This window comes from Drosophila subpulchrella, chromosome 2L (assembly GCF_014743375.2).
Source record: "Drosophila subpulchrella strain 33 F10 #4 breed RU33 chromosome 2L, RU_Dsub_v1.1 Primary Assembly, whole genome shotgun sequence".
Classification (NCBI taxonomy): domain Eukaryota; kingdom Metazoa; phylum Arthropoda; class Insecta; order Diptera; family Drosophilidae; genus Drosophila; species Drosophila subpulchrella.
The window spans coordinates 9,671,370-9,743,458 of NC_050610.1; the positions used below are offsets into that span (position 1 = coordinate 9,671,370).

Sequence of the window (72,089 nt, forward strand, 5' to 3'; positions counted from 1 at the left end):
CCTCACACAAATACGAGAGGCTGGGCGAGTGTGGGAACGCTCAAGTTTTCTTATGCTTTTGTCTTTGTGTCCTTTTATTATTTTATTCCCTGGCCTTGTTTTAATTCACAGCGTCTGCTGCCGCGTCATCCTTCTGGCCCGACTTTGTCTTCGTGGCAGCAGTGGTATCCTAGTATCCTTCTTCGTCTCCGGCAACATTGTCTCAGCCTCAGTGCTCCGCATCCTTGGCAAGGAAGCCCACTTCGTGTATGTGGTATATGGGTCCTGAGAATGGAACTGGGAGGCGGCGGCTCTTGTTGTTGGGTTGTAAGTGACATTCGCAATTTTCAAAACTATTGAATGAGTGACAAGTTCTGCAGACACGATTGAAACTGACAGTTAACTCGAGACTCGGCAAGCAGTGACTTGCATTGAATGTGGAAGTACTGTATGCAGTTATATCTTAGAAGGATGTAATGGGGACCCACGAACCATCACTGAATATTTTTCATTGTTTGAGCTTTAATGGTAAAAATGCATGTTTATTACACGGTTTAACAAATGATATTATTATTTTGAAATATTTATTTATTAAACTGCTTACAAGCGGTATATTCTTTTGGTATATATGTATACATAAGTAGGACATTTCATTTAAAGGATGGATATCGGAATTTAAAAATGGTTTATTTTGTTATATTTTTTTTTGTATTTTTATAATTCGATTTTCCTTATTTATCAATTATGAGTTTTAACTAATTTTTACCGACTTTTAGCCCATTTTATATTTTTACTTCCAATAACAGATGAATGGGTGTGCCAATAAAATGCCGAAATGAATAAGATTGTGCTGGCCATTGGACAGATGACGATGATGATGCTATCAACTGGTTGAAGAGGTGACTCACTGGCCATTAACAATTTCATTTATTTTGTCGCATCCAATAAGTGAGTTGGGCTCGGTCTGCCGGGGACATTCGACCCAGTCTGTCTGTCAATGTCAACATCAATGTCACTGCGTCCTGGACCAGACATTTTGACAAATAATTCAAACCGCATTTTATAATGAATTTCCCAGAGGCCGATGAGGGGACAGGATGGGTCTGCTGTCCAGATGTCCAGGGGTCCAGAGCTCCAAAGGTGGGTGTGACTGCAGTTAGGCTGCACCTGATAAGCCCTCACTCCCCATCATCATATTCGGCCAGACATTTGCGGGAGATTTATGCGAAATAAATTCCAGGCGAGACAAAAAAATACCAAAACTGATAATCACATTGATGAGCGCGGCTTTATTTTTGGATTCGGGCCTTAAGTGCCAGAAAGCGACGAGCTGGCGTCACTCACACTCATCCAACCACCCATAAAGAGATGGTTTTATGAGGCAGATGTGTCCGGCTTGTGGTGACTCCTGGAAAGCTTTGCGATCGTAAATTTATACACACAACCATCGTAAAGGTTTCTTAACGGCTGGCTAATGGGCCATGAAGATCTGCCTTAGCTTGAATAGACAACTAAAATACCAAATATATCAAAGGATCAACTATTACCAACTGATATAATGCACCAAAGATCAATTACGGCAAAAATAAAGTGCACTGTCCAAAATTAGTCATGCTGCGATCGACTGGTATCGCAAACCTGAATTTACATAACCCGCGTTCATTAAGGCGACCCAAAAATTCGATATGCGAAACAAAAGAAATATGGTTATTACCGCTGACAGCTGCCTTCATATTCGATTCATATCGTCACTGTCAATTATCATAAAAATACCCAAAAATAACTTACAATTTGTATTTAGCAAACATTTTTGGCAACCAAATTTGGTTGATAAGTACACATTTTGACAAGGAAACAAACAAGATATTTCAATCTTAAGCTTCCAAAAATGATATGGGCGATGGCTCCACCTTGGAATCTTCGGTTGCTGTCAAAATTAATTCGCCAATGGGAAATACAATGATTTTGAACTTATTGTAGATGCAAAGGGTTTCATAATGGAAGGCATTTTCAATTACCACGTGATTTCGCTCGGCTTCGAAATGCTTGGAGATAGGGGATAAATTCACATTGGAGCAGTTGAGGAAGAAATTGGATGCACTGAGGGCCACCACGAGATCATAAGAGCCCTCCAGAGTTTCGTTCCAAATGGAGACGGATGAGAAGTTTAGGGTTTCCCGCTGGCATATATCAATGGCCTCCCGATTGTTTCGGAACGTGTAGAATGTTATAACCCCCGTGGGGTAATTTCCGAGAGCATCATGGTGGCACTCGCACACAAAAATTGGAGAAGCCAGTGGAGGGGCCACCTCAGTATTGTTAGCTCTTATTATTTCCAGATTGGAGGATTCGCATTTCTCTAAAGCTGCCAGATAGTTAGGATGTTCTGCCACAAATTCAGAAAGAGGGTGTAGTTTAGGAAGAATTCTTGTGACAATCTCTTCTCGAATTTTCTCCTCAACCAGAACCATTGCCACAGCATTCGGGGCAAAAGGATTATGAACCGATTCAATTAGAAAGTGCAGGGCACTATTGATATCCCCGTCTTCAAATATAATCATCAATTGGGGAGTTGAAGTAGGAGCATCTTGCGTATCCCCTTTATCTTTCGATGCTTCTTCTGTGAGAAAATTTGGATACGGAGAATCTCCCTCTAGATTATGAACCATATCATATTTAACCGGATTGTCCAAAGGCGCAAGGTCTTCGGATTCTTGTTGGGATGGGTGTTCAGAGTCAACCGAACGTGGAAAGTATTTAGTTGTATCGAACATGGCTTTTTCAGGAATTTTTGATGTACGTTATATATATTTCTTAATAAATTGTTGAAGTAAAACAGTATGAAGTTCAGTTTTCCTTTTAGGTCACAAAGAAAAACCCATAATACTCCAAATACCCGACATCGGCATGTAATATTCGTTACCTAATTATTTGGATTCCACCCGAAGCAATATAATTTTAATTCCGAAACATAACTAATAATGCTCCAGGGGCTTAGAAGCTCCTTTCATTAGAGCTCAATACAATCCTCCATCGTGGGAGCGGCACACAATTTAGTTAACCGAAACCCACGGCGCGTTTTATTTGTTAATCGCCTAATTTACGATCAAGTGTGACAGTAAAATTAAAATATCACAAACAGATACAAAAAAGCCGAAAATACACAACAGTACTTAGCCGTTGGCCGAACAGAAACCCGAAAATGCATTTGGATTTGTTAAAATTAGCATTAAAATATTATAAATATTTTGCCAAAATATTACAATCTTTTTTCTTTTGCATTTAGAATGGCCTCCCCTTTTTTGGGCTAACAACAAAGAGCATACGATTATGAAACAACAAAACCGAACTAACAACGACAATTAAAAACATTTAAAACCACAGATATATATTTTTTTGGCCCGGCGCAATGGCGAACAACAAACGCACCGCAAAAAATGTAAAATAGTAAATTCCCTAACGAGTTGAGGGACATCCATGTGGACATCAAGTGCAGCAACAATACAGCAAATTTAACAAAACGATAATTCTGCTAACGAAGACCATTTACATATATCAAGAGTAATTATAATAAAATGCCGAAAATAAAATTAAAATTAATATAGAAAGCCGATTATAAAATCCTGTTTATACAAACAGATATCCCACACAAACACCCGCGCATTCCATGTGGCAAATACAACTGTCAAAACTAGCAAATCCCATAAATCAACAATAAAATTTTGCCCAGAAAAAAGGAATGGAAACGCAAATAGAAAAAAACAAGGCTGATTTCGTATACATAATTGAAGACAAATAAATTTGTATTTATTTTTTATACAAATATAGCTTTTGACCGAAACAAATCATCACCAATTTTACAATTCCGACCTGGTATTATAATAAATAAAACGCTTAACCTTTTGGAGGCTTTGCATATTCTGTCAAATTATGTAAAACTGAAAATAGTGCCTAGAATGGTCGGAAATATAATAAAGAAGGTGGTTGTAATACTATTTGGGGTAAGTGTGTTATAAACCATCCTAAAACCTTTATTAATTTCATATATATTTCTTAGCTATTATTGGCTATATTACTGCGAATAATTTTACCTTTTACATTAAAGTTTGGTAGCCTTAAAATAAGTACCGAGATAATTGCTTATTTTAGTGGCTTAACAATTACCATTTCCATTATTTTATGCTTTTTTTTGGTAAGCATATTCTTAGCTAATTTAACTGATGATTGGATTGCTTTAGGGGTAGGTAACTTAACAAAAAAAGTGTAGTAAAGATAGTTATAGTCTTTTAAATTAGTTTATACCGCTAATAATATACATCCTGCATTGGACCAATGTCACATTTTCGGAGCGATTGGAAAATGTGAATAAAAGCTATGATGCATTTATGGATGATTTAACTCAAAAATGGCTGAGCTACTTCAATTACAATGATACTTATTGGACTACTCTAGAAAAGACAGTATGACTTCCATTTGCAGTACTTATATCTCTTTTAATGATCTTATATCTTGCAGATCCTATGCTGTGGATTGGAGGGACCCAGATCTTATATGGATTATCTACAGAAGGTTCCCAAACACTGCTATAATCCCAAACTTATTACTCTTGGCTGTAGTCATTTTTATCAAAACATATTTCACCCAATCCAACATATAGGTCTCTTATTGCTTAGATTGTTACTTTTTATGGAACTTTGCATTTTATTGTTTTATGGTTTAAGATTATTTAAAAAGCTGTTTAGCTTATATGCAAGGCAAATCAAAAAAAGTTGTTAGGCAATAATTGTTGGTAATAGAATGTGAAAAATTAAAAAATATTATTACTTATTGAAAACTGAAAACGACACAATTTTTTATTAGAAATGGGCAGTTAGCTCAAAACCAATGGAAATAAATATGAATATGCATTTTACCCCTATAACCCTCCCCATAAAAACTCTCATATCTAGTTGGTATTTATTGTTTTAGAGTGCCAATTTTTATCTATGCCACTTTGGCGCATAAAACATGCAGATGACAAACCTGAATGGGACAAATGAAATAAATTGAAATTAGCTTCCTTTTGTTGCCGTTGACAATTTGAATAAAATTATAAATTTTCTCACATTTTTAATTAATAAATGTCAAATGTTCTGCGTATGGGTATTTATTTGTAAATTTATTTGTCTGATTTGTAAATTTCCTTTTTTTCTGTTTTGTCTGCTGTGGCATTTCATGGAAAATTGATTTTGTTGTAATTGCGACGATAACAAATTTCCCAGGCAATTTACGTTGGGGTTTGGGGGGCTTGGAAAAAAGTTTCGCATGGCGCCAAACATAAAAATGGACGAGAGAGGTGAAAGAGTGGCGGAAACATACTTTGGACTCGCGCAGCGGAAACGGAAGTCAATATTAGTAGGCAAAAATGAATATTCGCAGTGGCAAAACAATTCACATTAAGCAAAACGCATGAATTTTTGACAATTGCACAGCATTATTAATGGTCAGGATCTGTCGCGATTTGCTAACCCGAATTATTATTATTTTTTATTTATATAGATGATATCAGGAAATCAATTTTGGGAGATTTATGACCGAAAGTCATGCGGTCTAAGGTAGATAAATGAAAATTGCTTTCGATTAGTTTAGCAATTGGTAAGCAAGCTAGTTGAAAAGTGAATATATCGAGGGTGGTTCAAAAACTTTTTCACTATAAGAGCCCTTAAAAAAATTAAAAATTATTCAAACACTATAAAGGGGGTTAGTTATTGGGATCAAAAGGGTAAAAACCATTAAACAAATTTAAGAAAATCTAATTTTAATAATAATTTTGATGTTTTGAGAGATAAGGATCCAAGACCCTTGGCAATAATAAACTCTTCTCGCCACTCTCGTCATCGGTTTTATGGATCCGGTGTCAAAGTCAGTCATTAAACACGTGAACGATCCAGCGAAACCTTAACGACCGACTGTGGGTGAGTGTGACGTGTGTTGGCTATGAAATCGCTTTGATTGATTGCCATTCCCGAATTGACGACGATAGGAGGACCACACGCCTGTTAACTCTGTCAGTGCAAAAATTTAAAAATATATACACATCGTGTGCGATAAGTGGGAGCCGGGGTCATAAATACTCGGCACCCACGACAAGAATTTCTTATGGCTCGAGCGAAATTCCCGGCTGTGCGGATGGGTGCTTGCGAATATTTTGTGACTGGCAAGTGTCAAACATTGGCCATCGCCCAGACAGCCAGCCATCAGAGTGAGACTTATCATTTGCTCATAAAAATGTCAAAACTATCACGCTGACATTGACTGATGACGGGGCTTCGAAAGGGAGGACTCCTATGAGGGGGACACGGAATGGTTCCTCCTGCGGCAGGATGCCAAATGCTAAATGCTTCGCCTCCTCCACTTGTCACACATCCATCCATCCTTCAGCACGCATCCTCCTGTTGACTGATTCCATTTCATCTCTTTCCCATCGTCGTGTTATTTTTTACTCGGTGCCACTGCATTCAGGCATCCATCCATCCATCTATCCGTCCATCAATCGACTCTATCTCAGAGTGACTCAGAGTGGCTCGAGGAGCCATCAGCATAACCATTCCATAACTGTTTGGCCATGATTCATGGCCTCGATTGAATTTTGATTGACAATATCGCAAGCATTTAAAGTGTCTGTTTCCGCTTTCCGTGTTCTATGAATATTTTTTCTCCACTCTCCTTGACGAGTGGCTTGACTTTTGGATCGCAAGGCTTCGGGCGTAGTGATTTTAAAAATCATTTGTCCTTCGACAGATGAGCGATTGATTGACTTTGTCGGCATTGAAATGAATTCATCACAGTTAGTTATGAGTTTCCTGGGGTATTTCAGGTGTTTTAGTGGGATATACGGAGCTATTGTATGTGTACTGTAGTCAAAAGGTGATATATCAGTTTGTAAGAATTTGGAGATGCCACAAAAATTTTTAGGGCTTTAAAATAAATTCAAAATGGTTTTTTAGGAGTCTAAAAGTATGCAACAATTTATTTTAAACTCACTAATACAATAAATTCAATAAGAATGACGACCATTCATTAAAGACTGCATACTTTTAGTATGTAATTCTAGGGAATTGAGTGGCACACCTGAATATCTATTGGGATGTCCCTTCATTATTTCGTTATAGAACACTAATTGATAATTTAATAATGCTTTAATATTATAACGAAAATTTTAAAAATACAGAAATTATTTATGTTGCAATATTATTTTTATTGAATGTTAATAAAATAATCATCTTTAGTCTTGAAAATAAATATAGATTAATTATAAATTATTCTTTCTAGCATCGTATTTTCCCCCTAACTTTCACAACTCTTACCTATGAATTTATAATGGCACATTATAACTCATAGCTTATAATCTCGCTTATTTTTTCATTATGTTGCCAAAGAGAGAAAAACTAGTTCATGTAAATTTATAACCCTTGATATGTGTGTCATCCCTGCTCGATATCGATTACGAACCCCATTATGAGCACCCACTCTTTGAGCATGGACGTACACATTAATTAGCGATAAGATCGCCTTCGGCCCTCTGGATGTGAAAATATCAATTTCATTTTGACATTGATTGAATTAATTTATGAGCTGTGCCTTCCCAACCGTCCACACCCAACTAGTTTATTTACGACCGTTACCAATTCGAACCAAATCAGAGCGATTTGAGTGATTACCTGTTTGACCAATTTGAGATTTATGCTCTCGGTCGGAGAGAATGTTGTCGTCTAGTCCCAGCTAGAAATCTAATCGATACGGGGTGTTTGATAAGAATGTATTGAATTAGAGATCCAACTGTATTGAAAATAAATGCCAGTAATATATGGAAATCGGCATAATAGGGTTAAATGGAATAAATACATTTTATAGGGCGTTTTCAACCATTTATCTTTAATTCAAAGTATTACTTATCATTTATATTTTATATCTTCGTAGTAAAAGTCATTTATGAGTATTTTATGACCGTTTTTCGCAGTCCATTGAAATTAATCATGTTGAATTTTCGTTTGACAAAATAAAAGAGCCTCAAAAATGCCGTTGTCAATTGTCAGCTGCAACTGCAACGGCAACCATTTATGCCTCGACATATTTTTTTGTACCGAGACAAATATACCTATATAAAGCAGATGAAACAGTCACGCACTTTTTGAAATTGTCATGGGTGGTGGTTCTGGGCGGTGCAGGGGGGTGATCACGTCCTCTGGACGGGGACATTTCAATTTACTCATTGCGCCGCTGTCAACGGAGGAGGTTTTGGACCTGTCGCAACCTGAGGCCTGACAACAATCGCCAACAATCAGTGGGAAATGCGTTCATTTTAGGACATTTTGCAGTAATTGAAAGCGACTTGCCATCCAAATGGTTTTTAATTATTTTTTTAAATTTATAACTCCTGTATCGCGCGTATTGGTGCTCCACCACCGGCAGCAAATAAATTGCAAATTATCACGGTCGTATTTCTGTTCCATTGTGGCATTTATATATATTTTAATTTTAATTCAATTGCACGTCGCTCATCGGAACCTCGGACTCTGTGGAGCCACTGGCTCTTCAAAAAGCAGACATTTTGACGCAAATTATCCGCTGTGGGCCCAAGGGCTAGGCCGATTGTCTTTGAGCTTATTATTTGATAAATGAAAAGGATTTCCATACTCGGTTCACCCAATTATTATTAAATATCGTTTGGCATAAGCTTAAATTGCCCCTGACATCGCATAATGGGCTTTAAAAGCTGTAAGTGTTTTTGTAGAGCAAGTCCTTGAATCGTAAATATTTGAGTATATATGTTTACCCGTACAATAAATCAAGAAAAATCAATTTGCTTCAACTAAACGTACAATAAAATCCAAAAAGCTATCTAATGTTGCTTTGAGACAAGGCAGGAAGGGCCAAATAAATGTCATAAAGTTGGAGCCAAAAGCAATACAAATAAAACCACAGATCATAATGACGTATTCTAAACAAAGTATATAAGCAACGATAATGTGATGCCATAAACATGTGACATTTGTCAGTTGCCGAAATAGAAATCAATACTAAAAGTGGGACTTGAATCTTTCGATCACGAGATACTCTATTCAGTACTTTACTAACCGCACTTAAAAAATAAAAATTCACAATTTAAATTCTCCGTTTTAAGAGTTGTAAGAAATTAACCTTTTTTAAAAGATTTCCTAATTTCCTAAGAGTTAATGTGGCTTTATAGCAAATTATACAACTATCCCTACACATTTTTAAATTTGTCTTCTAAAAGTTGAAATCAAAAATCTTATTCCATCTTTACTCGAGATTCGCGAGATAAAATGTTAAATTAAATAAAATGTTGAAAAACTGAGCTTAGAGTGACACGATTTTATTTAAAAAACTTTAAATGCAGGAGCAAAATAGCTTGAGTCCCGGATCGCTGACGCAGTAGGACTGGCTCAGAAAGTGGTTGACCCGACTGATGGGGCTGGTCAACAGTAGAACGTCCGAAAGACGAACGGTGGCCTCAAATATACCATTTCCGGGGTTGGTCCTAACCCTCAGCCTCAACTCGTAGACAAAGGACTCCTCACCAAAGTCCAGGAAGTGAGCCTGTAGAACCATCTGGAGCTTCAGCTGGTGGCACTTTTCGAATGGTTTGATCAACTTGTTGATGGACTCCACCAAAAAGCGGCTGCATCGAAGGACCAGACCATCATCCGTGGGAACCTCGGTAAGATCGCGGCAGAAGCAAAAGAGCGATGGTATGTGGGCCAGGTCACAGGTCCTGTGCTCTGGAATCGGTAGAAAGAGGCTTATGCCCCTGGGCATCTTCTTGGCGGGATACGACTTCAGACTATTCATTCGGCTCTCTATACTGGCATCCTGCAGCAGATCCAGACTTATCACATCCAACAGGGTGTCGTGCAAATCGTACGGTGTGATCAGGCTATGAGCGTTCTTCTCGAAATTCTCCATGGCCAGGGGGTATTTCTCCTTCAGCCACTCGGGGTATATGGCCACCATCAGGGGCTGTGATTCCTCCTTCATGCCCTGAAAGCTCATTCTATATGTTCCAGCCCTTAAACCATGGTCGGACATTAGCAATACCAGGGTATTGTTTAAGACATTGGCATCCAGTAACTTCTTCAAGAGCAGCATATAGGTTAGATCCAAGTGCCCACCGTATTCATAGTACTCCTGAACACCCTGCGAGTGCCAGAAAAATGAGAAAAAGGGGCTTTCTTGCATATGTGGTATCAGATTTAGGATAAATTCCTTGAGAACCTGTTGATACGTTCGTCCTGCTGTACAATGGATCATCTCCTTGAGATCTATGCTATAGCGCGTATGATTATCTATCTCCATCATCACAGGGGTCAGATCGAAATCAATGGGATGTCTGGAACTTCCCCACTCCCCATTCTTATGGGTTAGGATCCCTTGGGCATTATCCTCGCCATAGGCAGTACTATATCCTCCAGTCTTGAAGTTTTGCCAGAGAAAAGCTTCCTCTTTGGCTAAAAGTTCTCGATCAACTTCATTAGCACTTAAGCCACTCAGAAAAGGCATTAAATTGGCATAGGCATCCAAACCCACTCGACTATAGCCGTAGAAATTGGTGTGCGGCAGATTTAGCAGGAAACCCTTTACGAAGGGAAAGTATCGGTAAAAGTGCATGTGGGAAATTGAGTCAATACCCAGAACCATTACAGATAATTTTCCAGGATTTATTTCTGGTTTTAGATCGGGATCAGGCGACGGCAAGAAATAATGAACATCATGATATTTGGTTTCATTCAGATTGTTTAAACACTTAATACGAACTATCTGTTGACCAGTTCCCATTTTTATCTCCTTGCTAGACTTACTTTCCAGATCGAAATGTCCTTTATCCAGGTATTTATTATTCAGAGAATCCCTGGCAGACTTTAACCAATATTTGCAGTGCAAGTCCTTGGCAACCTTTTGAGTCACCAGAAAATTGTTACCTCCTTTAGTGACCGCAATTGTTAGTTGTTTCTTACGGCATCGCATCTTGTTTATAGGCTCAATTGCACACTTAAAAGCCGCTGATCTTAGAGGTCCAGCTATATGACATTCGGAGGTATTGACAAACACAACTTCTTCTGGATAGGAAACTAAAGGCTTTTGTTCAACCATTTCCGTTAGTGGTTGAAGACCAAAGTACAGCATAAAAAATATTCCGGTGAGGAGCATCAATGCTTTCATTCGCACTAGCATTTTAGCCATTTCTTCAATTGACAAATATTTTATTCCTTTTTCAAGATCCTGAACAAAGCCTTAAATATTATGAATATTCTTCCCAGACTTTATTTTTCCGGCCTACTGTTAGAGAAGTAATCAAATAGCTTTTTAGTTTTGTAGTTTCAATTAAGTGATATATAATTAAACACATGCTGGTACTAAATTAATAATATCGGACAAAGCCGTCTAAAATTACAATTGTTTTCGAAATTTATTTCCATACCTGAACTGAATGGGAGAAATTAATTAAAACGGCCAAAAATGATTAGAAAATTGCGACATGAATAAATAAAATAAAGAATAAATAAACTCAAATTTGCTGGCAATTGTTGATCCCACATTTCGATAGCTGCAGGGTTGTAAAATAAAAAGGAGAAAATAAAATAAAGCCACTAATAAATAAGGAAATAACCAAATACCATTCCAAAATAATTTTTGCAATTGTTCTAAATAAATAATGAGCACAACTGTACTGCCAAACCATTTTTTCGGCTCGGCTTAGCCATGTAAATGTGTGCGTTTGTCCATTTAAATTATAAAATCTAATCACCTTTGTTTAAAATTTAATGAACGCAATAATTTTAGAGGATTTGCATTCACATTTCGTTTGGGAACGGCATGTAATTTCGGGGGCGAAGGTGTTTTGGGCATTTGGCGTAATTGGCGACAGCCGGAAAATGCGGCGTGGGGTGTAAAAAATGACCAGCAGAAGGCATAAAAACTAAACAACATTTTCCAAAAAAACAAATAAAACGGATTTGTATCTATCGACGGCCTAACAAAACAATAGAGATTATGGTAAAGCATAACAAAAGAGTTTTATTTCTCATTTTTATTTATCATCGTATGCAAATAAGCAGTTTACAAATACCAGCAACCAAATATTTGAATGGTTTGCATAAAAATCGAGCAATTTATTTAACAAATTATCCATTTTAGCGCTGTTCGCTTTGTTTTGTCAAATGAGGTTAATTTGTGTTTAACCTGACATGTGCTGGTCCCCACCTCGCCGCCTCTTCGCCCATTCCTGCGGTCAAGTGTGGGTAAACGCAGTTTGCTGGCTTTTCCAGCCATTGCCAGTGTGGGCAAATGCAGTTAGAAGCGTCAACATGGCGGAATTTTACAAATTGCCGGCGTTATGGAGTAGGAAGCTGAAATCTGGGCAATATGTGTTGGCTTTATTGTGAATTTAAAAGTATTAGACGTTCCTTTATGTAATAAGTCCTATAAGATAAAAAAAATACCTTATAGTTATTCAGAAACAGTTTATGTGCATAAGGACATATATATGCTCATTTAAGGAAATGTAGAAAATGTAGAATTGGCTCACTTCGCAAAAATATTAGATTAAGGATAATAAAATATTAAAATTTTATGAAAATTACCAATTACCTTCGTATAAAATATCGTGCACTTTTTGTATATCATGTCTTCATTATGTCTAAATAAATTAAAGAAATTCATACACTAACAGTATTTACGAAAAGTAATACTTTTCCGAGAATGTCGATCCTAAGTGGGTGTTTTTTTTAATTAGAAAAAAATATATATCAATAATCTATGATTACAGTCCCTAAAAAGTATCAAATATATCTATATAATTATAATATTTTATTTTCAATATTAAGATAATTATTTTAAGCACATAAAATATATAACACATTACATTTTTCCTTAAGCAACATTCATTTAAATTTTATATACTCCATACACTTATACAAATATTGCTTGTCTTGACCTTATTACATTTTTTTTTAGTTTTTAGAATACGTATAGTTATGTATTATGTGAGCTATCCCATGGTGGGCACTCCTAATTCCCATTCGATGGAAATTGTCGCTCATTTTCATGTCCCGTGCAGTGGCAGTTCAGATATTTTACATAACTATATAGGCCCATTTGTACATACAAATACACAAATAAATCCAATCCAATATAATTGCAGTGGACATGCCAAAGAGCAACACCACGGAGTGCTTTTGGCAAAAAATGGGTGGCTTTGGGGTGGCCTTAGGGTGGTGTTGGGGTGGTGTTGGGGTGGTCTGAATGGGTTGGATGGTGATGGTGCGTTGACGTTGTCATCAAAATAAAAATTAATTATGCATTCTATGCGCTGCATTTGAATTGCTTTTGTTGTTTGTTACTGTCATTCCCATTTTGAGTGCGTTTGTTGTGGCATCGTTGCAGTTGTTGTTGCCTTTGTATCTGGTTTTATTGGTGCTTTTGTTGTGCGGGATTAATGTGGCATTAAAGCACCGCGCATACTTTTTAGCATTTGGATCCGATAACTGCGGGGCAAATAAATTACAAATATAATAATTAAGCAGCATTATTTTTGACAAAACAAATGCACAAACAACGCCACAGCGCCAAATCTCACCCCGAATAAAATCGTTGAAAATCGGGGGCGGCTATCGGGCATGGTATAGTATAGAATATATTGTATGTAGTTCCGCCCCTCGGCGGTAGATGGCGATGGCGCCACTTTGGGCGTGCTGTGCGTTGTCGCACTAAAATGCATTTGTGCATAGGAATTAATTACGCATAATGACAATTTGATAAAATTGAAAAATTACATTTTATTTAAATTGATTTATTGTAATTAAAAATTCTATAATGGCACCCAGGGTCCGAGTTCGCGGTGCCATGCCAGAAATGCGTTTCGTGAACAATGCGAATTTAATTTTATCAGCGCAGAACATTGTTGTTGGATGATTGTGTGCCATTGATTAGTGCAACAAAAGTATTCAAATAATTAGCAAAGTTATCGCAAACAAAGTTAAGTTCTATATATTCACAGACCCATTATGCGGGTAGTTGGAATTAGAGGTGTTATGAAGATGTCCTTACTATTATATAAGTAGTTTAAATATATATTGTTGCTTTGACATCTTGGGCAATAAATGTACTTTTTTTTTTTGTGAATATTTATAATTGTAAGAAATGTATATAGCTTTTTATAAAATCCCCATTTGATTTTAGGAACAATACCATTTTCCTCATCTTTACTTATAAACACATAATATTTAAAGAAACCGAAAAATTTAATAAAAATAGAACACATAGGATAGTTTTTCTTTAAACCATTCGATAAAGCGAACTTTTTTGTGTGTAATTGCGGGTTGCTCATCTTCTTTTTCAGGTTTTCCCATTTCCAGTTGAATGGGAGTTACCTCATTCGCTTCCTTAACATCCTCCACATTAATAGTAACCGTCATTGTACTTGTTTTCTGACTATCAGTGGGTATACCATTATCCGCCGATGCATTTTCCAGGGCTTCAATAAGTGCAGCTTCGGTCACGGGATTTTCCACCTTGACTTTCACGCGAATATCGCCGCCATATCCAATCTTTTGGCCATTATAACTCAAAGCAATTTGGGAATCCACCAAGCTAAAGTACTTCAAGTACATGCAGTTCGTTTTGGTAAAGTTTTTGGCCACAATATTGCCGATATCGTGAAAGAAGCGATATACTATATAAGCCCTGTCCAACTCATAGTCGCTCACTGATATCCAAAAGGTGTTCCTAGGCTCTTCGGTATCCTTATTGTTGATTTGCTCATGAGTTTTTGCTATTTTGTCCTTAAAGATAGTCGAGGTACAGGGATAATCTTTCAAATTGTTGGGTCCACCACGGTATGGTGGTAAACACTCATCATCTGAGTGCTCTGAAAACCAACGCACTTCCAAATCTTTCTTATAGCCATGTGAATCGTTCATTTCGTGAGGTCTTCTGTGCTTAAATATATTTTTACTATTTATTCGGGAGAATTTGATTTGCTTATTCTGACAGTTTGTGGATGGATTACTATTATTGGTCACATTAATTTAGTACCGAAATAAAAGTTCAAACACGTGTCTATTTTACAGAAATATTTGGGGAGTAAAAACACCCTGATAAAGTGATCAATAACAGTGTAATTCACATAATAAGTTGTAAGAAGGAAAATGAATGAACATATCATGTATTTATCATAATATCTGCTTTATAAGTTAATTTCAAAAAATTTTTAAAAATTACAGAATCGAAAGGGTATGCTTTTACCAACCAACATTATAATACCCTTAGAAACGGGGAAAGAATCAAAAGAAATCTATTTCCACTGACGGACAAATCCTTCCTATGTTTTATTTATGAATACTTTATCCACCGATTCCTGAGGAAATACCAGATATGATTTAGGTTACCCTTCGACCCCACCACACACTCCCACCGAAATCGATGGGATGAACCCAGCCACAAGAACCGGACAACATCAAACGGTCCGTGGGCCCCGAACACCCGGTTTTGCTTTATTTACGCATAATTTCGTACAATTTATGAGCTAGGTATTCGGGGCTCCACATGCATAAATTTCCCAGCTCCAGAACACAGGGCGGGATACGAATTTCGAATGGTGGAGAGTTCAAAGCGTTTTCCATTCCCCGAGTCAATAAAATATTAAAAATTAGCTGATATAAATATAAGTAATACTTGGAGGCGCCAATGGGAGAGGTAGAGGTCTAGTTGCAGGGCGTGAAGTGGTTGTGATTGTAAATTCCAGTGGTTTGCCACCCACTATGAGGCTCAAAGAAACCGACACGGAAGTGTCTTTCACCTGGACCCATTGTAGAAGCCATTAGTTAGATAGGGGATTAAAGGCGGCTGCTTCCGTGGGTCAGGTCAAATCAAAGGAACTTCAAACGGACCAGTGATTGGCTCTCATTCTCATCATAATTCTGGCGATCGAATGAGCTCCTAATTTGTTTATTTGTTTGCCCACAGTGGCGGCGGCAAACCTTTGAACCGACCGACTCTATCGAACTCAGGTGCGATCTGATGGATCAGCCACATATACTATATGCCAAGTGCGTAATACTTCCCTTCCCGCTTTCATAACCCTCGGCACTTGCAACGGGATATCCAAGGTGTTAATCATCCGCAAATCGTTAAGCATAATCTCGGAAACGCCCCAGATCAAAGACGTATCTCATTCGTGACCCGATAAAATCCAATGAGCTATTCGCTAACGAACTGTGATCTATCTGTTGGCCTGAAGAACAAAACTTCGGAATGCTGGGCTGCCGTTTACACTTTCTTTATCAGGTCTTTGGCTGGTGTGATCTTATCAAAGCGAAAAATGGGCATAAATTATTATTTTTTACCATAAATGGATTTTTGTTGGGTTAAAAACTAGCAAAATAGTATATAAACATCATTCTTTGCCTGAAACTGTTAAGAATTACCAAATCTGAAAAAATCGAAGGGAAATAAGAATTTTATGATAAACCCTCCCATTTATTAGATTACTTCTTCTTTTAATTTTCAAGTAATTCAAAGTGGAACAATTTCCAACGAAAAGTGTAAAGTTCCTTTTTTAAAAAATTTCAATCACAGACATTTTGTAGGTAAACAATTTTGAAAAAAGGTATAACAAACAATATTAAAAACAGCAAATGGTTTTTACATTTCCATAAGATTGTAAGATGTGGCAACCTAAAGTTGTCAAATTTAAAATTCTTAGTTTTGAATTTTTACTAAGATCAAAAAAACTAAGAAAAATATATAAAATTCAAATTAAAACTAATTTCAAACATAAGCAAAATGTTGGATTTTATCAGAAGATGTTATTTTGGATATTATGTATATTATGATAGATTTCAACTGTAAGCTTAAAAAAACTACCCAAAAGTTCATATTAAATTAAGTTCTCTAAGCAGAATGTTAATTATTTTCTATCTAATTTTTAATTCAAATAAATTTTTAGCTTGCCCATTTTTTATTTTAAGTATAAGAATTAAATAAATTTTTTAGGGGTTGACCTTACAATTTAAAGTTTGCTTTACCATTTCACAGCCTTCCATTTGAATTCGCTGGGTTGTTTTGAAAAAGCTCACCAACACAGCCTTTTACTGTTTATATTTTTTATTGGTGGGTGGGTTGTGGAGGGCGGCAGTGGGTGGGGCAGGTGCCGTGGAGGTCGTGCGTCGACGCCTCTGCCGACGTCGCTGCCCAAAGTTGCCGGCAATTTTTGCACATGCAGCTCTGTTTACAAGTGTGTGCGTGTGTGTGTGCCTTGTGCGATTTGTTTGTGTTGGAGAGCACGCGGCTCTCTCTCTCATTCTGGTTTTCTTTCTCCCAATTCGACTCTCTCCCTTGCAGCGCTGTTTCCAATCAGAGAGAGAGAGAGAGAGCGCCCAATTGGTCTAACGCTCTCTCATTTCCCCTTTTTGCAGAGACAGCTGCGGTTCTATTTCAGACGTTCCTATTGCCCCGCTATTTCCCCTTAAACAGCGTTCGCTCTTGCTCTCTCGCTCTCTTTTGGCTTGTTTTCTACTTCCCCTGCGGGCGAGCAGCGGCGCAAAGCGCTATCTCGCTCTCGCACCCAATAGAAGTGGGCTAGTTAAAGGTTTTTGCTTCTTTTTCGCTCTTTATTTATTTCGCTTTTTGCGCTTTCTTTGTTTTTACCTTCCCTGCAAGCAAAAGGGCGATATTTCTATCGCCTGTCGTCCAGAAGTCACTTCTTAGTAACTTCTGCGCGATAGAAACGCGATAGAACACATTTTACAAAAACAAAATATACATGTATCGCGAAGAAGTAACTTCCAAGTCACTTCTGGACGATAGAAAGGCGATAGTACACATTTTACAAAAACAAAAAGGGTCGGGATCGCGAAGAAGTAACTTCTGAGACACTTCTGCGCGATAGAAAGACGATAGTAGTGAGTAAAACACGCGATAAAAAGAGGTCGCGGTAATTTTCCGTTACCCCTTTTTTTCAGAAAATTTTTTGGGTCTTCCTTTTGACCCACGCCGTTATTTTTCGCCCGAGCGTCATTTCGTTGCGTGATTTGTCTGTGAACAGTGCGGTTTTGTATCAAATTTGTGCGTTTTAAAAATATACCTTTGTATTTTTCTAAATGTTTTTAATTGTTTTTAATTGCGTGCGAAATTACGTGCTTATCGTGAGATGTACGAATATGTAAACCTTTATTCGGACAAGCTAGCTGTGGACATTACTTGGTGTGTAACTGCGGAGAAACCCAGCATCCAACGATTCTCAACATATTTCATTGTAAAAGGTAATGTCTTCTAGTTCATTTTTACTTAGAGTGAACAAAAAACAATTTTGGTTTCTGTTTCTTTTAGAAATGGTTATAAGTAAATTTCTTATGTCGACGGAGCTGGACCTAAATAACATTGTTCAGCAAAATTTCCTACATGCCATGGACCGTGTATACAAGCGGACAAAGCACGTATACAAAAAAATAAATGCAAAATATTAAAAGTAAAAAAAAATATGTTTTTATTCAAGATTTTCCAATTGGGAAAGACTCTTCTAGGTATCTTCTACAAGCATATGTAAAGTCACTTTTAAGTGACTTCCATAAGTGACTTCGGCGACACTTCCAGAAGTTACTTCGGCGATATCGCATTCGGATCGCGGGAGTGACTCCCTTCGGGAAGAAATGTGCCACTTCGGCGACACTTCTAGGAGTGACTTCGGCGACACTTCCAGAAGTGACTTCGGCGACACTTCCAGAAGTGACTTCGGCGACACTTCCAGAAGTGACTTCGGCGATATCGCATTCGGATCGCGGAAGTGACTCCCGTCGGGAAGAAATGTGCCACTTCGGCGACACTTCTCGAAGTCACTTCGGCGTCACTTCCAGAAGTGACTTCGGCGACACTTGTAGAAGTGTCGCCGAAGTGGCACATTTCTTCCCGACGGGAGTCACTTCCGCGATCCGAATGCGATATCGCGGACGATCGTTTTCATCTTCTAGAAGTCACTTAATAGTGCCTTCCGCGATAGAAAATGCTTGCAGGGTTTCTGCGTTTGTTTGCGAGCGTTTGAGTGTGTGTGTGTGTTAATTGTTGTTGGTGGCAAAGTGAAGCGCAATGAGAAAAGGGGCGGGGGTGGGGGTGTATGTATTGTCATATTCCGTCTTGTCTTTTTTTTGCTATCTTCAACTTGACGTTTATTTTTCAGTTTCACCTTTCTCCTCCTCCCATTCATCCTGCTTTCCTTTCCACCTTTCCTCCACTTCCTCTTCCATTGTGTTAGCATTTTATTCGGTGGTCAGGTGAGAATTACACCGACGATTTTGTGGACCGAAGGTCTAAATAATAATATAAAATATAAAAACATAAACTTTGATTTGCATTTGAATGTTGAAAGGTATTTTAAGATTAAAATTACAAACAATATTATTTAGATGTTCTATAAGGACACTTATTCGCAAGGCAAGAAATTATCAAGGGGTTGCAAAAATCTTTTGATTTTAGATTTGAGATTGAGTGAATTTTGGCAACAAATAAATGCCACGTTGTGATTAAAATAATAATAAAAACTTTGTATTTAATGACAAAATAGACAAAACTTAGATAAAATAGCTAATGAAAGAATTCTACATATTTAAATTTATAAAATTTTCAATTTTTTAAGCCTGAGGTCACAGTTGGTATATCTTCAAAAAGGAATGATAGGTAATTGGTAATTGCATTTTAACCTGAAAATAAATAAATAAAAAATGTATTTGTAATAAGTCATTTGTGTAAGTATAAAAATATAAAGTTATTCTGATAGGGTCTAAAAAAGTTAATATAATTATTGTGCCCCCAATCCTATATATTACAAAAATTACAACATCCATTGACATATTTGTCACAAATTTAAGTACTCTTTACTTAGACACATTTTATTACCTCCAAAGTACTAGTTTTCAAATTCCTGTAAGTGGTCACATCCCCTCTTGTCCTCGCAATGGTCTCGATGAAGAGCAGGGAGCTCGCGAAGAGTGTCTTCCAGTCGGGCAGGTGTCTCTATCGATTGCTGGCCTGTGCTTGCCGGGGTCCCCGGCGAATCCCGAATGCCGGCTACCTGAGCACCGTTAGCTATGTCGAGCAATTCTTGCAGGGCAATTCTTGGCTGAGGAGCAGTAATTTGTTCGTGGAGAAGACTCAGCCCATTTGGGAGGAGGGCGTGTCTCCGCTGGGGAGAGCGGACTGGAACGTTACTGTGGAAATGGAGAGAAACCTACTGCATATGATCGAACTGATCGGAGATTTTCTACGCCCCGTAACGCTTAAGGTCCTGCTAAGGATCCTCAACCCTATTGGGCATTCCTGGAATACAGCGCAAGAAGAGGATGAAGATTTGCCGGTAACCTGCACCGAGGTTACCGACTTGCACCCACTCAAACTGGACCCTATAGACCCATAGAAGAATTGGATTTGATAGCCAGAAGACTCTCGATAAAGAATTCCCTAATGGGGTGTGCTCTGACATGCCATTTAAAAAGATGAAGATGAAGACTTTCCAGTGACCTGAACCGAGGTTACCGAACTGCAGCCACTCAAACTGGGACCTATAGACCCCTAGAAGAATTGGATTTGATAGCCAGAAGACTCCCGATGAAGAATTCCCTAATGGGGTGTGCTCTGAGATGCCATTTAAAAATTTCACATGACAGTTGTATTTAAATTTGGAGAAACTATATTTTTATTAAAAACGGAATAGCAAGAATGATTAGCCTGAGGAGTGGAATCTTCGCGGGCAGTCTTCTCGGTAGCGGCTCTTGCCTACAGCGACTTGCGCCCTGTGCTTGTCGCTCTTCGCGAAAGCCCTCGCCGAGAAAGTCTCCGAAGAAACCATTTGAACTGCAGCGGGACAATATCTCTGGGGAGCAGAGACGCCTGTTGGCCCTAACGGAGATGGGATGTCGATGTCCTCCCAGGTCGCCCAAGGAGCGTTGGTTCTTTACCAACCAGCGAATAATTTTAGCCCTGGCCATAGCTCTGGATCGTCCACCCGACTTGGTATCCGAATTTCTGCACTCGCTAACCCTACAGAACTTTGCCCGGATTATAAAACCGCCTGATAGCATCGGGGTTTCTTGCAAAGTACCCTATGTAAATTGTTATGCCTGTGATAATTTCATGAGAATCTTTGATATTCATGGGAACTTAAGGAGTCGCTATAACAAGGACTCACTTAAGATGCTATTGCGTCTCGTACAAGCGGTTTTAAGACAAGATTCCCAAAGAGAGCCGAGAGAACCGCTTGACACAAGTTTTGGCGCCCAACGTGGGGCATTTGATGGGAATTCCAAAGCGAAGAGAGCTGGCATCGATAGGGACTCCATCGCTCGGCAAAATGGCAAAAGGCGAATGAGAAACTCGGAAGCGAGGGCCGCCATAAACAGAACCGATTTCAGTATTGGACAAGTAGAGCCCACCATCGGAGATCCTGGCTATGTTTTTGGGTCTAGCCTTGACTTCTCGGACTGGGATGACCCCATGTATACGCCTGAAGACTGGTTGTTTGATGATTCGCTAACTTCACAGCGTTTTAAGCGGTTGGAAAACTTACTAATTCAGCTCAATGAGAAGACCTACCTAACACGCGATTCAGACCATCTGATAACCGCCATTAGAGACCTTAACTTGGGTAGAACTGTCACTAATCCACCGCAGTATACGAATGATAAGGTTAACGTCAAGAAAATTTCCGATTCCTATTATGAAAGGGTTAAGGCATCTGCTTCAAGAACTCTGTTTAAGAAACGCTCAACCCATCATATCAGGAAGAGGAAGAAAAGCCCCGAAGAGGATTCGATGCACAAAGTGCACACTGACAAACTGTACTATGGGGCACCGGTTCCAGTGCTCATGCATGAACCCTTCGATCGAGAGAAGCCATGGACCTGGTTGCGCCGACATCCCCATCAAAAGCGGATGGACGACACGGGCCACGTGACCGAGGGTAGCATCCATCGGTACCGGCGCTCCACCATCGAGCAGCTGATGCAAAAGGCCAGGGAGCGCTCCTCGGTAAGCACGGTGATATCCATGGACTCGGATCGCGAAACCAAGTCGAACACCCAGACAAAGTTTGGTAAAAAACACACCAGAAGATAGACAGTAGTCTCCTTACTATCCCCAACTCGGGATTTTTGTAATTCCGTTCCTTAATGAAAATATGTAGCTAAATAATCATAGGTCCTGGTGAACATCTAATAAATATAGAACATTTAGGGGTACTTGAAATCTATAAATGACAAACCAACATTTTGGAATCGAAATCTAAAAATAAAAAATTAATAATGTTTTATTAATATATTACAATGGTATTCTGATTTTTAAAGTTTTATTTTATGTTTCCCCTTAGATTTGACTTATATGCTTACGCAAAATTAAGAATATTAAATGTTTTTTTAAAAGGTTTATTATTTTAACGACTATTCAACATTAAACTTAAATATTTGGTAAAATAAAATAAGAAAGGAATTATAAAATAAGTGTTGTTTTTAATGTTTTTAATTCATTTCTTATTTTTTTTAAACTTATAATTATTTAAATTAAAATTATTTAAATATTTAACTCAAATAATTTCTTGATGTTTTAAAAATATTTTAAAATTAAAACTGCAATTTTGTAAGTATGCCTTAGAGAAATGTTTAGTTATTCGATGGTCCTAAATCGAGTAAGGATTTGATCAATTAATTTTTAAATAATCCATTAAGTTTTTGTGCATTTTTGGTACATTTCACCTACAGATTGTATTAGTAACCTCAAAAGCGGGAACTATCTTGGTCCCGATCGTATCCCCACTCTAATAATCTTTTCCCCGAGTGGTGGCATTGGAAATCTGCCTAAGCCACCGCAACTGTGCTGTTAAATCATTTTGATAATGACACCCGATGGCCGAGGGGCCCCAACCGAGGAAGTCGGATGCCTATGCCTTTCGAGGGCGCTACGAGTAGTATTTTTAGACCGCCACGTCGCCAAGTCGCACCGTGTTTTGGTATATTTTCGTGATTTGAGTTTTATGACGTGTAGTAATTTGTTGGCTCGTTAAGTTTCTTTAATAGGCTGCTGGGCGAGGGGAGAACCGATTCGGTGCGGTGCAACCCGTTCGCTGCATATCGAAATGATCTTTTGCTTTTCGCCTGGCTCTCTCTTTGGCCAATAAAATTCCAAAATTTTTTACGACCAGCAAAAGGGAAATCCAACCGAAATGTTTTTTATTGCACCAGAAACACTCAATAAAAGCGAATTATTAGTGTTGGATTGCTGTTCTTTGTTTTTGTGTGCTGGCCCTCCTTTCCAATTCTATTCCATATTTTTGTTGCGCTTTTTTATGCAACTTTTGTTGCTTCTTCATGTATATTTTTTTTGGTTGAGGTGTAAATGCATTTTTATTACAGTTTTAAAGCCAACAGCAGTTTATAGTGGGCTTTCATTTCTGCCCCGATTTGTATAGTTCTATTTGTGTGGTTGTGCGTTGAGCCCTAAGCTTTTTTGTGGAGTTGGCTCTTTTAAATGGTGATCTGTTGTTTATGAACATACATATTTATTATGGCTTTTATATTTCGAGAATTACGCGATTTGATTAATTGCTTTAATGGAGCGGTTTGAAAAGATATGTGTTACGAATCGTAACGTACGACTTAGTATGGAGTAATATTATTGTCCTTTTTATTATAATATAACAATTTAAAGTGGAAAATAAAAAATATATTTGATTTTAGAAATTGACTTTAGAAATTTTGGATTATATAATTTTAAGAGCAATATAGTAGACCATCTGAAAGATATATTATTATACTTTGCTTTTTTAAAATTTTTTGAAATGTGAAAAACAAATAAAAACTTTATAACTAAAATTTGCTGTTATTAAAAAAAAAAAGGAATAAAAAAAGTCAATCAATTCAATTAATGACTATTTTATTTAATTTTAAACATTTACAAGTAATCAGAATGTTATGGAATATGTAGTTGAAAATGTTTCATACAATAAAATCGATTTTATAAAATATATCTCGAATTGTTTATATAAATAGTATAAAAAGTGGAATACATATGAAAGAAAGTTCGGAATATTTCCATTCTAACTGAAATTGCACGCATCTAAATTGGGGAATTGCCACTACTCGTAAACAATGTCCTCAGTTGGTCGAAAACAAGACCATAAACCACGATGAAGGACCATTTCGCACTGCGAAAGAGTGTGTCGCCTGTCAGGCAGTGACATCATAATAGTGTCATTGTCATCAGACCTATGCCATTGCATGGAGGACATGGCTCAAATTTTGAAGCGCCAGAGTCATAAATCAAAAAAAGCGTCGCATGACAAGCTAAACAAACAAAAACAATTAGAAACAAGCGCAAAAACTAAACGGAACTGAAGGATGGGGGATGTGGATGTGCGCCATGAGCTCCATATGATCCATATGCTGGGTATAAATAAACAATGCAGCCCAACAAGGACGACAAGGACAGCAACGACAACATTTCATCAACGCAAACGAGCGAAACGTTTATCAACTGCTCAAATGGCCATTAAACGTGTGTGTGTCCCGACATCAACGCCCCCAAAAGTGGGCGGGGAGGGGGGTTGACTATCCAGGATCCGGGATCCAGGACTATCTGCCAGGACATTCATCAAACGATAAATTGAGTGAATGACTTCATGATGGCGATGCAAAAGGGGCGCACTTCCTCACTTCCGGTCACCCATACACATCCACACACACACACTCACACGGACAATTGGCCATGTTGCAGTTGTTGCCCCCGGAGGCGGTGCGTTTGCCACGCCCCCTTCGCCACCATGGCGAAAAGCAGATGGAAAAGCCCCGGAGAAAAACCCATTTTGAGCGACTGTCTGCTGTCTGCCTTAAATTGCCATCACATCCTGTTTGTTGGGCGCTTGTTGGATGGAGTGCAAAGGACGAAGGACGAAGGACGAAGGATGGCTTGCCAATTGTTTCTCTGATTGGTATTCATCCATGGACTGTCCAGTTGGTGCAGCCCGTCAGGACCTGTTATCCTTTCGGCTCCCGCTTTTTGGCCGCTTTTTCGCCTGCACTCTTGTCTTCGTCCTTAGGCCACATCCATCATTCGGCGCCCGACGTGACGTTAGTGTTTTAATGGACTCCACTTGTCTGCCTTGATCACACAGGACCCAGGAGTTCAGATGGCCAGAAGTCCAGCATCCAGAGTCCTGGCCCACATCCTTTGGCTGCATTGTTTGTCTACGTGCTGGCAGCCGACGAGTCGGTCAGCCGGTATGAGGGCTTTTTTATTGCAGCCGGCCTGGACTTGGACTCATTTGCATCTTTATTTGAGTCAGAGGCGTATTTATCTTTCGTCTTTGCAGTTGATTTGGCATGCACTCAGAGAAAATAAGTGGGGTAAGGGAACAGAAGATATCTGGTTGGTATTAAATGGAAAATAAAATAAGGTGTATTTATTATTTTGATTGTGCTTGCGTTGTGTTTCACATTAATTGGTCCAGAAAATCATTTTGTATATTAGATTCGGAAAGTATGTCACAAGTAGAAGGAAGCTTTTCCGACCGTTTAAAATTATAAATTACCATAAAATGCTTAATAAATAATATAGAGGTTGTCTACTGTGTACCACCTCTCTGATCTGCCTTAAAGTAGATAATGATCTTAGAAATATTGAACTAATATAATAATTATTATGATAATAATATTCCAAATTATATTATATTTAAGGTAATATTTTTAAGGTAACATTTCCTAAATGTTAGGTAATATTGTTTTCTCATTGTAAAGAAATAAATCATTTCATTTAAAACCAGAATGAGATTAATTTGTATTTGATTATCCTACAGCAGTGTTTTCCCAAACCCGATTGAGTGTCGATCTAATTAACACACAAAAATATTCCCACCTTTGTCAGCCGAGATTACCCTTGATCGATGCAGGAACGGAAGTATTGACATCAATGTTGCGCGTTTAATGAGCTTACAATGCTCGGATCGATTGAGGGCGACATCATCATGCCACTTATATAGCCACATATACTATGTTGGCGGCTTACGTCAGTCGACTTCCTGACATTAATCGTGGCGACGGACTCCTAGCCGATTTTAATCGCTGCTAATATTTACTAATTGGCATACTTAGCCGGCGATGATTGCGATGCGAGATGAGACAGTGTGCGGTAGTACACCTCACGGACTCTCCATCAAGATGCGACACCGCCTGAAATTATCTAATGAATTTTCACTTAATCCGAATCAAAAGTGGCGATCAAGATGCCGCATCCGTTTGCATCTGTTGGCGTCGTCAGCCAAAAGAAAACTTTCTTGCCCTGCGATGTGTTGTGTCGTTGGTTGTCATAATCCGATCAGCAGGCGAATATCCGAGGCCCAAGGCCCAAGGCCCCAGAGGATCGCAATCGTATCGTATGGAGCAGGGGGTCCCGCAGGAGGGGGCTGGGAACTACCCGAGATATGATCTGTGGGGTCGTCAGCACGATCTCGAGATCTCAGTCTTCCTCAGACTTCCCTCCTTTTCCTCCATGCTCGTCTTCGTCTTCGCGTTGATTTTCATTTCATTCTCGCTAATAATTCGCCCGACAGATATTCAGGCATAATTAGAGATTAATTGTTCTATTCATAATTGGTCTTGGCTTGATATTTTTGGACATTTGGCAGGAAGGCGAAAATTACATCAACGTGGGGTTCTCTGGCTGTCACAGTTGCTAAATGGCAGGGCTGACAAAAAAGAGGTGGGGATCGGGGAATTATACTCAGAATGACAGCAACAGTTGCCCTGCGGACTCACATTTAAATATGATGAGCTGAAGAATAGTTCTTCAGCTAAAAGAACGGTATCACAAAAAATATATTAGCAGAAGTGACCATTCTTCAATCATATATTTTTATATTGACTAGTTTGTCCGTATTTGCATTCCTTCTTGAAACCAGTCAGTTGAAAAGCAAGTCAAAAAAAAAAATTAAATTAAATTAGAATCACAAATTTATCTACTTTCAGAAAAATCCTTATTTAGTTTAACGATGTTGGATTTCAATATTTTCTTAAAAAATGGGACTGTTACAAATCAAACACTTTGCCTTCAGTGCCGTTGTGTTCTAGTGACAAGGCTCTTGATACATCGCTTTCGATCGAAGTCATTCGGATGGGCTAGCCCCTTGGACAGAAGTCCACCGGCAGATGAAATAGTAGGTAGCGGATCTTCGAGCAATTCCTTTTGATTATGTCTGCGCTCTCTTCGTCTATGTAGGCCAGTATTTCGACGTTCTTCACCTCTGGGTACACCACCTTCGATTGGTACTCCGCACTGCATTCATCCAGGGGGGTTTGTTTCACCACACACCACTTGCCAGTGTCAAGTCCACAAAGCTGCTTCTCGAAAATGTTAAATATGCGACAGAGACGAGCGTCCACCACCTGTGGTATCACGAAAGACACCTTGATGAGTTCAAAGTGCCGGATGAAAGAGGTCACTTTAAAGGGGGGGCAGATCCCTCTGGTCTGGGTGATCAGCCAGTCCTTCGTATGATCATCCCGGCCGACGATTATCAAGTTGCAATCGAATTGCTCCACCGAGGTGCACTCGCTGAAGCGCAGAGTACTGACTTCATCTCCAACGGTGTGGAAGGATTTCAGCAGGAACTGAAGGACGCAAGTAAACTGGCAGCAACAGGGGTCCTCCTCATTGCTCACAACCACGCCGTACCGCCGATCCTCAGGCATGACCTTGGTATAGGGAGGACGGCTCGGGTCTCCCTCGCAGCATTCTACATTACACCCCTTCGAGGGACAAGCTTGCAGCGTGCAGCTACTTGCGGTAGGCACATCGCCCACGGTAGAGTTTGACCACGAACTTAGATCTGATCCCGAGCTGCAATCGTCAGAATCCATGACTTCGATACCGCTTAACAATAAATTTTGATAGCGAAAAAATTGTGTTGTTTGGAGTATTAGAATATATAATATAGAATAAAAATGGTACTGTGTAAAGAGCACTTAAATTTAAATAAAAATCACAACCTTACTAATCAAAGGATTTTTGATGAATGAGTGTGAAACATTCACCATCTAGGCAAATGGGCGAACGCTCAAGTCACAGCCTTCTATTTACAAAAACTTTTAAAATTGTATTTTCACTAGAAAATTGAAAGAGGTAAAAATTAATTGGTTCTAATAAACGTATAGCGCTCTTATCAGTGGCGGATCGAGAATTTGTTTGTGGGGGTAATATGTCTCAAATTTTTAGCCTCCAATTACGAATAAATTGACGGCTTTTCAACACCGTTACGGGGTTATATGGCCCAACGTCAAACACAGTTAGTGTTCTTGATCAAGAATAAATATACTTTATAGGGTCGAAAATGCAAGTCAGCAAGCAAGTCAGAAAACAAGAACATTGTTCTTTGTTTCCAATTACCAACTCATGCTCTTGTCAAAACAAAAACAGATAAAATGTCGAATTAAAACGATATCCCTTCAGCAAAAACACCAGATTTTGGACACAGTTGCCCTTTAAATATGGTGAGAAAAAATAGAAAATGTTTTTAATATTTATTATTTTTTTAATAATTTTAAAAATGTATATTGATCATTATCAACAATATTGATAATTTGATTAAATCAGGTCTAATTTTTTATTATAACAAAAATAAGTAAGTAATTCAATCGTTGTAGTATTGACGAAATCAAAAAATTGGTTAATTTTAAAGTATTTTCTGTAAAGGCTTTTTCAATCGAAAGAAAGAATAAATCTATTCTTTTAAGTCAAATTACCAGATAAAATATGAATATTTCTTATCTTGTTTTTCGGTACCTCCCACAATAAATAAATATAGATTTCACTGAAATGTTATTAGACTTGCTTTAATCTAAATCCCACACAGAAAAAAAAATTGATATGATATGATGGTCAATTTGATGAAATCCAGTATCAATTTGGCCTTGATACGGCACATATCAATTTGATATGTTCGAAATGGTAAAAACGATATTTCGGTAATATCATTTTTACATTAGGCGGTATCAATTTTTTGAAATATTTTTGTTGTAAATTTGATATTATAATTTCAAATGTACATTGTAGTAGATTGGATATTTAAAATACCAAATTTAAATAAAAAATACTATACCAATTTTTTTTATTATTTATTTTATTTTTATATACCTTTTATTACCTATTTACAGTTTGTACAAAATATTTACAGTATTTCTTATTTACATATTATTTTAGATATTTACATTGTGTCTTGTATACTTATTTACTAAAATTTCTTAATTGTGATTCACTTATAATTATAGTTTATATACAATCGTATAAGATTCCAGTTCGGCATCCACCACATAAGCTTGAAAGTGCTCGCTAAAATTTAAAACCTTAATTAATTGAGTAATAACAACGAATTTGCGAAAGACATTCAAGAATATGCAAAATTTTATGAAAAGCAATGAAAATCACGTGCATCTGTCTATACATATATATGTACGTATGTACATGAGAAGCGACTTTGCAGGGCGGCGTAGAAAAAATAATTAATAGGGATGTAAATACATCTAAATATAAATTTAAGCGTATTTTAAAATATGTTTATGTTTAAATGCAATTATGTTTATTGTTAGATGTACATACTTATTAATTTTGTTTTTACGCTGACACAGCCTCTACACATACACACGCTTACGCATACGTATGTATGTACATACATAGTTGCACGTGCTTTTGAAAATCGCACACGATTTTATTTTTTTGCACTTATTATGTTTCTATGTTATTATAACACTAGACATATACTCATTATATATGAAGTTTACTCACCTTTTCCTTGTTCTTCGCTAAGTGAAAAACTGAAAATTTACGTCTGACCGGCTTCACGATAAAACTCAAGTGTCAAAAAATCCACTAAAACGTATGTAAGTGCAAGCGAGACAACATGGTCGAAGTAGGCCAATTCGAATTTCGAATATATCTTTTTCGCTTCCACTCACGTGATTGATGTCGCCGTATTGATATATCCTCTCTTTTTCGATGTCAAAGACTTTTCGAAAAGAGAGAAATCGACAACTTGACATTTTTTGGTATCAATTTGACATTATTTAATGGTAAAAATGATATGTGTCTAAAAAACACAAATTTACCATGCGCATATCAAATTGATCCTGGCTCATTTTTTTTTCTGTGCATTTGGTTTACTATTCCCAACCTGTTCCTAAAAATGTCCACATACAAGTCTTTGTTCTTTGGCCAAGTAAAAATGTTCCAAATTATCTTGAGCAACGCATCTAGAACATTTGCTAAACCTTTCCCTAACGAAATTTGACAGGATATGCTTGTGTTTGTAGCCAATTTTCTGGTGTTTCTCTTGTTTTTGGCTTGTGTAATTTGTGTTATTTGCCCATAAAGTTGATGGTTGGCTCGTTTGTTTGACATTCCGCAGGACATGACCGAAACGGAGGACTCGCAAAGTGAAAGCAGTAGCATATTTTATTTCTCCTAATGATAGCCAGCGCGCAGAATGTCTCCAAGGACCACAGGACGAAGGACCGAAGACCAGAGTGGCCGGGCGAAAGATAGAGAGCACATAAAATGTGAAATTTACGGTCGGGCTTTCCTTTGTTTTTACTCAAATCGTACATAGATTATACAGAATTATGACGAGCGCGTGTCTATCCATCGAGCAGGACAATGGACGAGTGTCGCCTGCAGATTGGGGTGGACCCGAATCGAATCGACTGTCGTTATCGTCGTCCTGCGCAAATAGTTTTCATAAATTAATTTTATTTCGCTTGCGGAGCCTCGAACACAAAGGTCCTGCCCCCGATTTCCAGACAGTTACATATTTCTTTCCCAACTGTGCGTTTAGTTTTTCTTCGTTTCATCTTCATGCCGAAAATTGACGTAAATTAGAGCACTTTGTGTCGATTTGCAACAATTTGGCCTACGAACTTGTATCGCAAATCCATAAATATTTATATTTACGGTTTGGTGTATGTTATAAATGGCTGCAAAAGTTGCGGATAGGAAATGGTCTGCCTGGCGATCATATTATATCTATCTCTGGGCCCACAATTCTGGATACGTCAGCAAGTTGGCGAGCTTCTATTTAATTTATTAAGAAATATATTAAAGATGATTAATATAGCGCAAGCCAAACGTTAAATTGTTTATATTGAATATTTTTATGGAAAGACAAGAGCAGATATTTAACTTTCTTTTCAGAGTTTTCTGAATTTGAAACATTTAATTTAGGTGTTCCGTTTTCAAGATCTGTTAATATCTTTAGAAATAACCCGTACATCATTGACTTGGATTTTGTTGTTTTGTTATATTTACTTGGAACATACAAATTAGGGCTGTAGTTTTTAAGAGGTGTTATAAATTCTTTATAAATAATCCGTACCTTTTTGACTGGTATTTTGTTATTTTCTATTTTCGTATTTTCTAATCTAGTATCATTTTAAGTTTTATTACTTATTATTATTATAGAGGAATGGTATTTCAACAACTTTAAGCAGAGTTTTATATATATATCCAATTTGAAACATTTACTTTACTTAGTTCTTTATAACATTCTGGATTAGGTGACAACCTAAATCCGTATTTTGTTACCAATTCCGTTTGTTTCCCCTCAGTCCGAACAAAGCCAACCGAAAGTGTTTCGCTTAAATCCGAAAAACTGAAATCGTAAAAATGAATTTTTAATGCCCGACATGGGTGGGTAGACCAAGGCGATAGATAGGAATAGATGTGGAGTTTCGGTTGAAAGTATTCCTGGCAGCAGAAGGACCCGGCTATTTGGCTTGGACCGGCCAACCATCATTTCAAAATAACGTATCGTAAATTTTCAAGTTAACATCAAAATTGTGAAAATTATGTACAATTCCCAGGAAAAGCAACGAGGGCAGACCGAGAACATTCATAACCAAATTTATTGCAAATAAGAAAAATGTCCGCCAACCGATAGACGGACGGAGACAGAGATGGAGATGGAATGAAAGTGGGAAAATGGGGGGGGAAAACTGGGGGGAAAACTGGGGAAAAACCAACAGATAGACAGGAATGCGAGCGGGCTGAGTGGAAAACTTCAGGGCAAGGAGGACATGCTGGTCGAGCTGTGAACGTAGTAAAAGTGGCCACAGGACAACAACAAGGATGGCTCCTGTGCTCGTAGTTTTCCCACCCCTTCTGCGGTCAGCAGAAAATGTAGGAAAATAGATGAAAAGCAAAGCATAAAAAACATAAATTCCACACACACCAAAAAAAAACGAGACACACAGAGGAAAAACAAGAGGAGCAAAAAAATGATGAAAGACAAACATGCGCCACAAGGATAATGGACAGCGGCAGCGAGCGAGATGGAAAATCGGGGACACTTTTGTGGGTGTTGTGCGCACACAAAACTTTTCTTTATCCAGCAGGGCAGGGGGGTTGGGGGTGGGAATTTTCCCGAGAGGGGGAGGCGGGTTGTAAGGACATCGGGTGGCTTCCATCAAAACAAACAACGGGGCCAAACACTTGACGAGCGCCGAGCTTCGAGCATCCGAGGAGCCAAAGGATTTCCACACAACCGGGTTGACCCGAGCTGAAAAGTGTTGGAATGTTTCGAAGTCGGGGGTTGGCCAGCTGGAATTGGCAACTGGAAGGCAACAACTATTCAGCGGATTTCACTCCAGTTAAAATAATATATATATTGGCAAGGAAAACATAGCTAATGTTGGGATAAATTTAAGATAGCTTATGGGGGAAACTATCTTTTAGTAGCAAGAAATCTATCTTTTTCAATATTTTAATAACTACAAAACAAATTTATATTGGGTGTACATTTTATTGTCTACAACCAAAGCAAAAAGATTTTGAGTTTAAAGTCTTTTAAAAAAATTAAATATGGTTAAATTTTTAAAAACTTCCAACATTTTCTAATTTTTGAAAGTTATTTTAGAGTTACGTATTTTTACCCTCTGATAAATTAGGTGATTTTTCCCAGCTAGATTAACTCAGATCAAGAATAAAGATACTATGAGGGTCGGACACAATTACTTCTTTTACTTTTCAAAGAACTGAAATCGAGTAACAGGTATAATAATTACGAAAAACTTATATTGTCTAGCCTTTAAATATCTAACAAGGGAGAACGCTATAGTCGAGTACCTCGACTATCAGATACCCGTTACTCAGCTTAAGCGACCAAAGGGAAATGGAGATATGCAAGCAGCAAAGCGAGATTTAAATGCGCCACCTACCGGCGGAAGACAGATTTAAGCGTTGTGTGCGTTAGGGTAGGCGTGACAAATTCATTGTTCAATAGAATAAGTTAGCCGCGCACTTTGCTCTCTCTGAGCGCCGGCAGTGCTTTTCTCTTTGCCGCTAAGTTCGGCCGGCAACTATTTACATACACACACATACACGCGTAAAAACATTTCGCACTGTCTGGCTCTGACGTCATAGCTTTTTTTCTTGGGAGGTTTGTGGGCGTTAGAGTGGGCGTAGAAAAATTTTTTTTGGTTCAATCGATAGGTATGGACAAGACTAATACATTTCAGTTAAAATTTTCTATCTAACATCAAAACTGTAGGAGCCACAGTTTTGGGCGGTTTGTGGGCGTTAGAGTGGGCGTGGCACTCTACTGAAACAAACTTGCGCTGCGTAAGAAGCTCAGGAATCTGCTCGCCAAATCTCAATAGCCTAGCTCTCATAGTTTCCGAGATCTCAGCGTTCATCCGGACAGACGGACAGACGGACAGACGGACAGACGGACAGACGGACAGACGGACATGGCTAGATCGACTCGGCTAGTGATCCTGATCAAGAATATATATACTTTATGGGGTCGGAAACGCTTCCTTCTGCCTGTTACATACTTTCCGACGAATCTAGTATACCCTTTTACTCTACGAGTAACGGGTATAAAAATGGGTATATGAAGTTTCAAAATATAAAATTTAGCAGTAAGTCAGAAATGAAGAACATTGTTCTTTAACTTGCATTGTGCTTTTTCCTTCAATGTACGTACAATTACCCACTCATACTCACGTCGACATAAACCCAGATGAAATGTCGAATTAAAAACGAAATCCCTTCAGCAAAAGCACCGGTTTTCTACCCCCATAAGTGGCCTTGAACCAAAAGGGGGCCCTGGTGAAGGGGTAAACAATGAAGTGTCGTCCGTAATTACATGTGCCACGCCCACCCGTGTGACAAAACAAAAATAGAAGGCCCCAAAATGAAAAGTCCTCGATGTGACAAACAACGGAATTGCTATTTTAGAACCCAAAAAAAAAAGAGTAATCCAAATTTGTGCAGATTTTTCAGCTGTGTCAAAAAATTGTCAGCACAGAGTAAATGGCAGGGCCTAACTGCCCTTCCAAAAACCCCACATCCCAAACACATCCAACCCACTTTCCACCCTCTGGGTAAATATTCGTATATGTCATGGTAAATATGAGTTACATTCTGCTGCAAAAATTTGACACTTGATATTTTGAAAATTGTCTGCCAGCAAGCGAAACAAAAAGAAAAATCGACCGAAATGGAAATGGCTTTTGAATTTGAGGAGCATTGCCATCAAAACATTCTACGAATGGCAAACATTTTCGATTTATTTCTAATTAGAGACAACTTTTTGTTGGACGTTCTGGTTCTGGTCGTTGTTGTAGCTGGTTTCGATTTTGGTCGTTTTGCTTAATGAGTTCCAACATTTGCTCGCAGCTGAAATTATTTGACAGTTGTCATTTTGACAGTTTGTGGCAAAAATTAGAATGGGATGTGTGCAAATTAGCAGAAGTTGAAATGCTCTTTTCGCGAGTGGATCTTGAAAGGTATCAAAAGCGGGGTTTATTATTTATACCCAATAAAATAAAATGGTCACATAACACGACGCTGAAAAAAGGAATTTGTTATTTATTTTTAATAAAGAGCATCTCTTGCATGACTTCCTCTTTCTCATTTTTGTCTTCCAATCTTTCTTGTTCTTTTCAACGAGTTGAGATCTTTTTGACAAAAGCGCCGAAAATCCCATTAAACATGTTGTACCCCATTAAGAGAATTCATTTAGCCAAATTAATTAACTTGTTGTTCTTAGCGACAACAATTACGGGCGAGTGAAAAGAACGCTTCCATCATCGTAAAATATTTGCCGATGAGGCGTGAAAATTAATAAAAATTATAAAAAAAAAAATGTGGATACGTGATTTTGGAATATACGTATAAGTGGAAGGTTGCTTGCTGTGCTTTATTTTTCGGCAGTGCCGCTATTAAATCATAATAAAAAATGATAATTGCGATTTTCACCCGACAAGCCGTAAATTAATGCCACGCATGCGAGCGAGACAAGTGTAAGTCGTGATTCAAATTGACGTGTCAACAATTAACATAACTCTTGGCCCAGAAAGAAGAGGCGTTCGAAATGTCCAAGAAGTGCCCGCCGCCCACGCCTCTGAATTTCCGCATTTCGGATACTGATTCAGAATCGGGATCGGGTTGTTCGGGGTGTACGGGTTCGGGTTCGAGTTCGGGATCGGGACCAACGGCATTCGTCAATATCTCTGTCCGCACATCCATAAATTGGACCCCAGTCAGCGGCATCCAGCAGCTGCATCATCATCATCATCGCCACATTCTGGCCTGGTCAAATGGTTCGAAGACATTTTCCGTTGACACCGCAGATTTGCTGCGTGGGCTGCTTGCCCCGGCTTTCTTCTCTGTTGTGAAAGATCTTCGCTAAGGAGGGAAATATTTGAAAGATAAATAAACTAATAAATCATTATGTTAAATTGGCATGATATTTATTTTAGTGCCTTGATTTTGTTCAGCTCGACTCTCCAAAATTCAAATAGAACGGTAACACGTGTTATGTGGGAAATGCTCTTGGCATGTTCAACTGTCAGTCTGTTTAAAGTTTACACGAGCCCCGATAGACAACTGACTGTGGTGGATCTCGTGGGATTATTAAGAATAATATAGAACAGTTGACTTTGGAACGCATTAATATACTTGGAGCTTTACTGTAAAAACTATGGAATACTTTTGACTGCTATTTAAAATAGATCCAAATATTTGGAAACACTTATACTTTTAAGTTTCTTATTAAAATTAAATTGTAATTTCTTTCACTTACAATAATTATATTTTGGCTTTGGTATAATTTTAAATGGTTCTTTAAGTTACTAATCGCTAAATCCAAAGAACAATATAATACTTAGAAACATTTTATATTATTTTTTTAAAATCGAATTAAATTGTATTACCTTTCCTTATAATAAATATACTTTGGTTTCGAGATAAATTTAAATGGTTCTTTAAGTTACTAATCAGTAACTTGACTAAGCGATATTTTTTTGATAAAGATTATTGTTCGCTTACATATAACTAATATTCTAGATATCACTTTTTGAATCTATTAAAACTAAGATCTGTTTTAATATTTTACTAAAGTATATCATACCATATCATGCAACTGCTTGAACACTGCTTTAATATTTTTAAAAAAGAATGTAATTCATCGAAAGACTAAGAGACTATGAAGTCATGAGATTCCGCCTTTTCTGCCCCCACTTAATCATCTACGATTCAATGCCCACCATGATCTTTCCCTCATTCAAGAAGAGCAGTGAAATGTGAACGAAAAAAGTGCGGTTTTATGTGCTAAATTCTGCATGTGGAAATGCCAAATTTAATGTTATACTTCAATAAAAACTTCTCGAAGGCAGACGGCGGCCAGTTTGGGGCAGCGGCAACATGTTGCAGGGATCGCAGGCATGTGTACGATGTATATTTGTGCAACGTCCGCATTCCTGCATCGAACATTAATTTACAAAATATTAACAACATGAAACAGCAGCGAGATGCAACAACAGCGCCAACTTTTTATTAATTGCAACCGAGCGACAAAAAATATTCGCAGCAAATAAAGTTGCCCGTGGAACAACTTGCAACTTGCAACCGCAGTGGCAACATGGGCGTAGGGGTAGGGGGTTTGGGGGCTGAGGTCCAGGGAACACATGCTAATTTTGCCCCAGTCAGTGACAAGTGCTTGTCAACTAGAAAGGCGGGCTCCCAAAGATCTGGGGGATGAGGCCGGACTGGGAAACGAGGGAGCGCCGAGTGGGCCAATAAATAACAAGTGAAAAACAAATGGAAAATATTAAAAACTGACGGATGCTTGCGTTTATCTGTGTCTGCAGCGGGGGGTGGGGTGGGGGGTTTCCAGGGCGTTTTCAGGGGGTGTCCAGGGGCGGAGAAGGCGGTTGGGCAAGGGCGAGACGTAAAACAAAAGCGAACGACCAGGCCATTCCAAAGACAAATGAGAACAAGCTGTGCGCCGTGATGCAAGTACAGTGGAGCAAAATCCATTGAACCAGCAATAAAATAAGACAAAAACAATTTTACCTACTAGTTATACGCTCTAGTAAAAAAAGGAAGGCCAGTCTAAAAATACGCATTATGTTTTCTACGCATGACTTAAATACTTAAAAAAATAAGTAAGAACTTACCTTAATTTAATGGTTACAAGAACCATTGAATTTCTTAGAAGCTGTTTGATGTTACTTGAGCTACAACTTAATTTTTAGCAGAAATCAATCCTACCGAAGGAATAATTGCTAAGAATTTGGATGCTTTAGAAGTACTGGTTTCAGGTCTGTTTAAATATTTTTCAGCGGCTACAAGAGGCTTATATATTTAAATTTATAGCCGATATTTGCCTGTAGGTTGGATTATTTAATTTGATCTTGACTCTTTAAAAACATTTTTTTCAATTTATTAAAATTTTGATATTCACAAATTTTTAACAATTTTATTAAATCGAGGGCCGATCTTTTCCTTACTTTAATTCTGCGTGTTGTTTTTAATGTAGTATTAACATCATATCCAAAATACGCAATATTTATGAGAATGCATTGATTAAAGATGAATGGAATTTATAAATATATATATTATATATTTTTATATTATATTTTTATAAAATGAAATTCAAAGGTATATGTATGAACATTACCCGGTAAAATGTAATTTTGATTCATTTTAAAAACTTAAAACCCTTTCACATTTCATAACTCTTTGAGTCTTTAGCTCAACACTCCATCCCACTGTTAACACTAGGGCAAACGTTTTTCTTTTCGCTTTCTTCGCAATTAATTTTGCATGCAATTGAGGAAAATAGCGTGAATGGCTTTATTAGTGCAACATCGAATGGATGGGCAGGAAAGGGAGTCGGCTTGGAGAAGTGGAGCACCCCATAGAGAGATAGACAGGGACGGAGTGCTGGAGAAAGACTGGGACATGAGCGAGATGGGGGAAATCGAGCAATCCAGAGGCGCCGACTTTTCGCTCGTGTCGATTTCGATGTTTCGATGTTTGATTGCCGCATATTTGAATGCTGATGAGCCCGCGTTGATGGGCCGTGAAAGGCATTTTACATAATAAAACGAACATAAACATATCGGCCCGACCGACTACAGATTGCTCATCTGTATATACATATGGCGGGGAGAAAATTTGAATAAATATCCGAATTGCTGTAAATCACAATCAAGCCAATCGAATGGGTTGAGCGAGACACCCACTATTTATAAAATATCTTTCTCGGCGAGTTGTCGCCGCCGTTTGCCTTAGATTTCGTCATTGGGTCGTCGCTTTTTGGGGCCGAAATAAAACTAAAACGAAAACTTAACATATTTATTGCCGCGAGTCTGTCATAAATTTGTTTTATAGAAGGCAGCATTATCAAATTGACCGAAAAACATTTCATTATGGGAAAGAAAGCATAAAACAAACTAGAAACTAGAAAACCGAGCCAGCCACTATCTATAAACAAATAGCATCGGCAATTAGTTATAGTATCTATAGCTGTATCGCTCAGCCATTGGAATACATCTCTGAGATGGATTGGGTGTGGGGCAGGCAGATGCAGAAGATCGGGGCAAACTCATCTCTGACATTGTCGTCACCGTTGAGCATTTAAATCTTTCGATTGCCGCTATGGGACTTCCTCTCCTTTCCCCCAGCCAGATCCATAAATAATCGCCAAAAATAAATGGGACGACACAGTTTTTGTTGAATTTAAAACAACTCATAAATTGAGAGGAGGATCACATAGAACATACCTCCGCTTTAGAGAATTCATCAAAATATTTTGAGAAATTTTAACAAAGTTAAGTAATATATATTTATACCCATTACTCGTAGAGAAAAGGGTGAACTAGATTCTTCGGAATGTATTAAGATATATATATTCTTGATCAAAAAAAAAACTTGAAAAGCTAGAGTTGGGATTACGCATGCAGATTCTAGAGATTCATGCGCATCGCAAGTGTAATTCAGCAGAATTCCACAACACTCCAACGCCTAAACTGTAACGTCGACATTTTGAAAGATTACAATTTAAAATAAATGTTGTATTTTTCATCTTAAAAATTTCTTCAGGCACGCATGTATTTGCATAGTGTAAAAAGTTAAAATGAAAAGTAGATAATATGTAAAAAATATATCTATTGTGAAGTTAGTTAACGGGTACCTGATAGTCGGGACACTCTACTATAGCGTTCTCTCCTGCTTTAATGCTATAACCATTGAAAACTAGTTATAAAATCAAATACACCATTATTTTTATAAAGTATCATTCCATTTCGCATTATTACTGAAAATTTAAAACTTGTACAATAACTTTTTTGTTCATGTTCGCTTCTTAAACCAATTCGAAGCAAACCATTAACGATTTGATCGAATATCTTGTGACTTTCATCCCGTGTAACTCTATACGGTCTTCAGTCAGGACTGTCCATCATAGGATGCCGCCAAACTGTCCAGTCAATTATCAAATTAATTAGCTAAGCCTATCTTAGAGTCAGTCAAGTAGGAGCTCCTAATTGCAATTGCAACATGAGCCTGCCAGTGGAGGGGGCTCTTCGATCTCAAATGTGGCATCAAATCAAGTGCGTAAAATATTGGAGAGACTGTGGAGAAAGGTGGTTGAAGGCCGGGGGATTGAAGGATAGGAGCTCCATCAAAAGTGCAATCGAAGCGACAGCAACTAGCGATCTCACGATTTATAATCACGCATCACGGCCAGAGCGACAAAACCTGACAGCCTGAGCTGCTAATGAATGATTGATGTGTGTGGCGATTGCAAAAAGAGAGATGCATGGAGGAAAGGCACTTTAAAAAATATATAGCAAGTAAAAAAAATCGAATTTAACAAATCTTTAAAATAATTTCTGTATCATCATAAGGTAATTGAAAATGTCAAGAGAATCCTGAAGTTTTCGTAAGAAATTTTAAAAAAAACAAGGAAGAACGCTATAGTCGAGTACCTCGACTATCAGATACCCGTTACTCAGCTAAAGAGACCAAAGGGAAATGGAGATATGCAAGCAGCAAAGCGAGATTTAAATGCGCCACCTACCGGCGGAAGACAGATTTAAGCATTGTGGGCGTTAGGGTAGGCGTGGCAAATTTTTTTTTGGATCAATCGATAGGCATTGACGAGACCAATACATTTCACTTAAAATTTTTAATCTAGCATCAAAACTGTAGAAGCCACAGTTTTGGGCGGTTTGTGGGCGTTAGAGTGGGCGTGGCACTCTACTGAAACAAACTTGCGCTGCGTAAGAAGCTCAGGAATCTGCTCGCCAAATCTCAACAGCCTAGCTCTCATAGTTTCCAAGATCTCAGCGTTCATCCGGACAGACGGACAGACGGACAGACGGACAGACGGACAGACGGACAGACGGACAGACGGACATGGCTAGATCGACTCGGCTAGTGATCCTGATCAAGAATATATATACTTTATGGGGTGGGAAACGCTTCCTTCTGCCTGTTACATACTTTCCGACGAATCTAGTATACCCTTTTACTCTACGAGTAACGGGTATAAAGACAAATTTGAGATCAAAATGTTCTTGATGTGATTGAATAAAGTTGAATTTGTTCTTGAAACCTAGTTGCGTTAAGAAAGTATATAAATAATTGTTCCAAATATATATTTCTAACTTTAAATTTAAATATTATCACTTTAAGCTGCCTAAATAAATATTATATATAAGTTCTGAATTTTAAGTTAAATAAATTTTAAGAAAACATAGCTTAATATATTTTTACCGCACAGAATGTATAAGTTTTACTTTTTAAGAATTCTTACAATTTTGACAAAAAATATTTATTTATAGAACATTTTTCTAAAATATTTAAAGATCAAATGGTAAACAAAGCGGTTTAATAACTTCAGTTTAAATATTTATATTGAAATTTGATAAACATCTAATTTCTTCAAGTGCATGAAAGCGCAAGATTGTGCAATTTGTTGACCTTGCATTTGCATTAATCATCATTGATTGATCACTGGACCTGACTAAGTACTGGCCTCTAGAGAGAGCCGGAGCTTTTGCGGTAGCAGCCCGAACAAGAATTTGATATCAGTTGAATGAATGACTGACTGACTGAATGGCCGGGTGACTAATTAGCGCGACGAGAGCAGAAGGAGGAGATCCAGCTTATATGGCATACGTAGTACCTACATATATGGCCAGCATCCGATCCGCCTTGATTGATGGCACCGCGAAATTCAAGAACACAGCTGCTGTCAAGTCATCGCGAAAAGGATTAGTTCGGTGCGATGTGATGTGATGTGAGGATCGGGACTGGGTTGGGGATATAAATGCAGATGGGTATGGGTATGGGTATGGAGATGCGATCAAATAGTGCCGACACATCAGCTTCCAGTATAAAGTTGACACTGGCAAAGTTCGCGCTGCGAGGCTTGATGGATCAGGGGTCTTTGGAGGGACAGGGACCCAACTCCAAAGCATATTCCATCAGCTGTCACAAAATATGTCACTGTCAGTGCAGATGAGATTTGCGCAGAATTCTCCGCTTTCCTGTGCAGATTCTTCTTAGTTTTCGCCCCGAAATTCTCTCCTCTTCTTCGCGTTTTCGGGGAGATTGACAAGGGAACGCTGCTAATCCAATTTAATTTGAATGTCAGTTCGTCTGGAAGACAAGACTCAGCTCCAGTTGAGTTGATCCGACTCCCTAACTCTGGGGGCACCAATTCCGCGACTCTGGGACTGCGACTCCGACCGGAGATGAAGATTCATGGGTATTAAGGAACTCTTCTTCATCTGATTTGCCTTTCACTCTTACTACTAATTTTATTGTTTTTGCCCTACCCGCCGCTGCTCTTCGGCGGCATTTCAAATTTGTTTCCCAGACACATGTTCGACTTAATTTGGTTCACTGAGTTTTTGGGAACGAACAAAAAGCCTTGACGGTATTTTTGAGGGTCCAAAAGCGGAATGCACACGGCCAGCCAACAGAAGCTAAAGAAAAGTTAAACTGTTCGAAATTCGATATGATTTGGATTAGCACAGTAGTTTGTTTGGGCTTATATATCATTCGATATCGCGAATCGGTAGTCGATAAACAAAGTGGCCGAAATTTAATCATTAGGAAAATTATCTTATATATCTGAACCACTGAGAAACTTTTAGCTTAATAACTAATTGAAATATATATTTAAAGGTAAAGTGTAAAAATGTGGCAAATATCATTATCAGTGACCTTTTCTTCAAACTATAACACATTTCCTTGTTAGTTTGTGCTGCCATGTTTCCAATATCCGTGAGTCGGATTTATCTTTTGTCTTGCCATTGTACAGTCGAAGGATCTCATGTATTGTTTCATCATTTCGAGAACCCTTTCGGATTGTCCATCCATAATATTGATGCTCTCCCCCGGCATTGTTGTTTCGCTGTGACATTTTTGGCGAGCCATTCCCTCCGAACCTCGAATTCTGTCCTCCGGAGTAGGTGCCTTTATTTATGTTTATGGCTTATGAGACACGACGACACTGCATTGCATTAGCTGGAGCTGAAGCTGAATCTATAGTCGAGTCCCTGCTTTTGGCCAGGTCCAGCCTGCTCCATCTCCACATCCAGATGACTTTGCAAGGAGGAGAAAAATAATGGCGCACAATGTGATTTTTCCGTTGACATTTTGGAATTTGCTAAGCGCGCGCGTTCATGTCTCATCAGCTTGTTAGGGAGTTGCAAAATGCTCCAGCTTGTGATGGAGGAGCAGATTTGGTTTTAGGGAGGAGCTATAATCGCCGGGTTGTAACACGACACGAAAGTTGTCAAAATAAATTGGGAAAAAAATGCTTAACTTCGGTAGTTTAATCTAATTTATAACTTACTCTTGAATACCAAATGTCCAATAAATATTAATTTTGATCATTTGTAAAAGAAGTTGCACACAGTAGTTCTATTTGGTACACACTTACATATTCAAAAGAGTTTCTGAAAACTTTCAAGGGTCATTTTCTAGTCTGCATGTTAAAACAAAAGTAGGTTTAAAGCCTAAAAAAGGAGGGACATTTTGAATTCAAATCCAATTTTGAGTTAAACATGCCGGTGAGAAAACGTAACATAGAAATATTTAATTCGCTGATACGCCTTAGAATATGGAAAATAATTTGGAACTGAGTGATAATTAAATCAGACTTTATATCAATGGTACTTACAGAACTTGTAATATTTCAAAACTATATATTTATAAATTTCCAACAATCGGGACATGTTATAAAAAATTCCCAAACGTTGTTGTTTATTGTTAAAAATCTGATTTACGCATTTCTGTTTTTTCAAAATTACATTTGTAAGTCTTTAGATAATTCATTTCTAAGAAAGCTAAAAATTGGTACTTGCGTACTTATTGGTACTTAGGATATGCAACATATTTTGAAAGTATATAAATATACCTAAAGAAATTGTGTTTTCTTAATATTTAAAACCTATCGGGACTCCAAATACCACCCAAAATATATATCCGATTTATGTATATCGATCACGGGGCCATCTCTAGCGTAAACCAGAGTAATCCGATCGATTGAGACCAAATAAAACTGAGAGCAGGAGAGACTGGAGCGGCGGCAAGAGAGATGTCCATCGCAATTGCCTGGTGGTAACTGAGTTAGTAGCTGCTCCTCTGGCTCTTCAGCTCGATCCTCGACAATGACAACGACTCGGAGGATGAGGATGAGGATGAGGATGTGGATGTGGATGAGGATGGGACTGAGCTGAACTGAGCTGCGGATCAGGAGACCCAGTCGCGTCTGTTGTTCCTCGCACGCGTGCGCATTTAACGAAATTTATTGGAGTCTTTGCTCTGGAATTTTGGGCTTGTGTTTTCTGTCTGTCTGTCACTCGCTGACTCTGGCTGCCTTGGCCTTAGCCTTAGCCTTTTGGCTTTAACTTTGCCTTGGTGGTTTTGGCCAGAAAAGAGGAGCTGGAGCAGGAGCATTGGCCAGGCCAAGCAGAAGCTGGCTTAGAGCGGAGCTCACTTCCATTGTTTTTTTTTTTTTGGCTCGCTTGATGCGATCGATTCGATTCGTTTCGATTCGCCAAGAAAACGCATTGCCAACGGGGCACACAAAGTGGCTAGTTTTTGCTGCCTGGCCTGCCCGAGCTGTCAGCGGTTCGGGTTCGGATTCAGGCATACCCCGGAGCAGAGCCAAGTTTTTTAAATATTTTATCAGTCGACTGGAGTTTGGTGGAAAACGCTGATAAAGATCGCGCCACTTTTTTCCCCCTAGCCTGGTCGCGTAATGAGTTTGTTTCACAGCCTTTCGCGAAAAAAGAAAGAGCGGGCTGGAAAAAACTGCTAGGGAATTGTCAGCAGAGTCATCTGACAATGTGATTAGTGGTGCCGAAGAAAGGAATTTTTTCTTGGGCATTAGACCTTGATTATATTATTTCAAGTCAGTCGATTTTCTTGAAAAAATGTATACTGGGCGTGGAAAAAAACATTTGGATCTCATAAAACCATCATTGAATTTTTTGGCGACTAGGAAAACTAACAAAAGAAATATGATAAAATTAGAAACCAAATTCGAATTGCTCGTCAATAGGCGGTTATACCGGAATATAAACTTATCATCCTAATTATTGCTTTCCCCTTAAATTATTTATTAACATTTTGTTGATTTTTAAAATTATGTTTCAATTTTACTTGTATGTACTTTTTATGGTTATGTATTTCTGTGTCTTTGGGTGAAGAAAGTATTATTTTTGGGGAAAAGGTTTGAGGGATTGTTTGTTGGCTTGTATAATTTGTATACAAAATTACCAGACCCCTTATATTTCTTCCAATTGTTCTAATGGCTCTGTCTCATCCAATCGCATATCGATGGACACCGTTGATATTTGATGACCTGGCACTATGACTTTCCCCACGGCAATCGGCTTGTCATTCTCCGGCTCAAAGGTGCCACAATCGTAGAGCACTATATTCTCATCGTGATCGGTGCAGCTGAAGATGCCGATCAGCACGAGCTTATTCTGCAGAACCACTCTCATTTTTCGCCCCAGCCACTTCTTGAGAGATTCGCGTCCTGGAGAAAGGGGATTCCCATCGCTCTGGCCATTGGTGACTACGATAGGTCTGAATTTGGAGGGGCTGCCTGGTGGAACGGGCTCTTCTTTCTCCATCACGCTGATCAAATGATGAATTTATTAATTTGGTATCAAATAGTTATAGGGACTGCCTGCTCCTGGCCTGTTATATGCTGTATGCTAATTTAACTCCACAGAATCCAGAGGAATCCCTTCTTTCCCTTTTTTTCTCATTTTTGAGTAGATGTCTCTCTGGTATCTGAGCACAGATCTCGGTGCACAATGCACAAAGCGCAAGAAAAAGTGTCGCCATCCGTTTTGGACTTGTAAAAGTCCAAGACCGAGCCCCTGCAACACGAATGCCTATATAGCATATGCCCCATACACATGCTGTCCCCGTCGTCCGTCCTTTGATGGCCAAAACGAACTGAAAGGCGGCACAAGTCCGCAGTCGTCTGCGCAACAGTTCAAAGTTTTGAGGGCCCGCTGCCACTGCCACTGCCAATCGGTATCTGGTAGCCAGGGAAACCGAACCAAAACCAAAACCAAAACCAAACCAAGCCATCCTCGTCCTCGATCGCCAGGTCCGGCATCAGCTCCTCAGCTCTCCAACTCTCGAGCTGTCCACAACCACGACGACGACAACCAGATCTCTGATCTCTCGAAAAAGCTGCAAGTTTTTGCTGCCGTCCGACTGTTTTGCCTACACTTCGAGGCCATCAGCAGCGTCTGGGGAACAAAAAGCGTTCGGCACAGATCAAATTGGAATTACATTGCTGACTGGTCCCGATATCGGGAAAGGGTAACGTGGCATTTCGATGTTATAGGTTGACTGAAGGAAGTCAAAAAGTGGATGCTATAAGGTAATATATTTTTATGAAATGGTAGGTAAATGTAGATCTTTCTAATAATGATATTTCTTTAATAATAAAAAAACAACGTCCTTAAAAAAAACATGGTATACGATTTTTTGAATATTAAAAGAGTCAGAACGAAGAAATATTTTATAAATTGTATAACTTTTCCATAGCTTTGGTGATAATAAAAACTTTTCGCAATTTATAAAAACATTCTTAAGCTTTGCTAGCTTATATGATTTGGTAAGAAATATACAGAAAACTAAATAAAATGTTCTTATATATGGTATTATAAATACTTAACTTTTGGAAATATTTACTATGCTAAGTGATTTAATATTTTCAATGTATTTTTATTTTATGTAAACTTAATACTTTTTAAAACTTATATATAGCTATTAACATTTTTTATTCAGTAAGTCACATAGCATATAACAAAAAAATACTTAGACAAGTTGTGTAATATTTAATTGTCTTGAAAGAGTATCCGCAATTTGAAACCCCATCTTCACCTTCAGTTCTGGCTGAGGCCACAACAGCTCCCGACATTGGCGATCGATCGCATTTGATATATTTGCTCCTCGAGCTCTGCGACTGTTTGCCAACTGCAGTTTTGGATGTGGTGGCAATGGCGTCGTCGTCTCAGCACCCCCTTTCCCCATCCCTGCCTCAAGGCCCCCGTTTTCCCCTGCCTCTGCCCCTGCCCCATGCCACCAGTATTCTTTGTTGTCCATCCGCTGGCGATTGTTGTTGCTGGTGGCACGGCATAAGCCCGAGATGTTGCTGGTAGCCGCTGCAACTGCAACACAGCAACACTGCAACAGTTGCAGCACAGCAATTGCCGCTGCCTCGGTGCTACACCTTCGCAAAAGTCGCAAGAGCTTGGGGATTTGAGGATGGAGGATTGAGGATCGGGGATCCAATGCCGCCCCGATCTCCTCGCAGTGTTTATGTCGTTTATGTGAAATATCAGCTGCTCATGTCGAGAATGTTTTTGCTGCCTTGTTGCTTCTGCCACTTTTTGTGGTGTTGCTGCTTTCGGCTCGGCAGCGTTTTGTTTATGGCATTGGCGGCCATTGGTCAGCGATTGGCTGCCGCTTGAGCCTCAAATCTTTACACTCCGATCGCCGAGCGGCCATAAAGTAAATTATAGCAACAACGGCGGCATCGTTGGCGGAGAATTATGTTTTTTGGGGGCGGGGGCGGGGGAGGAGGAGAATCTAACAATTTTCTATGCATACATTTGCACCACATTCTGCGCTTTTGCACTCAATAAAATTTTAAATATATACGAAGAGCTAAGTGTAGGTTTCCGCATAAAAGTTGATTGAGTGACCATTTGGCCTGATTTTTGAGGTTTATTAGCATATCTGCATTTTTAGTTTGGTTTGTCTTATACTTAGTTGGGAAACTTTTAGGAATTGCAAGTCATTATTATTACTATTATTATAGCAAAGTTTCAAAACTAAATCAATATTATTTATAATTTTCCTACCAGACTTATGATATTAGTTAATAAATATATAAAACAAATTATTTTCTTAGGGGTTTTGCTATTTTAAAATTGGTTGGGATTGTGAGACATATCAGACGTTGAAAGCCAATAAGTTTATCCGAATTAGTTGTAATCAGGTCCAAACACTTTCGGAGGTTAACGTCTTTTGTAAACTGATCGAAATATGATATAAGAGGATATATTTACATTACATAGGAAACTATTAAAATGGTATTTGGTATTATTTTTTGATAATACGCAAATTAAAATCTATAGATTTCGAACTCATTTTCTCTTTAGTTTTCAAAAGAGTACAGTTTAAAATTTTTTTGTAAATGGTAGGCTGTGACTTTAGCGTATGCTCAATTGACTGGGCTGTGAATGTTGCAGGCTCATTCATCGAAAATCCCCTGTTTAGTAAGGTCGTAATTTCCAGCTAAATTTTAGTGCTTTTTACACAGTTCCATTTTTATTCTATATTATATATTCTAGTACTCCAAACAACACAATTTTTTCGCTATCAAAATTTATTGTTAAGCGGTATTGAAGTCATGGATTCCGACGATTGCAGCTCGGGATCAGATCTAAGTTCGTGGTCAAACTCTACCGTGGGCGATGTGCCTACCGCAAGTAGCTGCACGCTGCAAGCTTGTCCCTCGAAGAGGTGTAATGTAGAATGCTGCGAGGGAGACCCGAGCCGTCCTCCCTACACCAAGGTCATGCCGGAGGATCGGCGGTACGGCGTGGTTGTGAGCAATGAGGAGGACCCCTGTTGCTGCCAGTTTACTTGCGTACTTCAGTTCCTGCTGAAATCCTTCCACACCGTTGGAGATGAAGTCAGTACTCTGCGCTTCAGCGAGTGCACCTCGGTGGAGCAATTCGATTGCAACTTGATAATCGTCGGCCGGGATGATCATACGAAGGACTGGCTGATCACCCAGACCAGAGGGATCTGCCCACCCTTTAAAGTCACCTCTTTCATTCGACATTTTGAACTCGTCAAGGTGTCTTTCGTGATACCACAGGTGGTGGACGTTCGTCTCTGTCGCATATTTAACATTTTCGAGAAGCAGCTTCGTGGACTTGACACTGGCAAGTGGTGTGTGGTGAAACAAACCCCCCTGGATGAATGCAGTGCGGAGTACCAATCGAAGGTGGTGTACCCAGAGGTGAAGAACGTCGAAATACTGGCCTATATAGACGAAGAGAGCGCAGACATAATCAAAAGGAATTGCTCGAAGATCTGCTACATGCTATTCCATCTGCCGGTGGACTTCTGTCCAAGGGGCTAGCCCATCCGAATGACTTCGATCGAAAGCGTTTTCAATCATTCCGATTTATAATTTTTTTAACAATGTATCAAAAGCCTTGTCACTAGAACACAACGGCATTGAAAGCAAAAAGCAAAAGCAATCCCCACTCTTGCTAGAAAAAATAATACTGAAATCCAACATCGGTAAATAATGTGTTTTAAATAGAAGATTAGAGGTAATGGACGTAAACTAAATTTGAATTTCAGTTGGATATTCTGTAAGGCGAGATGGTTATGAAGCTAAAAAACAAAATGGACTAAATTATCATAATATTTTAGCAGTATTTATTTTATTTTGACTACATATCACTGCAATGTGCTAAAATCTTGTACGAAAATTAGAAAATTACATCCAAGCTTTTACAATTTATTTACATACCAAAATTGAAATAGTCATGGTAATAATTTCTTATGTCTTAGACCCACCCACAAAGTTTGACCTTCCGCGCGAGCACGAATTCCTTGCATTTTACCTGGTAAGTCCCCTCAAATTGCGGTAAACAAAACGCCTTCTTTCTACACAAAGCCCCTAGAAAAATCGCAGATTAATGACGCACACGACAGACTCGCAGAAAAGTCACACTGGAACTCGGGTAAAATATTTGAGCTACCTGCCGCCACTTTCACCAGGCCAAATAGGCGGATCGTCCTCTGCCCGAAGCGAGGTAATCCCCACTAATCCATCAGGCCATCGCAATGTTGGCGAATGCGATTTTCCCGGCAACTGCATCAGTGTCAAAATATTTCTCCGCCGATTCCCCGTCGAGGAACGTGTGTTGGCATAACAGTTGCACATTTGCATCCCGTATCCGATTGTTGAACAATGAGTATAAAGTCAGGGCACCGATCTGATTTATGGGCTGCAGAATTTCACTTTCGATGCAGTTGCAGTCCATCACTAGGGATTGGTTTGACATACGGGTTTAGGGCCTGTTCTATGGTCCGTTCCTTTGTGATCCGACTGTTTTCTGGGCTAGTCCCTCCGCTTTCCCTCGTAAATCACTCAGGCACTAAGTCTCCCGTTTGACGTCTCCCGTCAAGACAATGAAATGGTCGCAATTTCGTCAGTCTGAAGCGCTACCGAAGTGAAAGTGAGCTAAACTAACCCGTAACGAATTTCGGAAAAATCTATTGTTAGTTTACGGGGGTAATTAGAATTGTTTTGGGCCTATTCTTAGCCAGTTTGCGTGGAAAGGTTGAGATTTGTTTATGGCTTTGAAAAAGTAAAGAACATTGAGTCGATAAAATACAAGTTAAAGGTAAACAATTTTAATAAATAAAATATCTATATGTATATCTTAAAGCTTAAAATTACATTCAAATTATAAAATGTAAAATATTATTCAAATTTCATAAAAAGTAGTAAAGTAGTAGCTTTAAATTTGTTCTATATATTTTTATTTAAGATATGCCATGCTCAATACCTTTTTTCTTAATTCAAAATTATTTTTAAGCCATAGTTGCCTGTTCAAGCCGTAACATTTTAAATGTGTTCAAAATTTCCCGTGTTTTTGAGTTAAAATACTTCAGTAAACATTTATTTATTTAAATCTCCTGTTTTGTAGTTTTTTGATATACGAAAAAGAATTATAAATTTCCTTGAACACGACTTTTTGGCTGAAAAATATTTAAAATATTGTAAACATGTTTTCAGTTAAAAACTCCTCTCTGTATCTTCTTTGATATACACAAAATAATTATAAATTTCCTGGAATAAGCCCAAAGAACAATATTTTCAATCAATCGGTGAAACATACTAAAACTAAAAACATTTTCCATGCATTTTCCGCTCAGCCTTGCACCTGTTGTTGTTTTTGTTTCCCGTGTGGCTGTTTGTTTTGGATTTTGCTTTATGTCTTAAATATTTTTGACAAACAATCGCCGGCGGTTAATTTTAATTGGATTCTGACAAAACACCGACAGCAAAAACAAAACCAGCAGTCGTCGTTGTCTGCAAACTGAGCAATATCAACAAAAACAAAAATGAAAATCCTTTTAATAAAATTAAACATCAAACATGGCGTGGAATTTTTTGTCGTATTACGCTGACAGGCGCAGGATTTAAATTAAAAACACGCCAGGTCCACAACAGCGAAGATCAAAAGGCATCAAAAATGGTTATATGCCAAGAGGCAGAGGTAAGTCCCCATTCAATCCACCCACCGAAACCATTTACCCACCAACGGCAAGACGGAAAAAACCCCACCGAAAAACTTTTACCACCGTCGACGGCGGCGAAACGGAAACGGAAATCGACGCGCAAAAGGTTGCAGGTGTCATGTGACAAGGTCGGGAGGCTGTGGGGGTGGTGGTCCTGCCACGCGCACAAGTTTGCGCAGCTTATAAGGGGTGGAGTGATGGGGGTCAACTTTCGGGGGGCTTTCTGCCAATTGATTAAGCGTGCGTTAAAAACGCAAACGCAGCTTGGCATCAACCAAAAAAAAAAAAAACAAAATCAAATCAAAGTGTTGAAGCGGTTAAGATGGGAGGTGTTGGGCCGGAATGGGTTAAGGGTTGCTCGGCGACCTGCAGGTGAACGGGGTTAATTTGTTGCGTCTCCAGGCATATGGCGGCCTGCCTACCCTTTCCCATTTCCCTCGGAATTAGTCCCCAAGGCTTAGCGCAGAAATCATTAAAAAAGTTCAACGAGTTGTCTGGCCTTAAATTAAGGACAAAGAAAGCGCTCGAGAGAAAGAGAAAACGCAAAAACAATTGAGTCGAAACGCCAGAGGCGCCTGCAGGTGGGGTTTTCGTAGTAGTTGGCATGAGTTGAGGGCCCCACGTTGGGCGCCATTTAAGTGACAGCGTTGCCATAATTTTAAATCGCAAGCTTTTCGAGTATCGAAACCGAAGAAAAACGAAGGAATGTAGGTATTGGTAAGGTAACCGTCAGTCAGCTTAGGCTTTTGTTTGTGTGGGTGTGCTTTTTTGGAGGGGGGTGGTGGGTTTGAGTCAGTCTTGGGGGTTGGCATAAGAGAACTATTAAAGTGTTTTATGGTGGCCGAGACAAGGCGAACGTTGCAAAAAGGGCTGGGGCAGAAATAAATGGCAACAGGGCCCGCTCTTGGACGAGTGTAGCCAACAAGATTTAGAGGTTTTTCCACGGCATTTCTCTTCTTTTTCGGGGGTTTTCTGTGGCTTTCTTTATCTCTTAGGTGTGCCCGAGACAGACTAAAGACTGATGAGTGGGTGGGCAGATTGCAATTTCTAGCTGCAACTTGAGGATACAAATTTCCACTGCTTATGAAAGCTAAGGGTAACCAGTCTTGATGGTTATAAGATGGTCTACGATGTGGGCGGTGGGTGGAGCTAAATGTGTTAGATAGCAAAAGAACCCGACTTTATTTTAAGAAGGAAAAATACAAAATTAATACGGGAATACACGTTTAAGGAAAAAGAACATAACAAAATAATTAAATGATTAAAATACCCACCAATTTATATTCAGGGTGATCCATTTTGGACTTGAAAAAGTTGCTTGTTCTGGTCATGCTCATCACCATCTTATAAATATTTCATTAAATATGGCAATAATTTACCCGACTATCCCCACGGTTGATCTTCTAATGTAACCCGCTAGAAAATTTGGGCTAATTCATTCGCAAGGCTTTCTACGCCCTGGGTTCATTCATTTTGGAGCAACATTTCCGAAACATTTAACAAGAGAACCTGAGCGACTTGGAATTGCAATGGCCAGAATAAAGAATAAAGAATACCCCCGGCAAGGCGGCAGGAACGACAAAAGTGTCGCTGCTCATTTAACCCCAAACTCTGGGGCTCAGTCTGGAAAGAAGTAGTCGAGTAACCCAGACCCAAGCCCAGACCCAAGTCAGCGAACCGCATTGAAAAGTACCTTCAGCTCAATAATTTAACGGATTTTGGCCAGAGGCAAGGAGTGTCTAATGGGTGGTGGCGCGGTTGGCAGTGGCAGTAGCAGTGGGAGTTGGACCCGGACCCTCCACGGCACAATGAGAAAATTTTTGGGAAAACATTAACATTAGCCTAAAATATTGTCCCATAATTTGCCGCGAGCACTGTTGATGGTGACAATGCCGGGTCCAAATTCGTGGCAGTGGATGTGGAATTGGAATTGGGACGGTGAAATATTTCAGCGCCAGCAAATGAAGCCACTTGCCAGCCGTAGTGGATGTGGAAGTGGATGTGGATGTGGATGTTGGGATGTGAGAGTTCGGGTTCGGGTTCGGTGGATGTTTTTGGCGACAATTTTAAAATGCCAAACGGCAGCTAGCGGGCGTTTATCAAGCTGAACGACAACATTTGAGCAACGAAAAACAGGAGCCGCGGCATCAACCCTCGGAGCGTTCTGTGGGCCCATCACTCAAGTCGCAAAATTAGGCAATTAAAAATATGCCGAAGGCGCGCTCAAGCAAATGAATGGTTCCGCAGGACTCTCGAGGATGTGGAGGATGTGGACCCACAGCATCGTTTGGCATTAGAGATGGCTTAGTGGGGAGAGTGTTTGGCAGGCGAGCTGCTTTGGCATATGAATCATCAGCTCAAGGATCTCGCATGTGATGCCTGCCAGGGAGCTGCAAATTGCCAACATTTTGCGGGCTTCTGAGTAAGGCGGGGTATTTATTTTTAATTTAAAGGGAAACAGTTCCCGAATTAACGGGAATCTGATAGTCGAGGAACTGGACTATAGCGTTCTCCCCCTTTTCTATTAATATATATCTTTAGTTTTTAAATGAATACAATAAATAACAAATAACAAAACGGCAGTGAAAGCAAAGGGGCTCTGATTTGTCCCAGTCCCCACTCTTGTTAAAAAACCAAATACTGAAATTTGAGATCGGTATCCAATGTGTTTTAAATATAAGATTAATGGTATTAATAGGATGTAAACTAAATTTAAATTTGACTGGGAAATAGTGTAAGGCAAAAAGATATATGGTTCCAAAAAACAAACTAGGCGTGTTATCAAGCGCACCATCTCTCTGACTTTCCTAAAAATGATGGTAAATATATTGTTTGTTATACATTATAATATAATGTAGTATTGTTATAAATTTTTAGGTAACATTTTTTATATGAAATTACAAGTATTAAACCAAGGTACATTTAAATTTTACAGGGATTTTACAAGTAAGTCGAAATTTTTGTTCCCTGATGTTAGATTCTAATGAAGGAAATCCCTTCTTAAGAGAAATTGCTTCGCAGAAATGATATGCAGCCATGATGATCCCTAAGTAATACCCAGCTCCTTCCTCACCAATCAAAATGCGTTCGTTGTTTTGTATTGCCTAAATCAAACTTTGTCCTTCGCACCATCCAATTTAAGCCAGGGCCTGCCTGCCGTCTAATATGCAATTTGGTTAGAACAAAGGGCCAAACTTTGATATTGAGGCATTTTTGCCTGAATCAACAAACCTCAAGGAGTCGTCAAGCGACAACGAGAACGACAACGACAACGTCATCTTGCGTTGACTGCCTGGCAGGCCAAAGCGTCAAGTCAACGGAATGGGCCATAGAAACTAATGGGGTTTAGTTTTGGGGGCCTGAACCCCATTCCCGGCCACACCCAAGAATCCTTTTTGTGCTGTCCTAGCCAAGAAGACGATTCTAAATTTTCGGCTGCTCAGTCAGCTCGGGTGTGTTCTGTTCCCCTCATTTCAACGTTCTGTTGGCTTGGTTTGCTTTTGCTTTTGCTTTGCTTTTGGTCTGCTCGTCAATAAATCGTGGAGTGCCAGTAATGATGCCAGCTTGGCAGAGCTCTGGGCATAGCTCCACTCTGCGATAGCAGCCGTTAATGTCAGACGAGCGAAAATATATGGGGCCGAGTGTTGGTGGTGTGGCCTGAGCTCCTCCTCCTTCTCCTCCTCCTCCAACTCCTTTGGCGCATGTCTTGGGGTTTGGCAAAAAAGACTTTTCGTCTTGGCCATGATGACTGCCGCTGATGATAATGATGACGAGCCAGCCGGGCAAAGACATACCATACCATACCATCCTATTCCATTCATTCACCCTGCTCTATATCAAGGCAGGTCCGTCAAGTCAACCCTTGGGGTCTTGGGCTCCTTGGATTTGTTTTATGCGTCATTCGGCCAAATATTTCCTGCTCCTAGGTCATTATACCCCCCCTTCCTGCCTGGAAGTGGGTCTAGAATTCGGACTCGGTCTCGGTCTCGGACTTTTGGACTCATCATTTATATAAGCACTGAGCGAGCCATTCCCGTTGTCAGTTGTAGAAGGATTTACGCTAGCCAAGGCAAGACGTCCTGTCTATCTGTGTGTGCCTGTGTGTCTGTGTCTGTGTATGTGAGTGAATTATGGCCTCTGCTGATTTCTTTTTCGTCCTTTTTTCGAACCCCCTCTGCCCCCAGATACACCCTCGCCGCCCATGGAACCCGACTCTCGGCTCTGGCACAGTGGCAAATTTATTGACAGATATAATTTCTTATGCGTATAATTAGAAATTCGGCAATCATTAGGCGGCCGGCGTGCATATATCAAGTTAATGGCCTTTCCACACAGCCCCAAAGATTGAATAGCCCTAAAAGGCTAAAAGGAACAGCGATAGACAGGCAGTCGGGATGGATGGATGGTCAGAGTTATGGACACGTGATTTATAGGCCTTGCCCCAGATATCGATTATGGATGTTTGCGTCAGATATGGAAGCATTAATATTTATTCACTTGATTCTCCTATCAAAACAAATCATGGCATGCTTATAAAATATGAGCTTCTTTCTAAACTAAAAATTTAATTTCTTATGTTTATCGCATTTACAATCTGACCTTCATTCCAATGTTTTATTTACTAAAAATTATAACGAACCCCATGAACTACCCCTAACTGCTAATTTTACCCTACCAAGGCAACGTTCATTACTCACATGTATAATTCACATTGGAGATATTCACGATTTAAGCCCCATTTGCCATAAAATAAATTCTTTCACTCAAATAAATAAGGCAAAAACTCGAAAAAAAAGAGAGTGAGACGGCGACAGAGACAATTACCAAATTTGCATTCGCATGAATGGCAAAACAAACAAATAAATTCAAACAGCAAAAATGAAACATAAACAAAAAAATGTTATATATGAGCTTGGGCATACATATATAGAGTGAAATCCAAACGAAATCGAATACATTTATTTGATTTAACAAATGTCAAAAATATGAAATGAAGATGAGGCTATATGTGCAATGAAAGTTCACTGGAAGAATTAACATATTTAATGAAATTACATAAGGTTAATACTATTAATATCATAATTCATGATTGTATTATACGATATTGTTAAAAATCGGATATAGTTTTAGTATTTCTTGAGTAATATATATATTTTATAATATTAAATTAATTACTCATATAAGGATCTCTCAGCCATTTGTAATGTTCTCTTAAACAGGATCCCCTGTCGAAAGATTTTCAAACTTGTTCGTATATTTCTGGATAATCCTAACCCAGTTTCAATCCGCAAGTGAACATCCCAAGCTAGCCTTCCTCCCTGTGTATTAAACATCTCATCTTTCCACATCAGTTTATGGCTGCAAAGTACAATGATGAACAAGCTGGAAAAGTGGGAGTTTTTGGGGGGCAGGATGAGGCTGGGAAGATGTTGTAAAGAATGGTGCGCAATGTATTCTACATACGAGTATACACATAAATAATATTTATTAATGTATTTTTATGTGCGCTAAGAGTACACAATGTAATAATTTATACAGTTGCTACTGTTGTTGCTGCTGTAATGTCGCCCTCGACATTATGACGTTTACAATTTACTGTCCATGTTTTGTTGTTTACTCAGATGCTGATGATGATGATGGCTGACTGGCGCGGTGGGAGGTTGGCTATGAAGTGGGTGGCTGGGTGGTTGGGTGCTAGGTGGCTGGGTGGTCCGGCAATGTGACAAGCTCGCTGGATTTTTCCCGTTGACGAGGGTGGCTCCGCCGCCCATTAACAGCCGCCTCCACCCCCTTTTGGGCTTTTCCAACGGCCCAGAATGCCGGCACAACTGCGGCGGCGTGCAAATAAAAATGATTAATGATGATGCCCGTTGCCACAGTCATCTGAGGAGGATTCACCAGCAGCAATGGCCGCCGAGCAGGCGACAGTTTCCACTTTGACCTCATCTCGGCTCAACGAAACGTTTTGTATTTCAGAGAGAAACCAAGCCTACACATCTTAAATAATTACATTTTTTTGTTCGCCATTTAAAGATAGAATATTGAGTTCTTATTTCTAGTCGACATTTCGTAGAATTTTAATTTAATTAAATGTAATTATTTTTTGGGGAAAATTTAGTTTTTTTGTTTTTTCAAGTCGACAATTTAATTTTTAAACCAATCTACTAAGAACGAATATCCCATATTATCACAGAAAATATTTATTAGAATTCTTATTACTCAGTTTAATGCCGCACTGTACCATTAAACAGGAAAAAAACCAAAAAAAAATTTTAATAATAATGATAATAATGATGATGACAATGATAATAAAAAAATTTATTCACTGCATTTACTGCCCGATTTTATTAACAACTAATTTTGCATTTTGTGTATTACATTAATATTAATAACACATGTCTAAAAATTTAAAAAAAAAAACATTTAATTTCTGCAGAACAACATGTTACTTTTCTTATGCTGTTAAACAATTTGCTTTTACTATATCCCAATCACTTTTTAATTCTTAAAATATTTCTAGTGTTTAGTAGATTTGCCAAAAATAACATATGTTTCTGATTTTTATTTTAAAAGCCCTACTATGATTTTTAAAAGTTATATTTGGCTGATTTTTAGACATATTGTGGGCATGGGACAAAACAGTTTGGTTTTCCGTTCTATTTGGCTAATTTTTATACCCAAATTTGGTCTTAATATTTTTGAAAAATAGTATATATTTTTTCCTGTCAAGCCTAAAGTTTATTTTGGTTTTCACAACAGACTAACCTTCGAGGGATTCCCATCTGCTAGTTTTCGGCCCGGTGTACAAATAGAAACTTTAGCTAGAAGTTTTGTTTAATTTCAGCAATTGCTACCATGCCAAGCTACTAAATCAGGCAGGTGGAGGGTGGGGTAAAGGTGGATGGAAAAGGTAGAGGAAAACATGGGGGAGTGGGCGGGGCAGGACAAAGGTTAATAACTGCCAGAAGATGATGCATAGCATGACACGGGCACCGAACAGTTGACAGTTGACTGGCAGCCAGGTGAGAATGGGGCATGGTGGATGGTAGATGGTGCATGGTAAATGGGGGGAAGCCATGTTCTCTCTTGGCAGCCATTTTTATGCCTCTGGGCGGCCAACGTGGAATTTGGCCAAGTTTCAGAACCGAGAAGCCCCATTCCCCTCCAAAAAACCCCCGCCAAACAGTCGCGATAATCGCACCTTTGCACCTTTCTTCCAGGCTGTCAGACCGACTCAGGTGTGCCATAAGCACAGGCACAGACATATACAAAGATATATACACATAGATACAGATACTCGCACATTGGCGAATGTATCTACGAGGCAGCCAACCAGCGGAGTGAACTCAACTCTTGCCAGCGGGGTGCATTTTCATTAAGAATGAAAAATGATGAGCAATCAATCATTTGCCCGGGAGGGTGTTTCTTATATACGAGCTTGTGCCGGCTGCCATTCTCCATTCTCCAGTCTGCACTCCATCCCTTTTTAACCTCAACCTCAACAGTATAGTGCCGCCCCTCTCGCACTGCAGTGCATCTGTTAGATACAGATACAGCTTGTAGATTGATAGCATTACCTGCCTCTGGTGTTCAGAAACGGCTCTCCAAGACGTAGTCCTCCAGTCTTCCATGTTGTGGCTGCTCTTTGGTTGGTCAATGCCTCACATTTCGTATAATTTACATCTTCATTTTCATGTATATAAATTCCCCCGTTTCGCTTGAGGTCTGTGTTCCCTCTTTGCTGAATTTTTATCGCTCGCCGAATATATTTCACCCTTGATTTGTGGGTTGTGCCGAGCGGAACCAAATGCAAGGAGGCACCGCTTGCGGTGCACAGATGTAAATGTGGATGGGAATGGGGATGGTGATGGTGATGTGGATGTGGATGTGGATGTGGACTGGTGCACTCCAAACAAGAGACTCCAATAAGGAGTCGGTCGCCTCCATTGCTGTTAGACTGATGATCTCGAGAATTTGGTCAAATTAACACTGCATTGGAAGTGATTGGGCGGGGAATGCGGATGATTAAGTTGGGAAAACGTAGGGACTAAATAAGTAATCGAATGCAATGGCATGCCATTTGATTTGAAGCTGTTATTGGTTTTCTTATAAGCTGGTATAGGTTCTTTATAAAATAATATTAAATCTATAGACACAGTAAGAGCAATATAAAACAAAGCCATATCAAGAACAATGTTGGAAATGTATTATTAGAAAACTAAGAACATTTGAAAAAGTATAAATATTTTTAAGAAGTATTTATTAACTTTAAAATATTTTTATTTAATAGGTATGTATATAATATTTAAAATATTTTCTTGATATTGGAAAGAACTTATTGATTAATATTAAATTTATATAAAAACGTTTTATAGTTTTATTAATTGTCTACCAAATTGTTGTAATGGGTATGTAAATTATACACATCTATAATTATTTTTTAAATTCATTCCCTATTCCCTCACTATCCACTGATTTGAATTTAACCATGCCTAATTTGAATTTCATTCGAAAACCAAAGACCAGATTTACAACCACCAGGGTAACCATCAAATTCATCAGCCCACGAATCGTTGGGAAATTAAAGCAACCAACAAGATTCTCAAGATTGGAACCCAGAAAAATAAAACAAAAATCCTCCGGACAGCCACCATAAATTCATAATTCGTCGGGGTGCCCAGCTCAAGACGAAACCCAACTCTCCCTGAGTGACTTCCTACTTCAGAGCGCGCAATTTACATAAATTCAACGGACGATCCATCGATTCAGTCCCAAGATGAAACGATCCCGGTCCGGACTGACCAATAATAATAAGCAAATGTCAGCTGGACTCGGTCAAGAAAAAAAAAAATAAAAAATATACGATAATAAAAAACCACCGAGAAACGAAAATCAACGATGAACGCCATCAAGCAACGGAATCAATTTGAAAAAGCTATTGAAAAACAGACGCAGCAACTGTCATCGGACAAATGATTTGTATTTTTGTTTTAGTTATTTATGTTTCATAAATTATCGGATGTATCTTTTTACGATATTAATTTTGGTTGTTGTTGCTGCTGCTCCGACGGGACTGCCCCCTCAGCATGGTCTCTCTGGGCCCCAAAAACGGATGCCGATTCCGATGCCGCTGCTCAGTCTGCCTGCCGATCAAGATTTTATTTAAATGGAACTCATCAACGCTCATTTGCTGGGTCTGTGTCTCCGTCTCCATCTCCATCTCCATCCATGATGGCGATGATGAAGCTCTGTCGAGGCATCGATTCCCGCCTTTTGTTTTTCTTTTCATACCCGCTACTTATGGGGGCATATTCAGTAGATAGTAAAGAAAAATATGAATAAAATATCGAGCAGCTTTACTATTCACCACTGATAAGTAGTAAAGGTTTTATATCAGATCTCAAAAGTAAGCCAAGATCAACTAAATCTCAAACTATCGTTATAAAGATGAATTTTTATAGGTATGAAAAACTACTTTCATCTCGAAATAAACTGGACCTACTACGACCTAGCTAAGAGTGCTTAAGTATTAATTTCAAGAACATATTTACTCGAAATAGGGAAAAGACTAATTCTCAGATTGAGAATATTGAGGGTATAAATCTATTTATTCCTTGAACTACAATCTTCATTGTTATAATATTTTTGTATGCCAAATAAAAATTATTTATTTGAATTAAAGAGAACAATAAGACTTATTTTCAAGAACGTTTCTTCTCATAAAAGTGAGAAGGCTAATTCTTAATTTAAGAACATTAAGGATATAATTCTTTTTGTTTTTTTTAACTACTATCTCCACTGTTATAATATTTTTGTAATACGAATGGAAATATTATATTAATTTTTAAAACTTTAAAGGGCTCAGACTGCTATTAGCTACTGGGTATTTCTTAGTCTTGATCCATTTCCTTTCTATTCTCTTCCTTACTTAGTTGTTCTTGTCTCCATTTCGTCGGCCTTTTTGGGCCTCTCTGTTGGGTTCAGCCTTAATTATAGAGGTCGAGTTTGCTGATGATGCCTTAATGTCAACGTCTTTCCCGCCGTTGAGTTCGTGTTTAATTAATGGACTTGGTCGTATTAAACTCATTAGTTTGCTTTCTGGGCATAATTTTAATTAATCACTCAAAAATCCACGCACACGCAAACGCAGCGGCCACTGCGATACAGATTCGAGTAGAACCAGAAACAAGTTTCGACCGCCTTATCAGAGTGTCTTTGCATATTAAACGATCCGCTGGCTACCTAAAAACACAAATCGGAATCCGAGTCCGAAAGCGAATCCAAATCGGAATCGAAATCCATATTTAAACGAAAATTAAAATTCGCTGAACAGCAAAAAGATCGACAGATTGTTCGTTACTCAATCGATTTTTAATTTCAAAATGAAATAAATCAAAATTAAGAGAAGAAAAACAACGCAGCAAAAGAAACGCTCAAAAGAAACTCGCACAAGATACAACAAAAACTCCGAAACAAATTAACATTCGCTTGCCCGCCATTCGATTTGATATATTAAACTCAAAATGTATATTTCATCATTAAAAAAATCAAGAGAAATAAAGGCAAAACAAAAAGCGAGCGCTAAAAGCGAAGAACGAAAATGTTGGAAAAAAGATTGAAACTAGTTTTACAGGTAAGGCCCGAGATGAAGCTGAGATCGGATCAGATGCGACGAGATTCGTCCATCGTCATTGGGCCTCGCGCCCTCTCTTTCGCACCCACGCGCCGGTGCGGCCGCAGCCGTCTCTCTCGCACCATCGGTCGTATGATAAATAACAAATCAAACGCTAAAATGTCGGTAATGTATGTGGCATGTCAGGGGTTCTCTTAATTTATGGCCTGGATCAATAAGAATAACGCCCCAATCAGTGACTATAAATTAACGCAAAGACAAAAACGAAAAAAGCGTACACTTACTTATACAACTTCAAAAAAATGTCGATGGCTGAGAATGTTTGGACGCTGTTATGCATTTCATTTGATTCCCTGATCTTCGACTCAGAGTTATTTCAGCCTTTATAACCTGGGCCCCGAGTTTGAGCGCCAAAAGCTTTGATCCGGAATGTCGTTGACTCAGGAGGCACCTGGAAACAGAGCTCGATATCGAAATACACTTCGATTCGTAACAAAGAGTGCGGTTAATTTGATCTTATATACATATCAGGGTATTAACGATTGAAGGAATCAAGGGAAATATATTTTTTGTGCTCTAAGCATACAGGACTTTAAAGGACAATGGTAGAGATCTTAGTGGAAGAGATATACGATTTTAGGTATGTGTTTGATCACTCAATTTTTATAATATAAACATTAATATTTATTAAACATTTTTGTAGACCTTTGGCTACTAACAATATATCAAGTGTTACTTTTTTTAAAAGTTGTAAATAATTCACAATTTTTTATAGTTACATATTTTGCATTTGATCCGTAAACTGACCCGCGGAGGTTGATCTATAAATTAGATTGTGTGCCCCGACTTTCATCACTCGTAAGCCTTGCGATTGCAGCTCCACGTTCCCCCACCAAAAAAGCCAAGCCAAATCGACCCAACCCAAGCCCAACCCAACCCATATTATTCCGCGATGAAACTAAGGAAAATAAACTAGGGAGTCTCCATTGAATTGCACATGGGGCCAGTGGGACAAAATGAAATTATCAAAGCGCAACTGACAACTGCCAGGGAAACTGACGTGGACACGGATACCGTTACACTCCATACAAATGTCCCCGACACCCCACACGCACTTTGACACACGCACTTTTCCGAACAGGTGGAAAAGCCAGGTGCGTTTGTGGGCGAGAACCAGTGGTGGGAATTTTCTAGGACTTCTTTACCTAGCTAAATAAATAAAAGTTCTTTAAATACCTAGTTTTGAATTAAGGACTTGGTAAAATGTTAAGTTATTATTTTTCTTTATTTATATTACTCTATCTACTCTATGATTAAATTGAAATCTAATTTATACAATATGAATACTAAATATTACCCTTTCGCACACTTAAGGCACCGTTTTAAGGTCTTAGCTTTATCCCAAAAATTCTGAAGAAAACGAGACTTTTTAAACACAATTTTGTTTGAATTATTTGTATTCCTTATTTTTTATATAATTACTCTGCCATCACTGGTGAAAACCTAGTAGTAAGTGGCTCGGCACACCACCAGATGATGTATGAATTGCTTTGAATTTAGTTGTCAAAGCTCGGTTCGGTTGAATGGGGTGCAGGGATATCAGAGCGCTTCATAAATTGTTAAAATGTGTCAGCATTGCACAAAACGCGGCATAAAATGCGAAACAAAACCGCCAGCAAAAAAGTAAACTATACTCGGCTGACAGCAGAGTTGGCAACAAAAGCGGGGACAACTGACAACGCGGAGGAAAAGTCTACAGCAGGAAAGGGCAGGGGCAAAATCAAAATCAAAACAATTGCCGTACATAAGCGAAATGTTTTTGAAATTGGGAAGAGGTAGAGGAATCGTTTCAGTGAGCGATAGACAAGAGTGAATGAGGGGAAAATGTGCGTTCAATTCGCAAGAATCATATTAGCAATCGTTAAATCAAGGCTTACAAATTGAAAACCCTTTGCAAAAGTGCAAACCAACATCATAAAAAACTCAGGATACAACCTTAAAGTCAGAAAAATAATTTTCATCGAAATAAAAATTATTACATAAATTAAAATATGTTTCATTACCCTCTTAAATAAATAACATCAAGGCCAAGAGGTCATTAAGTTGACATGTAATAATTGTATTTACATATTTTTAAACTCTAAATAAACTATAGTTATTTCTAAAAAAATTATTTCTTTTTACTTTTTTAAAATTATTTTTCAGAAATAACTTTTTTTAATTCCGAAAAATTGTCATAGAATATATACACTTTCAAGCTATGGTACTATTTTGAAGAATATATAAGCGTAAAACGAAAAGCATTAATTTTTGAAATAGAAGCATTTAAAATAATATTATTAAAAACAAAAAAATTACTTTAACATTTTTTTGAATAACTAATAAGACAGATTTTTCCATGTTTTGTATACCCAATTAAATGACCTTCAAATATGTCCAACCATTTTCAGTTACGTAATTTCCTAAGCTATTTTACCCACTGTGCCACATCATTAGACACACATATCGGACTTCGCCGTCGATGTTGCATGTTGCAGTTGCCTTTTGCCATCGTTGCGATTTGTTGGCAAGTCGGAAAATGCATGTATCCAACAAATGACACCTTCATGTGCATTGGCAGCAATCTTCGCCTGGGAGCCACCGCGCCTTTCCACACTCTGCTCACTAAGCACTCCACTCCCCCAGGGGCAGCCTCATAACTTGGCCAACGGAGTTGGGCCAAACGCGTTGCCAATTCGGTTGGCCGGGGCAAAAACTGAATATGTTGCCGCATTGTCTTGGCGGACATTTCAATGCTTCCTCCATGTGCGAAGTTGCATGTTTCCCAAACCACGCCAAATCGAACCAAAAGTAAAAATAAAAACTTTTTCGCTGGCTGCCTTTTAAGGCCGACACTTTTGCTCATTTGGCCCAAAGAGCGCGAATTAACCTGTTGAGTTTTTTGGCTGAATGTGGCGAAGTGTTCGATGCAACGGCTGTTGGCCCGGCCAAAAGGAAGTGAGGCAGCTGCTCTGCGTTGGCGTTGCCATTTGCCAGTTGACGTTTCATGCGCGTATATGGAGCACACATGGGCATGTCCCTGTCAAAACAGAAGCTTTAAAACCACACGAAAATTGAAAGAAGGGATTCCTTGAATAGCTCGAGGTACATTTTGAACAATTTCGAACCTGACGGACATTTAACTAATTCAATACAAGTAGTACTTCCTGGTTTGTTTATCGAATACTACGAAATAATGTTTTTTACATGCTATAAAACTTCTCTAACGTTTTTCACCCTCACTGAAAATGTACAAACTAAACATACGCCCATTGCATAAAACTCCAGCTTGGTCACACTTTAATTAACCTCAAAACGAAGAAATTCATCATCTCAATAATTCCAAACACTTTTTCTAGAAAATATGCAATGATATCAAATATTTCGCACTACCGGCGACAGAACCGCATTATTCTGCTCACGTTACACTGCCATTATCTCAGGTTTTCCGCACAATTGTGTAAAAATAATTAAAATATTTGTGCAACCTAATGAATTTGTTTACATGATCGCTCAGTGCAATTTTTCATCTTAGTGGAAAATCCAGTAAATCTACTGAAAAGCTGAAATGCAAAAGAAGTAAGGAAAAAACCATTTAAATCACACGGGGAAAACCAGTTTGGTGATTAATCAAGCGAGAGCGAGCGGGATGGCCGAGATGGCGAGATCGCGCGCGCGAAACAAATGTCAGAGGCAGCGAACATCAATCTCCAGCGGTGCTGGCCGGCCAAAGCTATAGCCATGGTTGCATATAGCCGATCCAAGCCGATCCTATGCCAACCTAACCGATCCGATCCGATCCGAGCCACATGGCAACCATTCGGAGTAGTGGCCAACCCAACGAGTTCTTTGGTGGCCACAAAAGGAAAAGCGATCGCGCCTCGGGCCAATTTGCAGGGAACGAGGTGAGCGATGGGAAAACCGGCTAAGAGGTGGCCAAATGCGTTTTGGCCATCGCATTGCAGTGCCGGCTGTTGCTGTTGCTGTTGGTGTTATTGTTGCTGTTCTGGCTGGTTGAGAAACTACAGTTGGGTTCATAACCTCATTTCAAATTGGCCAACAGGTGCGACACAAATCGTGTCCACGTATGGACTGGCTGTAATGCGAGATGATGATACGTTGAGTTACATAGCACCGGGTTAAGTGAAAAGTATAAATAACTCAGACACTTGAATGGAAAAACTCATTTTCAGCAACATAAAAAAAAGGATTAAGAAAACTTAGGTAAAAACATAAAAAAAGGGATTAGGAAAACTAAGGCCAAACAACATGTCTAAAAATATGGTAGAACTCTTGTAATACTTTTAAAAGAATTAGATGTGGCTCAAGTCCTCTTTACATTTTTTTGTTAATTCTATAAATGTTGTACATAGTTGTTTAACCATATTGCCTTAAATAAGTAATGATTAATAAGTAAAGATGGCTAAGTTAATAGATAGTACTTATATTATAAAAGAACGACTTTTTGCAAAGAAAATCAATTATTTTAAAGCTTATATTAAAGCAATTATGTTTTTCAACATTTTAATATGGTAACTAATATATGTAATGACGGCTCATAAATACTTTATAATAGGTAAGTGTTAAGATATTCGATTTACACTCTCCAGAGTTTAATTTTACAATTTATGGATTTTAAAAGCCCATACAATCACAGCAATGAAAGTCAACCAATTGTTTTGATTATGCAACCCAGATATTTATAACTGAATTAAACACAATCGAACCCTAATACAGAAATAATCATTTTTCAAACTGAGCTCAACGTTTGATGATAAAAATTTATGCGCCAATAAAATTAAATTAAATAAAAATGCAATTATTAGTCAACGCCCAATTTTAATGCTCACACACACACCTGACACACTTGCACCGGCAATCGATGTGTTTGAAAAATGCACAACAATTAATTTTCAATAAAAAATTGATATGGTTAAACAAAAAAACAAGGAAGAACGCTATAGTCGAGTACCTCGACTATGAGATACCCGTTACTCAGCTAAAGGGACCAAAGGAAAATGGAGATATGCAAGCAGCAAAGCGAGATTGAAATGCGCCACCTACCGGCGGTAGACAGATTTAAGCGTTGTGGGCGTTAGAGTGGGCGTGGCAAAGTTTTTTTTGAATCAATCGATAGGTATTGACAAGACCAATACATTTCAGTTAAAATTTTTTATCTAGCATGGAAATTGTGGGCGCCACAGGCTTGGGCGGTTTGTGGGCGTTAGAGTGGGCGTGGCATATTCGCGTGACAAATTTGCGCTGCGCTTAAGCCTACGGAATCTAAATCTGAAATCCCATTTACTTATCTTTGATATTTTCCGAGATATCCGCGTTCATATTTACGATTTTTTGAAGTTTGTGGGCGGTTTGTGGGCGTAAAAGTGGGCGTGGCAAACTTTATTTGGGTCAATCGATAGGTATTGATGAGAATAATACATTTCAGTTAAAATTTTTATTCTAGCATGAAAACTGCAGGAGCCACAGTTTTGGGCGGTTTGTGGGCGTTAGAGTGGGCGTGGCACTCTGCTGAAACAAACTTGCGCTGCGTAAGAAGCTCAGGAATCTGCACGCCTAATCTCAATAGCCTAGCTCTTATAGTTTCCAAGATCTCAGCGTTCATCCGGACGGACAGACAGACGGACAGACGGACAGACGGACAGACGGACAGACGGACAGACGGACAGACGGACATGGCTAGATCGACTCGGCTAGTGATCCTGATCAAGAATATATATACTTTATGGGGTCGGAAACGCTTCCTTCTGCCTGTTACATACTTTCCGACGAATCTAGTATACCCTTTTACTCTACGAGTAACGGGTATAAAAAGGAGTTGCAGCGGCAACTCAGCCACGTTTTGCATATGTGGCATGTTTAAATAGAACGGCAATATCAACAGCAGCAACAAAGGCAGCATAAAAGTGCACAGCAAGTGGGGAAAAATAATGAAAAATATAAAGAGTCGGAAAAAACTGAAATCAAATCGAATGAAAAACGATAAAAATCGCACAACTGTCCGGAGGCCGCCTGAGGCCGAATGCAAAATGCTTCGATTTGAAATGTTGCAACAATAATTGTCACAAATTGAACTCATGTCATGATTTGCGACGACGACGACCGTACACCTGATCAATTCCCGGGTTAGAGGGGCAGGTGTAGGGACTGGGATCGGGCTATATACTCGTGGTATAGTATAGTAGTGGAGTGGACCGAAACCAGATGTGAGTCGGGGAAAATTCGATTGTCTGACAGGTGCAATTTAGCCGAGGTCTCTGCGATAAAAAAGAGCAAATGCCCGGCAATTGTACATTGATTGGTTTTCATTTAATGAGTGCAACTCAACGGATACGTAATGGAACGTGATGGATTATGCTGCGACCGAAATGGGGTCTGAATAAAAAATTGCACAATTACCATAATTGGAAAAAGATGCACAAAGTGGAATAGAATTATTTTCTATTTATGTAATATATTTATTACAACGTATTATATAAATATCAGCCTTATTGGATTACATAATAAATAAAAATTCTAAAGAACTTTAAAAAATGAAAATCTTTAAAAAAAAACACAGTTCATTCTAAAGACAGTCGTTAAATATGAATATTTTTATGGTTCTATCCTTTAAATAACAAATTGAGTTATACTTTAAATACGATAATAATATATAATAAAAATTGAAATAAATGGCAAGTAATAAATTGTAAGCCAGGATTTAAGAGATTTTATTGGTATATTAAATTGGTATATAAATTAGATTTGTAAAATTTAAATACCAATTTTTTGGACCACTTACATAAATTGATATAAGTTTTGTACTACTTTGTGTAAATATCCTCATTATTATTAGGTATTATTGTATCTTTTACCCTCAAAACAATCAAATGTGTAAGTAAATACCGAAATTTAAAATCATTAAAATCGTTAAAAATCAACGCCGAAGACAAGTTTGTGTTCATAAATCCACTTTTTATTTATAGTCCCCTTAATCTCTTAAAAAATCAAATTATCCCCAAGAATTTGGTAAATATTTATGCTAATATAATAATAATGCCATGATTGCCCATGTCAGTCCGATTAATCCTGCGATTAAATTCCCGTTCCAATTAAAATCACGACCAAATATTGTTCATGGGATCACGATCGGTCGACTGACGTTTTACGATTTCATTAGGCTTATCTCGGTTCGCCTTTGATAGAATCGCATAATTGGCTAGGTGTGTAAATATTTTGGCAAGCACATGCCAGGCTTAAATGGGCCACTATGGACGCTTTATGATTTTCTAAACTCTGAGTAAATATTGCAACCGGAAGGCGGCCATAAAGCGCCAGCAGCAGCTGCCCAAAAGTAAACACATACACGATTTTCACTTAATTAAAAAGACCAAAAGCGTTGCGAAACGATACAACACCATCGAGAAAGTGGCCCACTCGGGTTTCAGGCCCTCTCGCAGATCGGATCGGCAAACAACTGCGACGGGGGCTAATTGGTTGGCCCAAAAAAAAAACGATCTCCAGCCCCCCTCATCCTGGATCCTCCTATCACCTTCACGGCGATATAGATAGTTCATTTCTTAATTGTTCTGCCGCCGCCACAGACAAACAATAATTGCCCCCCGTTCTTCGGGCGGCAGATAAAAATGTATCCGGTTGATAAAGGCCAGATAGAGAGGAAAGTACCTCTTGCCGCGAGATTTTCACAAACAAATATCAGAATTTATTAACTCTTGAGTTCAAAAGAATTGCTGGCGCGCATTTCCTCAATTCCGCTTGACAATTTAATATGTATCACAAATCGGGCCTCGATACTCATTTTGTTTCACTTCATAAGTAATCATCACAGGTCTGGGAAATCTTACTCCCAGCAGCCATAAGTCTCGGTGTTCGATCCTCACAGGGTACTTGAGATTTGGAAATTAACTTTAGATTTGTCACTGTTTAGACTGGCCCTCCAAGTGGCTATTTGTTTACTGATTGGGGGTAGCACTCGGGGCTGCAGAGAATTTCCCACAGTTTTTTTGGAAAAGCACACACCAATGCCGCCGAATGAAAACCCACTTAATTATGAGCAACACATTTTGGGTTTGGCCTGGTTGCTAAGTTTTGCATAATGCCAGACTTCCTTCGGTTTTTTTTTCCCCCGTATAAACAATAAGCCAACTTGCCTGGCCACTCCCCTGCACTTGCCGTCTCCAAAACTCCAGCTCCTTGGGGCTCTATGTCTCGAATGTTGTGGCAAAATTATGTAGCACGTCCAAAGCTGAATATGTTCAAAAAATATTATGCACGACAAGTTACATGCATCAAACTGCGCCTGCTGGATTTTCTGTTGCCTTCCAAAAAAAGAGAAAAAAACGACAAACGAATGCCACAAAATCAAAGCACAACCAAGAAGGCGGTTGGTCCAGAGAACGGTGATGGTCTTTGGCCAAAAGGGAGGGGGTTTTTCGGCTCGGGGGCTGCAAGTTGTGGCAGCCACACACACAAAAGCACACACGGATACAAATCCAACACCCCAGCGGCCATCGCAGAGCCAGGCAACCTGTTGCACGTCCGACGCACACTCATGGCCACATACATCTTTCGGAGTGCATTTCATTAAGGGGCACAGGCGACAATCCAAGTGATTAAAACTTAAAGTTTAATTTAAAGTGATTTAAAATCAAATATTTAACTGGGCTAAATAATAAGATACCTTTGCACTCTTAATTTCATTCAGTTGGTTCTTACAACCTTTTTATTCAAGAGTGTTTTTTAAGAAAAAAAGAAAATGTTATTTTTCAATATCACTTTAACATTCTGTGGTAAGAGTAATACTTTTTAGTTTACATTTAGCATGGCATTTTAAAGAAGCTGTTGCTGATAAATAATATTTATACATTTAGCATTCAAATATTCAAGAACATTGTTGTTGATTTGAGAACATTTGTTCTTAAAAACCGTGTAAGTACATTTTGGTATCAATAAACTCAATAGTAGAAAGAAATGATGAAAAGAGAAAAGCTAAATTGAGTTTATTTAACAACTTTTCAATAAGTATAAGCTACTGTCTGGACTATTAGTTTAGTTGACCTCATCTTGACTTAAACACAATGAAAATATTTTCATCTTCAAAAATGTTGTTCTACTTTTAAGAACAGACTTAACTCTGATTAAAAATTTGAAATTCTCTCTGTGTAGTTATTGTTCGATATGATAAAGTTTACAAAATGAATGTAATTTGCATATATATTTTAAGGTTTCTAATCTTTCTTTAAGATAATGATTTGAAGAATTTTACGTTGGTCATAAAACAAATTGGGTAACTTAAGACCAAAATTAAACACAATTTAAAAATCCCTATAAATACGAAAAGCCAAACCAACTTCGACCATTTCGCGGGGTGCACTGCGCTCCTTTCAATCGGTCCGAGAACCATTTGCACTTTAGCCTGCCGCAACAGGCCGAGAAAGCCGAAAGCCAAGGTGACGATGCCGATAAGGGGAAAGGGAAAACTGTGCCCCGTCCGTCGCATTGTTTCGGTGGCATTGTCCGAATCAATTGTGGGAAACGCACTGAAATAATCTCCCCGAGTGTGGATACGGGTATGGGCATCCTATCTATATGTCGAGTGGGTGCCCCAGTGTCCAATGTGGGTGGCAGTGGTGGCCGCGCGACGTTTGTCGCTGTCAATTAAAGCTGCAACACTGCAGGAACTGGAACTTGTTGCACAAGTTGCACTCGCTGCAGTTGCAGTTGCAACGCGACGCTGTCGATGGCCGTGCCAGTTTTCTATGCCTCGGTGGCACTTTTTGACACTCGCCAGCAGCTGCTCCCTGCTCCTGTCCCCCATCCCCATCCTTGTTCCCCTCTCCCAAGAATCGAAATGGGATACCATGTCCTCCAGTTCGAGGAGCCCTTCCGCTTCGCGCTTTGGATCACGGCAGCTGCATTGTCTGCTATTGACCAACTTTGGTGGCAGCCCTTCGGAGGCCCCGACTAACTGGGCCCTGTTTCCCTTTCTGATATCGGTTTTCTGTCAGTGATATATTGACAGCCCAGCCACCGAGCCCACTGAATGCAGTTTTGAATGCATTGAATTGAGGAGTTGGATTTTGGGAGAGGCCTTTGCATCAGCATGTGGAATGTCCCGGTGGATATGTAGCTCAGATTGTTAATTTGAGTAATTTTTGGATAC

At 38.8% G+C, this 72,089-nt stretch overlaps 8 protein-coding genes across 8 annotated transcripts; 3 read left to right on the forward strand and 5 right to left on the reverse strand.

Moving 5' to 3' along the window:
• Positions 1-758: 758 nt before the first annotated feature.
• On the reverse strand, positions 759-2,801 carry LOC119547346. Its single transcript, XM_037854159.1, has one exon. It carries the CDS (start codon positions 2,751-2,753, stop codon positions 1,854-1,856), a length of 900 nt encoding a protein of 299 aa, XP_037710087.1. The 5' UTR covers positions 2,754-2,801; the 3' UTR covers positions 759-1,853.
• A 1,101-nt stretch (positions 2,802-3,902) lies between these two features.
• LOC119546218 lies at positions 3,903-4,755 on the forward strand. Its single transcript, XM_037852358.1, has 4 exons — positions 3,903-3,980; positions 4,037-4,219; positions 4,275-4,439; positions 4,495-4,755. The coding sequence occupies exons 1-4, from the start codon at positions 3,936-3,938 to the stop codon at positions 4,753-4,755; spliced, it is 654 nt and encodes a 217-aa protein (XP_037708286.1). The 5' UTR covers positions 3,903-3,935.
• Positions 4,756-9,369: 4,614 nt separating this feature from the next.
• LOC119547487 lies at positions 9,370-11,285 on the reverse strand. Its single transcript, XM_037854376.1, has one exon. The coding sequence runs from the start codon at positions 11,218-11,220 to the stop codon at positions 9,370-9,372; it is 1,851 nt and encodes a 616-aa protein (XP_037710304.1). The 5' UTR covers positions 11,221-11,285.
• Positions 11,286-14,260: 2,975 nt separating this feature from the next.
• Positions 14,261-15,088, reverse strand: LOC119547821. The gene has a single exon (XM_037854844.1). It carries the CDS (start codon positions 14,955-14,957, stop codon positions 14,280-14,282), a length of 678 nt encoding a protein of 225 aa, XP_037710772.1. The 5' UTR covers positions 14,958-15,088; the 3' UTR covers positions 14,261-14,279.
• Positions 15,089-20,715: 5,627 nt separating this feature from the next.
• Positions 20,716-22,358, forward strand: LOC119547085. Its single transcript, XM_037853785.1, has one exon. The coding sequence runs from the start codon at positions 20,746-20,748 to the stop codon at positions 22,138-22,140; it is 1,395 nt and encodes a 464-aa protein (XP_037709713.1). The 5' UTR covers positions 20,716-20,745; the 3' UTR covers positions 22,141-22,358.
• A 4,827-nt stretch (positions 22,359-27,185) lies between these two features.
• Positions 27,186-27,926, reverse strand: LOC119546219. The gene has a single exon (XM_037852359.1). It carries the CDS (start codon positions 27,924-27,926, stop codon positions 27,186-27,188), a length of 741 nt encoding a protein of 246 aa, XP_037708287.1.
• Positions 27,927-45,155: 17,229 nt separating this feature from the next.
• Positions 45,156-45,509, reverse strand: LOC119546222. The gene has a single exon (XM_037852362.1). The coding sequence runs from the start codon at positions 45,507-45,509 to the stop codon at positions 45,156-45,158; it is 354 nt and encodes a 117-aa protein (XP_037708290.1).
• Positions 45,510-48,154: 2,645 nt separating this feature from the next.
• Positions 48,155-49,437, forward strand: LOC119547427. The gene is made up of 2 exons (XM_037854286.1): positions 48,155-49,221; positions 49,285-49,437. The coding sequence occupies exon 1, from the start codon at positions 48,317-48,319 to the stop codon at positions 49,055-49,057; it is 741 nt and encodes a 246-aa protein (XP_037710214.1). The 5' UTR covers positions 48,155-48,316; the 3' UTR covers positions 49,058-49,221; positions 49,285-49,437.
• Positions 49,438-72,089: the final 22,652 nt, after the last annotated feature.

Coding starts and splice junctions, on each gene's coding strand:
- LOC119546222 (XM_037852362.1), bottom strand. CDS start 45,509: ATGGAGAAAGAAGAGCCCGTTCCACCAGGCAGCCCCTCCAAATTCAGA.
- LOC119547346 (XM_037854159.1), bottom strand. CDS start 2,753: ATGTTCGATACAACTAAATACTTTCCACGTTCGGTTGACTCTGAACAC.
- LOC119547085 (XM_037853785.1), top strand. CDS start 20,746: ATGATTAGCCTGAGGAGTGGAATCTTCGCGGGCAGTCTTCTCGGTAGC.
- LOC119547487 (XM_037854376.1), bottom strand. CDS start 11,220: ATGGCTAAAATGCTAGTGCGAATGAAAGCATTGATGCTCCTCACCGGA.
- LOC119546218 (XM_037852358.1), top strand. CDS start 3,936: ATGGTCGGAAATATAATAAAGAAGGTGGTTGTAATACTATTTGGG. Junction 3,981..4,036: donor TGGTTGTAATACTATTTGGG/GTAAGTGTGTTA, acceptor TATATTTCTTAG/CTATTATTGGCTATATTACT. Junction 4,440..4,494: donor GGACTACTCTAGAAAAGACA/GTATGACTTCCA, acceptor TATATCTTGCAG/ATCCTATGCTGTGGATTGGA.
- LOC119546219 (XM_037852359.1), bottom strand. CDS start 27,926: ATGGATTCTGACGATTGCAGCTCGGGATCAGATCTAAGTTCGTGGTCA.
- LOC119547427 (XM_037854286.1), top strand. CDS start 48,317: ATGGATTCCGACGATTGCAGCTCGGGATCAGATCTAAGTTCGTGGTCA.
- LOC119547821 (XM_037854844.1), bottom strand. CDS start 14,957: ATGAACGATTCACATGGCTATAAGAAAGATTTGGAAGTGCGTTGGTTT.